Genomic DNA, 60,948 nt, shown 5'->3' with positions numbered 1-60,948 from the left:
AGAAGAAGATATTGAAGCTAATGCTAACGAAGAGATGGACTTTGATTTTGAAAATTTTTTAAATTTTAACGTTTAAATAATTTTAACTAAAGTGATGTTTTCTAAGACTAATGTTTATGTAATTTTTGTAAAAGAAATAATTTTAAATAATACAGGTAAAAAATATCAAAGAATCACTCGGTTCCCATTACATATTTAAATATAGATGATACACCATTTTAAATAACAGAAAGTAAGCCCTCTTTATTGAGCAACATTTAGTATATTCGTGTACAAGAAAGAAAAGTATAATGAGAAATTTCAAAAATAATCGTAAAAAATAAAAAAAAAATTTATATTAGGTATTATATAATATAATATTATATTATATATACTATATATGTATAATATAATATTATATAATATATTATATAATAATACTATTTTATTTTTATATTCAGTAGACCATTTTAAAGGTAATTGATTTCTATTCCTATTGCGTGTACCATTGCATATACCTAAAGTTACGTAGAAAAAAGTTACAAAACAATATTTGCGAAATAACAAGGAAAATTGCCCAAAATTGCTGTAAGTGGCGAACTTTGAAAAATTACATTTCGAAATCTATAAATCCTAATTACCTCTACTAAACAACATTGTAAAAAAATGTAGGTTTTTTTTCTGTAAAACAATGTCTATACCTATATCCTCGTGGACAAAAGTTATGGGACGAAAAACAAAATTTCTTTCTTTTGGGTTTCTTTGTGCTTTTTCTTTTGAATATATTTTTGTAAAAAAAAGTATCATTAATTTTAAAAAGCAATATTTAGATAGTAAATTTAACCAGGAACAATTTTTATGTAGATATGTTTGTACCAAAAGTGCATAGAACTCACCCTAATGTAACCTGTGCCCAGGGACTAATTCACCCATTTCTCAAAAACGCACCCCTTTAAATGGTAGCACTCCGCGGTTTTTTCATATATAGATGTCCATTGACCATATGAAATAATAAAACCCCGTTAACGTTGTAGTTCCTTTTAGCTATCTTATTTTGAATATAATCAATAGCCTATTCAAAATAACCTTAAAAACCTGACAGAATGGTGTCACACTAATATGACGTACAAAACACAAGTCGTTGTTTTAACACTGACAAGTTCAAAATGTCATTTACATTTATGAATTTTATTCTTTTAATTTTTTTCGGATCCTTATTAATTGTTTACTGTAGAGCAGATGATCAGTGTAATGCAATTTGGCCCCCTTGTAATAACATCGAGAATATAGTTTGTCGAAATGGAGGTTCATGTGATCCTGCCCGAAATTCTCAATGTAAACCTCTAAAGAATGATGATTCCTTCAGAGTGTGGATAGTAGACCTTCATAACAGATACAGGAATAATATTGCTAGCGGTAATGATACAAGAAATGGTGAGTAAAGTGTTTCAGCCGACTGCCTATTCTTAACCTTTTATAATAATTTATTATATTTTTACATTCTTGTATAATGTTGCAAGCAGTTATAGTGCGGCAGATTCGTGCAAATATTATAAGAATTGTGCATTTAATGATAGAAGCATATAATTTGGACCACATATTCTACACACATAAGCGTTCAAATTTAGATGGGAGGCCATCTCAGTTTTTGCCTTTTACAAAAATGGCGGGGATTCAAAATGGCGACTATACATATGTGACTAATAACACGATATCTTTTGAACGAGACTTCAGATTTCAACTAAATTTGGTATATAGGTTATTTTTTAATGTATAAGATCGAGGTCTTGAACCAGAAGAATAGGTTTACCAGAAGTTGTGTTTTTCATGTTTTTTACTTAAAAATATGTTGTTTTTGTTTTCAATTCTTTCACCCTGTATGTATTACTTTTTCAAAAAGTTAATACGGTCATTAAAAAGAGCGTAAAAATATTTTTTAGGAAATATTTTGAACTTTTTAGTTATGTTGTTCTGAAGCTATTTCCTTGTGGCATTTTTATAATAAAATCTTTTTAAAAAACTTTACTTAACAGGAATGTACCTTTTAAAAAAATAAACAAAACCGTTTTTTAAATTTTCTTTAAGACCGATAGTAATCGAGCTATACTTTATTATACAGAGTGAGTTTTATGTATGGAAACACTCACTTATCTCGAAAACGGCTAGCACGATGTTTATAGGTTTTGGCAAGTAGGGGTTTCCTAATGCCGCCGATGTTACAGTGCTAATTACATTGTTGTCAGATCTTCCATTTTTCTGGAAATCTAACGAACTTTCTTATTTCAAATGAAATACCCTGTATATTTTTTGCGTTTTTAAGTCCTTAAGAAATACTGATTATTTTTTATGATGTACTTCCTATACCTAAATGCCATAATTTTGGAGTTATTGCTACATTTATTAAACAAAAATCAATTCTTTTGGCTTGTGTAGACATCACTTTACGTTCTTTGGATCATTGTGAACAAAAGAGGCGTTTTGTAATTTTTCTCTTAAGTTAATCGTTTTCGCGTAATAAACAATTTAGAACTGACCAAAATCGAATCATGACGATTTTCAAGGTTCAGAAAGAAAAGTAAAAATACAATTTATGAAATTACGAAGTACCTAAATTCAAGCTCAGCTCTTCTTCTAATAGTTTGCCATAAGATTTTTTGGCTCGTTTTATTCTAAAGCATTGCTTTTTAATTGTTAACTAAGTGCATATGGGATTACGGGCGATCGGGCTGCATTAATAAATAAAAAACAATGTTTTAAAATGAAACAATCTCAAATTACTTATCGGTAAATAATAAAATAAGGATCGAACTTAAATTTGAGTACTTCGCGGGTTCAAAAATAATATTTTCTTGTGATCTGGAACCTTGAAAATAGTCATTATTGGATTTATTCAGTTTTAAATTGTTTATAACTCGGAAACGATTAACTTCAGAGAAAAATTAAAAAAGATATTTTTTGTTCACAATGATCCAAATAACCTAAAATAATGTTTAACAGGGCCGAAAAAATTGATTTTTATAATTTGTTTAAATTTTTTTAATAAATGTAGCAATTACTCCGAAATTATGGCATTTAGCTATAGGGAATATACCATGAAAAATAATCAGTATTTCTTAAGGATCTCAAAACGCAAAAAATATACAGGGTGTTCTATTTGAAATAAGAAAGTTCATTAGATTTCCAGAAAAACGGAAAATATGACAACAATGTAATTATCACTGTAATATCGGCCGCATTAGGAAACCCTTGTTACCCACCAAAATCTATAAAAATCGTGCAAGCCCTTTCCGAGATAATTGAGTGTTTCCATACATAAAACTCACTCTGTATGTTAGCTCTTTTTTGTCAAATGCTAAATATTGTAGTGTCAAAGTCAAAAGACGGGAAAACTATGCAATTTTCAAGGATAACTTGTTCAAATTAATTTAAAGTATTTAAAAATATCTATCACCAGAAATAAAAAAAGTCTCTAGCTCAAAAATTAAGTGACTTATAATGAAAAGAATCTCAGTCCTTTCATGTAATCGAACGAACTATCTTTTAGTAAAGTCGTACCAGGAACGCAACTCATAAATATTGGCGATATCATTTTAAAGTCTTCTACTTTAAAATGTATAATATACGTCTGAATTGCCAATATAAATGAGTCAGATTAAATAAATTATTAGAAGATTTTTTTTACTTAGCAACAACATTTTTGTTTATTTTAGTAGTATTTTGTATTTTGACAACGAAACCCGATTTTGGTTTCGAAACGTTAATAAAATCATTTTTTTGGTAAAATTGTGGCTTATTTCCCATTAAAAATAGTTTTTTAGTTATGTTAATTACCATTTAATAAATGCAAAACGTATCTTCACATGTACCCATATGCGGCAGATTCGTGCAAATATTATAAGAATTATTGTGCATTTAATGGTAGAAGCATATAAGTTGGACCACACATACATACTACACAAACAACGATTCAAATTTAGATATGAGGCCATCTCACATTTTTAGTCTTTTACAAAAATGGCGGGCATTCAAAATGAATCTGCCGCCTATAGGTACATGTGAACATACGTTATGCATTTATTAAATGGTAATTAACACAATTGAAAAGTTAAAAATATTTCCTAAAAAATATATTTACACTTTTTCAATGGCGGTATTACCTTTTTGAAAAATTTATACATACAGGGTGAAAGAATTGAAAAAGGAACAACATATTTTTACATAAAAAAACAGTAAAAACACAAATTCTTTTAAATCGATTCTTCCGGTTCAAGACCTCGATATTATTCTTCAAAAAAACAACATATATACCAAATTTGGTTGAAATCTGACGTCTCGTTCAAAAGTTTCGTGCTATTGTAGCATGAGTATGATATATATACCAAAAAATTAGAATTTAAAAATAAAAATCGACCTGTTTCGGGATTTATCTCCAGAAACGCCTATTCTCGAGAAAATGAATTTATGCCAACTCAAACGTCGTCACTGTATTTGTTTATAAGCCAAAAACTTGTTTATAACTACAGTGCTGAGGCCAATTAAATAATGGGATTTTAATTCTGTAAAGTGTATTAGATAGGTAGAGAACCTTTTTATATGTAAAAAAAATTAGAAAACTACTTTTTCTTCAGAAAGTTTTTAAAAAATTGAAACTTTTTAAAAAAAATTGGATTGCAAAATTATTCTACAAAATCTATCAGGTCGATTTTAATGAATAGGGCAGTCTGAGGGTATTTGGCTCCGAATTCCATCCTACCACATCGATTTACTTGATATTTTCACATTAAGTAGGGAATAGCTCAAGAAACAAAGTCTACTCTATGCCGATGTGCGCTTTTATCTTGGGGGTGGTTCCCACCCCTTCTCGGGGGTGAAAAATCTTTTGGTTAAAATAGCCACGGAAGAGGCTAGAGAACCTAATTTTAAGCAAAAACTGTTCTATATTTATTTTTTGAAAACTCAATATTTTTTGAGTTAATCGTGGTTGAAAATTGGCCATTTTCATTGAAAAATGAGACCTTTTCGGACGGATTTTTGCGAATACCTTAAAAACTATGCATCTAACAAAAAAACTATATAAAGTATTTCTGTAGGTTATAAAAAAACAAAGAGATTCGTTCCTTCATAAATCTTCTAGTTAAAATACAAAGAGGGATATGGTAGGTAAGAAGAGTTTGTTTTTTTTGCTGCATGCTCAAATCGGTGTATTCAACTTGAAATAACAGAGAAACTGTCGATTTTAGGTGTATAATGATACTAACAACTTTTGTAGTGCTTGAAAATACCTTTAAAATGAGCAATACTAAATGATTACATCCAAACTAAGCGAGATATTCTGCAAAAAAGTTGATGACTAGTGTATTTTAAGAAGAAATAAGAAGTATATTTAACCCCTCATCCATCAGAATTTAAATACATCGTTTTCCTTCTACAATACTTTTTATTATAATGTTATTTCTATGTTCGAAAAGTTGGACTGGATTAAAATGAATGGCTTTTGAAAAAAAAAATAAGATCAAATTATAGAGCGCATTTTTAAATTTTCTTAAAAATCTTAATCTTCCTCAATGTAACTCGAAAAAGATAAGAGATACGAAAAAAAGATACCACACAAAAATGTAGGGCTTTTTTAGATACAAATTTACTTTTTAATTTTTATTACTGTATCTCTTATCATTTTAGAGTTACATGGAGAAAAGGGAAGATTTTTAAGAAAATTTAAAGATGCGCTCTATAATTTATATATTTATATAAAATTGCTCAATGGGAAGCCGAGAAAATGCATTTTTTTAACGTATACCGATTTTGAACTTTGAGATTACATTTTCTCCAACCTAATTTTTGATTGGAATTTTGCTATTTTTGGCAATTTTCACTCGTAATATCGATAGTTTTTATTATAATAATATATGTTATGAGTATTTTAAAGATATGAAAATTGGTATGGAAAAAGAGGACAAAAATAAAAAGGTCATGGTTCGAAAATTATGATCCTATTGTTTATATCTTTGCCGTAAATTCCGGTCAACTTTGACCGGTTGTATCTCAGGAACCACTCATAACAATTAAACGTTTTGTCTTTCAGAAGAAGCGTCCTTCCTACCCCTTTTTTCCAATACCGTTTTCATAATGTAATTTATTTTAATATTTCTCGAGATATTCTATTTGTTTATAAGCCAAAAAATTGTTTATAATTTTAAAATATTCCTGAGGGCGCTTATATAGCTTAATTTCAATTCTGTAAAGTACGTTAGATAGGTACTGTGCCTTTTTAGACAAAAATCATAGCTATTCTTATGTATCATAATTATTGGGGTTATTATAGCGACCGTAAATTTTTAATTAACAATTCAATTTTTTGCTAAACTGTTCATTCAAATTTCATCAGCTTTTGGAATTATAATCTATACAAACAGAGCTTTTATATTACCAAGTTACTAAATTATTGATAGACAATTACTTATCTAAAATTTTGGTTGAAAATTAAAGATTTTGTTGGAAAAACCCGCATTTTCAGGGGAAAATTTTCGTAGAAGTAAATCGGGAAAAACAAGTCTCTATGCATAATTTAATTACGGTGAATTTTTATTTAAGTGTTTTTGGTGTAAAGTTAAAATCTTTGGAGTTATAGAGCATAAATCGAAAAAACACGATTTTCGGGCGCCATTTTGTTTTAAAAAAAAGTAGCACACTATCTGCGGGCTTTACATACCTATATTATTAATATATACAATCATAAGATTCGGTTCCAGCAATAAAATTGCTGGTAAATAAGTTTTCCTTGTATATTTCTAATTAGCCCAGGGTCGTCTTCCATTTTCTCGGATTACTCACATTACATTGTGAGTACACGGAAGCAACTTTCGTTGGAATGTTTACCTATATTAATGGACGGGAGGTGATCGCATAATATATAGTCCATTTGGTCTGCTTTATTCATCGTCTGTTTGTTTGTATATTGTAGAAGGCACAGATTGAGGTTGTACCCAGAGGTTGGTTTTACGGTAGAGTTCTTCCGATTTTCGGATCTGGGCTCATTTCGTTTTCTTCTTTAATAATTGAAAGCCAATTTTTATTTGTAAAAAATGTAGAATTAATAATATTTACATTTATTAGGTGCTAGTTCTGCTGCTAACATGCAAGTGATGAACTACGACTTTGACCTTGAGTATACAGCATCTTGCACTGCTAATACCTGTACAGGAGAAGCTGACGATTGTGGAAGAACTTTAAATTTTTGGCAAAATGGACAAAGCATAGAAATTGTGGATGGCGGGGAAGACGCTTTAATGGGTAGGTATAGAATATAATTTTCTCTTTATGTGATTTATTAAGAAATAATTTGCTAAAATAATTTTATTCCTGAGTAATAAATTTCTACCTTCATTAATCCACTAGCTTCAGCTGTCATCAGTTCTAATTGTCGACTCGACGTTGAACATGCCCTAACTATCTTAACCTATATTTTCTTTGGGAAGAAGGTGGTAAACCTTCTTATGACCGTACCAGACTGTGTCCCATTAATAATAAATTCAGGGTCGATGGGTCCATCCACACGCAGTTCCTCTAGAAGAGTGGTGCTCACAGATACACACACTGCTCCTTGCCTGCCCACTAAAATCAAATCCTTCATCCGGACTACTCATGCTCCCTCCGATTCATTTGATGCACTGGACCAGAAAAGACCGGTGTATCACAAGAATAGCCCGTCTTTTCTGTCTCGTCTCTCTATCTGTCTTATCTTTGCTGCAGACCTCTCAATCCTTGCATTGTATTCAATTATTTTTCCCCTCATTGTTACCTGCATTATGGTATTTGCCGTTACCCCAACTACCTTCCTGTATAACTCGTTTCTGTCCTCGTCGAACAATCTGCACTCTAATATATAGTACTCGGCCTTGTCAGCAACTACACAGTCTTGCAGTTTCTATCTGAAATATTTCCTACCGTTTCTAGGTAGGCCCTGAAAGAGCCGTGTCCTTTTAAAAATTTAATTAGTGTCTCTGTCATTTCACTGTATGCTCTTATGCTGTTATTCCACCCTTTCCTTTACCATCATATCGACGGGCGATCACTTATATGGCCACTGATGATATCGTTCTGTATGCACGTTCTACCCTTAAGAGTGCTTTTCTTTAGGTTTTCTCTAGCATCCTTCTACATTTCTCGATGTTAAGTATTTGTTACCATACCGGTGCCGCGTAAAGTACAGTAGAGTGGAACAATTCCATTAAAATTCTCCTTTTGAGTCCTTGACATGAGTTGATAAAGATTATTCCCACGTTGGGTATAATCCTTATCACCACTCTGATCGGCGAATAACGTGTTTAACGTGCTCACCAAAAGTTCGCCTCTCATCTAGAACTACTTGGAAGTATCTTACTTTTTTGGCATTGTAGCCAGTAAAATCCTTTCTTCCTCCAGAATAAAAACTATATAGTCTCTGCTCATTGGACCCTTGAGGATCATAGTTACAGTGATCTCAGCAACTAGATGAGGCACCAGCCCATGATTTTCCAGTTTTCGCCGTGCTCCACCAGGTCGTCCTCATATGCTATTGAATGTACACCAAAGCCCAGCTCGGTCTCCAAAATCTCCTTGTATAGATAGGTCTGGATCCCGCGTATGAAAAAAAAAGTTGATTAATAGCAAGCTGAAAATTTGTTAATAACTTAAGGGTGTCTAGTCGGACAAACTTTGATATAAGGGAACACTGAAACAGGGGAAGTTTTAATTGTGGAACAGGTTAAAAATTTGGAACGCTCAGAAAACGAAAAACGTCACACGTATTTTGTCCGACAGAACTTCCAATTGATTTGTTACCCTTTAATTAAACTGTCATTGAAAAATCAGACTGCTATTTATTACCTGTCATAATTCCTGTCATTTGACATATTCTACGTGCTCCACTCATTATAATTCCCATTTGGTGATAAATAGCAGCCTGATCTTTGCAAGAGAGTTTAATGAAAGGGTAACAAATCAATTGGAAGTTCTGTAGGACAAAATACATGTGACGTTTTCGTGGTCTGACCGTTCCAAATTTTTAGCCTGTTCCACAATTAAAACTTACCCTGTTTCAGTGTTCTTATATATCAAAGTTTGTCCGACTAGACACCCTTAAGCTATTAACAAATTTTCAGCTTGCTATTAATCAAATTTTTTTTCATACGCGGGATCCAAACCTAAGAATATAAATCAATGGTCTCAGTACCGAGCCCAGGGGTAATTCCGCTGTGGTATTCATAAAGTTACCCCTCGTAATGTTGATATATCTATGTTGTAAAGTAGTTCTTGAACAAGCTCTACAGATAGGGAGATATCTCCAAGTCGCCCAGAGGTATGACAATAGTTTTCAAGGTAACACTATTAAAAACATTTCCAATATCGAGAAAAAAGCCACCATTTATCTGATCATGGCGTTTACCTCAAATTTTCCTTTCCCAAACCCATACTTCCTTACCCCGCTTATAGATATATTATGGATATATTTGACGATTCTAGATCCCCTTGGAACATTTGCTTTCCTGGCAGGTTGTTCAAAATATCCTGTAACCATTATACCTTCTTATAGATGATGGTTATTACCTCGGCTGCTATCCTATTAGGCCCAGCCACTTTCCCTTCCTTGAATATTTTGACAGCTGTCGTAAATTCTTCCCCTGTGAATACAGTTGCAGGTGTCTCCACCGACAGTAACATAAAGCTTACTTTTTTCCACTGAGGAAAAAGAGCTATGGTCAGTAGTTTCCTCCAGCTAAGCCTCTTATCCCTTTAAAATACCTGACAACCATTCGGCAGGTGAGACATCCTTTTCAAGATTTTCTCAATATAGCCGATTTTACCACTGCCAACAGGTCCGCTTTAAATTCCTGTTTCCTGATACTGATCATATCATGTGTCATCCTAGATTCTCCCAAATTTACCTGCACTACTATAAACCCTTTAGAATCATCCCTAGTAGAGTGCAATTTAAAGGCCCAATCTTGCTCTTGCTTGGCACTTGTGGGCCCGCAATGTGGCATATTGTTACACATGAGTATTTTATTTGCATTTGTCCTTAGTATGCCTGAAATGTAGACACGAGTATTAGCATAATAAGGTTCTAAACAAGTCGAAGGAACTCAGCATAAAAAGGAGCTCTTGAACTTAATGATCATAATATCTAAGTATTTTCATTTTCGCTACATGAAATGAAAAATATGGTTATTCACCCGTAGAAAAATTGTTAATTAACATTTTGTTAATTTAGTTTGTTACATTACGGCCGGTTGTTCGAACGCTAATCAAAAATGATCATTACCAAATATTTAATTACTGTCACAACTGTCAATGTCAACTTTGATTGGGTTGCTGAAAACATCATTAGGTTTGTTCCAACTTGATACAAAACCGTTCTTGAACGGTTCGTGAACCACGCAGTAACGAAAAATGTGTTACTGCGCATAATTATTCGTTATTGCGCATGCGCGTAACGATTCAAGAACGGTTTTGTATCGAGTTGGAACAAACCTATTATTGATTACAATTATGAAATTAATTAATCAATTATGTTAATAATTGTTATGTTAATTGATTAACTAATCTCATAATTATAATTAACTATGTTTTCAGCAACCCAACCAAAGTTGACATTGACAGTTGTGATAGTAATTAAATATTTGATAATGATCATTGTTGATTAGCGTTCGAACAACCGGCAAGGCTGGTTGTTAGAACGCAAATCAAAAATGGAATCAACTAATCATTATCAAATATTTAATTACTATCAAATTAATTTATACCTCCTTTACTTCGTATTTAGAAAATTGATTACAATCAACTGATTGGCGTACGAACAACGGATTTTGTTATTTGATGGTTGTAAAGGGGACTAGATTATAATCAACTTCTTCATTAGCGTTCAAACAACCGGCTTAAGTTTTGATTCACCAAACCTTATGCTGCTTTGTAGATATCCCTCATCAATGGTACCAGAGAATAGAGTCGATGGGTCCGAAAGGTTTTGACAATTTTCGAGAGGATCTTCCTTTGGCGTTCACACAGATGATATGGGCAAACACCACAAATGTAGGTTGTGCCAAAGCTCACTCAACCACACAAAATAGAAGCATCCTTGTCTGCAATTACGGACCACCCGGAAATATTTATGGAGAAAAAATATTCGAGAGAGGTGAGTTAAATTAATCTATTAAAGTCGATTTGTTCATGTTTAAGTACTCTTTTTGCGGCTTTGGCCAAATCGTATATTATACTAGCGTTTCTACAACCATTTTACAAAAATGTTGAAAATGGAAGTATGTATTGCCAAAGAACAAGAAGAGGAAGGGAAAGTAGGCAAGAAGAGAAATATGTGAAGGAGAAGCGTAGACAAGAAGGGAAAATGCGTAAACAAGAATATGGAGAGAGGCGCAGACAAACAGCACAAGAAGGGAGGCGTAGAAAAGTAGAGGTAGAATTCAAAAATAAACTTACGTGCATAGAAATCGGCCCACCTAAAAATTTGGTCATTTTTGAAGTCTCGTATTTCCTACACCTGTTGGCCGATTTAAGTGATTTTTTTTTATTTGTTATAGCTTTATTCTTCAACAATATCGCTGTAATAATATTATTGTTAAACAGGTAAGTTTTATTTTATACGGGGTGTAACAATGATAGTGTGTTTTTTCCTCAAAGTTCGGAACAACCTGTGGAATATTCTAGAATATATAAAATATTGACATTAAAACTCAACTGTAGCCTTAGGCTTTCTTAACATTTTGTTTTTTGATTTATTCGCTTATGTTGGATAATAAAAAAGTTAGGTATTTTAACAACTAGCAACGTTATTCATCAATACAGGGTGTTTCTAAATAAGTGCGACAAACTTTAAGGGGTAATTCTGCATGAAAAATAATGACCGTTAGGTTTATAATCATATGTTTGCATATACTTCGTTTCAGAAATACGGGATGCTGAATTTGTTCGTACAATCTGACGATTTATTTATTGCTCTAAAACCGCATGAGATATACAAATGAAATTGGGTACGTTTTAAGAGGTAATTATTGCGCATTTTTTGGCATACAGTTAAGAATTTTATATGCACCATTGGCGTGCATACGGGTAATATGACCGGGTAATATGACCCGTATGCACGCCAATGGTGAATATAAAATTCATAATTGTATGTAAAATATGCGCAATAACTACCTCTTAAAACCCACCAAATTTCATTTGCATATCTCAACTGGTTTTAGAGCAGTAAATAAATCGTCAGTTTGTAAAAAAAATTCAACATCCCTTATCTCGAAAACGAAGCATTTGCGGACATATGTTTATAAATGAAACGGTCATTATTTTTCATGCAGAATTTCCGCTTAAAGTTTTTCGCACTTATTTTGAAACACCCTGTGTTGATGAAGAACGTTGCTAGTTGTTAAAATACCTAACTTTTTTATTATCCAACATAAGCGAATGAATCAAAAAGCAAAATGTTATGAAAGCCTAAGGCTACAGTTCAGTTTTAATTTCAATATTTTATATACGCTGGAATATTCCACAGGGTGTTCTGAACTTTGAGGAAAAAACACACTATCATTGTTACACCCGGTATAAAATAACACTTACCTCACAATAAAACACTGAAAACTTTTGTTTTCTATACTTCCACAAAATTTATTATTTACAACTATGTGACTACAGCTGTTTCGGTAGAGTGCCTTTCTCAAGTGATATAATTTACAATGTGTTTGCCTTTTTAAGTCTCTAACTGAAGAGATTGAGGAGTGGGGAGCTGTTTGTCTCGAGTTGGTCATTCAGAATTATATCTGTATTTTTCAGTTCATTAATTTCCATAGATTCTAAAAAAGATAGCTTGAGACCTTTATTTTGGATATGCAGAATTTGAAACTCTTCATTGAAAGAATGATTATGATCTAGAAAATGAAGTGCGTATGTAGAAGTGTCTGTTTTTCTATTGTTGAAAGCCCTTTTGTGTTCTGCTATCCCTTTGTCAAAAGTTCTGCCAGTTTTAAAAGCCGAAAGAGAAAGCAACTACAGAGTGGTGTGTACAAACTAACTTGTGGTGACTGTCCGAAAACGTACATCGGTCAAACTGGCAGAACTTTTGACAAACGGATAGCAGGACACAAAAGGGCTTTCAACAATAGAAAAACAGACACTTCTACATACGCACTTTACCTTCTAGATCATAATCATTCTTTCAATAAAGAGTTTCAAATTCTGCATATCCAAAATAAAGGCCTTAAGCTATCTTTTTTAGAATCTATGGAAATTAATAAACTGAAAAATACAGATATATATTCTGAATGACCAACTCGAGACAAACAGCTCCCCACTCCTCAACCTCTTCAGTTAAAGACTTAAAAAGGCAAACACATTGTAAATTATATCACTTGAGAAAGATACTCTGCCGAAACAGCTGTAGTCACATAGTTGTAAATAATAAATTTTGTGGAAGTATAGAAAACAAAAGTTTTCAGTGTTTTATTGTGAGGTAAGTGTTATTTTATACCGGGTTTAACAATGATAGTGTGTTTTTTCCTCAAAGTTCAGAACACCCTGTGGAATATTCTAGCGTATATAAAATACTGAAATTAAAACTGAACTGTAGCCTTAGGCTTTCATAACATTTTGCTTTTTGATTCATTCGCTTATGTTGGATAATAAAAAAGTTAGGTATTTTAACAACTAGCAACGTTCTTCATCAATACATGGTGTTTCAAAATAAGTGCGACAAACTTTAAGGGGAAATTCTGCATGAAAAATAATGACCGTTTCATTTATAAACATATGTCCGCAAATGCTTCGTTTTCGAGATACGGGATGTTGAATTTTTTTTACAAACTGATGATTTATTTACTGAAAATTTGTTAATAGCTTAAGGGTGTCTAGTCGGACAAACTTTTATATATAGAAACACTGGAACAGGGAAAGTTTTAATTGTGGAACAGGTTAAAAATTTGGAACAGTCATACCACGAAAACGTCACATGTATTTTGTCCGACAGAACTTCCAATTGATTAAACTTTAAATTAAATTAAACAAACCTTTCATTAAACTCTCATGCAAAAATCAGGCTGCTATTTATCACCAAATGGGAATTATAATGAGTGGAACACGTAGAATATGTCAAATGACAGGAATTATAACAGGTGATAAATACCAATCTGATTTTTGCATGAGAGTTTAATGAAAGGGTAACAAATCAATTGGAAGTTTTCTCGGACAAAATAAATGTGACGTTTTCGTGGTCTGACCGTTCCAAATTTTTAACCTGCTCCACAATTAAAATTTCCCCTGTTCCAGTGTTTCCATATATCAAAGATTGTCCGACTAGACACCCTTAAGCAATTAACAAATTTTCAGCCTGCTATTAATTAACTTTTTTTTCATACGCGAGATCCAGACCTATAAGCTCCGGAAGTACGCACTGGTTAAATGCTTTTCTTTTTAGCTTTATTGGGATGTTTTCCTTGAACACGTCTCTTAGTTTGCCATATGCTGCCCATCCTAAAGCTATTCTTCTAGATGATTCGCATGTTTGGTTGTCTCTATTTATTTGTATTTCGTGGCCCAGATAGATGCATTTTTCAACTGTTTCGATATGGCAATTTTCTAGTTTCAATGGTCCGCTAGGTACTAAATAATAGGTCATCATTTTAGTTTTTCCAAAGTTTATTTCCAACCCTACTTTTTGAGAAATTCGTTGTAGTTCTTATAGCATTTCGTGGGCTTTCTTTAAATCGTCGGTTATTAGAACTATGTCATCTGCAAATCGTAGGTGGTTCAGCCTTTCGCCGTCGACATTCAAACCTCTAGTTTCCCATTCTAATATCTGAAATGCATGCTGCATTACGGCATTGAATAGTTTTGGTAACATGTCTCCTTTTCTATCTCTCCTTTTTAGTTTTATTTTTTTAGTTTTATTGCTGTTGTGATATTTGCATACATAATAAATATGTAAATATGTTGAATAATGTTGGAATATCGGCAGTCGATTCTACAATCTCTCAAAGCTCTTAGATGGCTACCATCTCGATAGGGTTAAAGGCTTTTTTGTAATCAAAAAATACTAGAACTGGCTTCCGGTTGTACTCTACGGTTTTTTCGATTAGGACCTTTAGACAAGTTAGATGGTCTTTTGTACCAAACCCAGGGCGGAAACCTGTCTGTTCTCTTGGTTGGCCTATTTCTAGTTTGTTTTCAATCCTGGCAGTCATTATTCGAGCAAACAATTTATACAGGTGATTAGGAAGACTAGTTGGCCTATAGTTTTCGACGTCTGTTTGATCTACTTTCTTATGTATGAGGAGCGTTATAGAATTATTTCATTCAGCTGGTATGGCTTGGTTTTCTAAGCATATATTAAAGAGGTGTTTGATTGACCTGATGATGGTAGGGGAGCCTAAGCGGGGATTTTTGCAGTTACTCGAGCGCAGATTATCATATGGGGAGAAAACTGGTGCCCTGCAGATGTACCTCTACCATATGTTGGCTCTTAACACAGGGGAGTTCGTTAAGAGGGACACGAAAAAAAAATCTGTCCTTAAAAAAACTTGAAATTGACAGATTAAGATAAGGTAAGTTAAGTACATGCAAAAGAGTGTATATTTCAAAAATCTGACGATTTGAGCGGGGCGTAAGGAAATGGGTGAGTTACAAAGTTTAACAAGAAAAAAGCAAATATTTCGTGAAATGAACGATCGATCAAAAAACTAAAAAATGCATGCCCAATATTTTCAAAAATCTATTGAATGATACCAAACACGACCCCCCACGGAGAGGGGTGGGGGTTAAATTTACCATTTTAAATGCGAACCCCGCGATATTTCGCGAAATGAACATCAGATTGAAAAACTGAAAAATACACGTATTTATTCAATATTTTTGAAAAATCTATCGAATGGCACCAAACCCGAACCCCACGGAGTTGGGCTGGGGGGTTATTTAAAAATCTTAATTAGGAGCCCCCGTTTTGTATTGCAGATTTGGATTCCTTGCGTAAAAATAAGTAACTTTTACTCGAGACATTTTTCTAATTATCAATAGATGGTGCTATAATCGGAAAAAATGATTGTTGGAAATGGAAAATTAAATTAAAAAATGGAAAGTCCCACTAAAATGGAAATTAACTTTTTTTGGTTTTAGGACCTACTCTTCACAACCCAATAGGTCCCCATAACGCTCGAGTGACTGCACATTTAGCATACTTTGTTCCCCTACCATGAGAGCAGAGCCTCCGATTTTTAGCGCATCTGCCACTACTCTGTCATCTCCTGGTGCTTTGTTATTTTTCATATCCTTTAAAGCATGACAGATATCAGCCGTTGTTTTATAGGGAATATCCTCTGAACCTTGATTCATAATTTTTTGTTCTGTATGTTCTGTCGGGTTTAATTCGCGTTTATTTGTATACATATAGTGTTTTATAGAAGTTTTTCACTATCTCTAGCATTTCCTCTCTGTTGGATGTTAGTTTGCCATTTTTTCCCTTGAGTCTAATAATTTCTTTCCTGCTGTTCGTCAATTTCCTTCTCAATATCTTCATGCTCTTGTCATGCTCGATTGTCTGTGATATTTTCTCATTTTCATATGCCCTTATGTCCTTTCTAATTGATTTAGAGGCCTCTTTGTTTATTTTATTAAAGCTTTGTTGTTCTATGTTCTATGTTCTAAATAGATAACACCATGTATCAAATAAAAGATAAAAGGATTAAAAGAACACTATATTATATTTCTATACCAAACATAAAGGGATTCTAAAAAGAAGGAGCTTTAAAATAGCTCAAAATAATAAAGTTTCAAGACACGACGGCATAATTGCCGAGATCTTAAACACAAGCAAGACAGATGGACAAGCCCAACGTTGGAATGCCACAATACAATACTTGAAGACATTACGGAAGCAGATGACCAAGAAAAAGACCACATATTATGAGCAGTGGCGGCTCGTGATTTTTACCATAGGGGAGGCTATACCTAACTGTAAAATATCTAGACAAATTTGCACTAGCAAAAAAAAATCCGCCAAAAAAATCTAATTTAAGGTCCCATTTTTTTGACCATTTTTTATTTACATTTTATAATATCATCATAATTCATAACTTCATAATATCATAATATCATTTTAAAAATAGTTAGTCAAATTGTAAAAGTGTATTACTAAAGTTTGTGCCGTTTATTTGTTAATAATTCTCTCTCTATAACTAGATATGCATATCAAAATAAATACAGATTTGAACTTTTGCAGTCCATACAGGTTGAAGGTTCACATTTTTTAAGATACTCAACTGAATTTTTTTAATTCTAAAAGCGGCCTACTGCGAATCTAAAAACACGGTAAATTACCGATACTTTGCTTTTCATTACAGATATAAAAAAAAGTTATTTGAACAAGTTGTTCCAAATATTATTCTAACCCCACATACCAAATTTCATCATAAAATTCGCACTTTTAGTTTTTTCATTATTTTTAGTCAGGATCCTAAAATTGCAGAGGAGGCTGCTGGCCGATCAGCCGCCCTTGCCCAAACTCCGGGCAGCGTATGCGTTAAACTATAATGCAGCTCTAAGGAGACCGGGTCTCCGTAAACGCTGCTGGGCTGCGCGGAGCATTAGCAAGTGAGATTTTCCGGCCAGCAGCCTCCGCTCCAGTTTTAGGATCCCGACTACTGTTTGCGCCAATATGAATATATATTTCATTTATTTTAATTCGGGAACGTCTTGGCAACACAGTTCTAAGTAAGCATAATCTTCTGTCCTTTATGTTAAATCAGTCAGTCGTTAACATACATACGGTCGGAACGTATAGTACACCTTGACAATTTTAATTTGATTTTGTGTGTGTTTTCCGTGAGACAAATTGACGATACCAGACAACATATTTTCGGTAAGTTCCCTTCTTTTATCCCATCCTTCATTTTCCTTAATGCCACCGAAAATAGTGCTTCAACATTTAACAACACGAAGAAAATCTAAGAAAATCTCGGTAAGTTATTATTATTAAATATTTTCCATTTGGTTTTCCTAAAAGCCAAAACATAATTGGTCCTTCGAGCCGGATATTCAGCGTAGGTTTACAGTTTGCTTTGCTTAGTTTTGTATTATTAAATAATAATATTCTTATTTAGAAACAAATTGTTCGGTAAAATTTAATGTCGGCACGTATCGAAAAAAAAAAACTCTGTGATAACTTTTTGCTGATTTTTGTATTTGTATCGTTTTTGTTTCTCGGAACAACTTGGGCTTCGGTCGTGAAAGAAGTTAGATTTTTAAATATTTGCGGTGTTGTCAAACGTGAATATTTTTCGACTCAATCGGTTACGGAAAAATTCGGATGTATGAATAAAAATTATTTTGTAAACAAATACTAAATTTGATTCACGGTTCTAAACAAAATAAAGAGTTTGCATAATAACTGCCCAGAAGGCTTGTTTTTTAACAAATCTCTATAATTAATTAATTTTATTCAAAATTTATACTCAGACCTGGTTTGTTATATGCTACAGTTTTCTTAAAGTAGACTTTGTTTTTTTTCTGATTTTGCGGATTGATTTCAGTAACAATGACTACTTACGAAAGGCAATTTAAAATATTAACGGCTAAAAAAGAAACGCTTTATACAATCATTCAGACTTTATATGACTTATCGAAAAACTTAACTACGGATAACACCATTAAAAAATTCACAAACTTGTATCAGTCGTTGGATTCGACAAGGACAGAAATTCTCAAAATTTTGGATGAAATCAACGCAGTCGGGTTTGACGTTGATGAAAACTATAAACCAGATTTTCAGGTGATGTCTGTTATTAACGAAATGTGTTGTGAAGCAAGGGCGGCTTATACAAAATTAAAACCAAGCACCAATATTGTAAATCCAACTTTACAGCAAAGTACACAACAGTGTAATGTACACAGTCTTTTGCCAAAAATCACTATTCCAGATTTCCACGGAGAAACAAAGGAATGGGAAACTTTTTATTCGATTTACAAACCATTGGTACACGATAATTTCCAGCTGACGGATGCAGATAAGGCTCGGCTTTTGGTTTCACATTTAAAGGGATCGGCCCTTAGTATTTGTGCGGGAATAGCTACTTCTGGGGATAATTATGACACGTTATGGAAAGCACTTTTAGAAAAATATCATAATAAAAGGTTGTTAGCAAACACTTATTTACAACAAATTTTTAATTTTAAATCCTTGCAATCGGAATCTGAAAAAAATCTAAACAGTTTTTTAGAAATCTTTGACGCCTCGGTTAATGCCTTAAAAAAGTTGGATGTCCCGGATTTAACGGATTTTATTTTACTTTATCATGCACTCTCAAAACTGGACAGGGAAACGGTAAAATCTTTTGAAAATCACATGCGCGGAACGGTTATTCCTACTTACACGGATTTAATTAAATTTGTTAAGGATCAAACAAAAATTTTGCATAATAGTGACTCACAAGAGGCTAGCTCCGGTGGCTATCATAAAAATAAAAATTCGAAATCATTTTTTGTAAGCCAGCATGAGAATAAAAACAATAACAGAATGCCTTTTTGTGTTTTATGTAAAAAATCGTCACATTTTTTGGGTAGGTGTGATAAATTTAAGGCTATGAATCCTACACAAAGGTACGATTTGGTAAAAAATAATAATTTATGCTTTCTGTGTTTTTCCAAGTCACATGGTGTAAGACAGTGCTTAAAAAGACCGTGTGCCCAGTGTGCCAAGAATCATCATTTTCTTTTATGCGCAGGAAAACCGGAAATAAGGGGTGCGAAGGAAAATAATCAAAATAATCAACCAAATTCTGGTGTCGGTATTCCAGAAACGGGTTCCAATAACCACAATTCGGGTTCAGTTAATTGTGCGTTTCAAAATTCTAGTTTTTTGAGTAGAAATCAGGAAAAAACGGTTCTATTAGCAACGGTAACGGTATGTGTGTTAAATAGTCCTTTACAAAATGCAACGGCGCGGTTTATTTTGGACAACGGTAGTCAGTGTAATCTTTTGACCACGGAATGTTGTAAAAAACTAGGTCTTAGATATACAAAAATTAATTCTTCGGTACAAGGTTTGGGACAAAACTCTCAGTCGGTAAGGGGAGTAACGGACATTATTATCGCTTCGCGTTTTGATCAGACTAAAAAATACGATGTTCAAGCTTTAGTTATTGATCATATTACAGATAAATTGCCAAAAACGAAATTAAATTTGCAAACTTTATCGGAATTTAAAAATTTACAATTAGCGGACGATAAGTTTTTTGAACCTAAATCAATCGATGGCATAATCGGTGCGCAGTTTTTTCCTATTCTTTTCGGCGGTAATCGGATTTTGAGTTCTTCAGGTTTAGGGGCGGCTTTAGAAACAACGTTCGGGTATGTTATTATGGGTCAGGTGGATACGGAATATTCCACTCCCATAAATTTGCTCACTTTAAGGGAAGAAACATCGATTGAACAAATTTTGACAAAATTTTGGGAATTAGAGCAGGTTCCAAAACGGGAAATTCCGGATTTAGACGCTATAGAATGTGAAAATATTTATAAAACCACGGTTTCCAGGGATATATCGGGCCGGTTTACTGTTGCATTACCTTTTAAAAGTTCACCAAAAAATTTGGGAAATTCAAGGGTTTCGGCGGAAAATCGGTTAAAAACCTTGGAAAAACGGTTAACAAAATCGGACAGCTTGCGTGCGGATTACAATAAAATTATGCAGGATTTTTTGGATCAAGGATACTTAAATTTATTGGAAAAAGAAGATTGTGACTTATCCTATTATATTAGTCATCACCCTGTAATAAAATTAGAGAGTTTAAGTACACCTATACGTATCGTATTGGATGCATCTTGCCCTTCAGACAGTGATGTCTCTTTGAATGATTTATTGCATAGCGGGCCTAAACTGCAGGCGGACATATGCACTTTATTAATAAATTTTCGGCTTTTTCCAGTAGCATTGAGTTCGGATTTAAAAAAGATGTTTTTACAAATAAAATTAGTACAAGATCACTGGCGGTTTCAAAGAATATTATGGAGATTTGATCCAAACGAGGAAATAAAAACGTATGAATTTACGGTGGTTGCGTTCGGTTTAAGGTCATCACCTTTTTTAGCGCTACGGACGGTTCAGCAATTGATAAATGAAGATGGCAAAGATTATCCTTTAGCTAAAAAATATATTTCTTCGGGGCTATATATGGATGATTTTTTAACGAGTGTTCCGGACGAAATTGAAGCTAAAGAATTATATAATCAATCGGTAAATCTCTTCAAAGGTGGTTGTTTTGACTTAGTTAAATGGTCGACTAATTTGGACAATTTGTTATCAGAAATTCCGCTGGAAAAACGTTTACAAAATTCGGTTACATTTAAATCGGAGACTAAAGTTTTAGGGATGCAATGGGATCCGCAGAGGGATGTTTTGAACTATAGGTTAACCACCCCCGATAAAAATTGTACAAAACGTAAGATTTTATCTCTTACTGCAAAATGTTATGATCCTATTGGTCTGATTGCTCCATTTATTTTGCATTTAAAGTTAATGATCAGGGAGTTATGGCAACTAAAATTGGGTTGGGATGACTCACCCCCGGATACGATTAAAAAATCATGGGAAAAGGTATGCAATGAATGGCAAGATTTTTCAAAATTTGAGGTCCCTAGACATGTAGGAGCCATGAGGGATGTTCCGATTATGATTTTGGGGTTTGCGGATGCAAGTCAAGACGGTTACGGTGGGGTAGTTTATTTAAGGGTTGTAAATTCTAGCGGTGAAGTGAGTGTGAGACTGGTTGCTGCAAAATCGAGATGTGCACCTTTAAAAAAGACCATGACCATTCCGAAGCTAGAATTATGCGCGGCTTTGTTGTTATCATCTTTGCTGAAATTAATATTTGAAAATTATAGCAAACTTACTCATATTTCACAACTAGTTGCGTATTCTGATTCGACCACGGTGGTGAGTTGGTTAACTTCGGCAAATACCAAAGATATTTTTGTAGCTAATCGAGTGCAGCAAATTAAAGAAAACCTTCCTAATATTTCATGGCAACATATTGAAGGTAAAAATAATCCCGCGGACTGCTTGTCAAGAGGGTTGACACCCTCACAATTAATAAATCATGAACTTTGGTTACAAGGTCCTAGTTGGATAAAATTACGGGAATCGGACTGGCCTTCTTCAATATTAGAATCGGATATTTCGGAGGTTAAGGTTTTGGTTATTGAGGAGGAGAAGCAGGGTGAAAAAATTCATCCCTTACTTGAATTGGTTGAACGTCATTCTAGCTGGCATAAAATTTTACGGATTACGGTTCGGGTTTTAATGTTGTTAAAATTAATTCCTGTGCAAAAATTAATTACGGCTACTGCGCTAATAACAGCAGAATGTTATTTAATTCAGTTAATTCAGTTAAAACATTTTGAAACTGAAATAAAAATGATAAAAGAAAACAAACAATGTAAAACACAGCTTAAGAAATTACGGCCATTTTTACAAGACGGTTTACTTATGGTGGGGGGACGACTTAATAATTCATCCCTTAGTTTTTCGGGAAAACATCCACTAATTTTACCGGGAAAAGAAACGTTAGTTGAACGGATTGTTGATTTTTATCATATAATTTATATGCATACGGGGGCATATTTGCTTGAAGCTTTATTGCGTCAAAAGTATTGGATTCTTGGGGCAAGAAATCTTATAAGAAATCGGGTTTTTAAATGCAATCGTTGTTTTAGAAATAAACCGAAAATTTTGACACCGCTCATGGCAGATTTACCGGTATCGAGGGTTACTGCTACTAAACCCTTTTTACACGTAGGGGTTGACTATTTTGGGCCAATAAATATTACATTAGGTAAAAAACGTAATGCGGCGGTTCATAAATCGTATTGTTTATTAGCGGTTTGTTTAAGCACAAAAGCGGTTCATTTAGAATTGGTGAGTTCTTTAAGCACACCACATTTTATGCAAGCATTTAAAAGACTTTTAGCAAGAAGGGGCCCATGCAAGGTTTTGTATTCTGATCAGGGATCATCTTTTGTTTGTGCGAAAACGGTTTTAAGTGAAATTAATCGGTTTGCTAGTTCGGAAGAATATCAAAATGCACTGTTATGTGAATTAAATTTGAACGGTGTGGAATGGAAATTTATAAGTCCACAAAGTCCGAGTCACGGGGGTCTTTGGGAAAGTAATGTAAAGAGCGCTAAGTCGCATCTCTATAAGGTCATAGGGGATCAGTTGTTAACATATGAAGAGTTAAATACTCTATTAATTCAAATAGAGGCAATCTTAAATTCGAGACCTCTTTGTCGTCGACCAACTGATTCATCTCAAATATCGGTATTAACTCCATCACATTTTTTAAATTTAACACCGTTAGGAAGTTTGCCGGCCGACGATTTAACAGATTTAAATATAAACCGGTTAGATAGGTTCCAGTTAATCGATCGAATGGTGCAAGATTTCTGGAAAAGGTGGCGTTTGGAATATTTGACTACCTTACAAACTAGAGAAAAATGGAATATAGATTTGCCTAATGTTAAAATCGGAACGGTTGTTATTTTAAAGGTAGACAATGTACCTACACTTTGTTGGCCGTTGGCCATTGTTACTGAGGTTCATCCGGGTAAAGACGGAGTTGTTAGAAATGTTACTGTGAAAACTTCGAAAGGGACATTTACACGACCAGTTTTGAAGTTATGCCCTCTTCCGAATCAATAAATTTACAGTAATATCTTTTGTATATAGTTATAGGTATTTTTCATTAGAATTTATTTATTTTTTTTTCGATTATTTTTTTTGAGTTACGGTAATTAACTCTGAAAATTTTGGTATATTAATTTATGCCTGGTCCTTTGAGTATTTATTTGGAACTAGTTTTTTTTATTGTGTTTTCGGCACAAATTGCATACAGATTTGGCTGAAAAATGGGTTTTTCAGGGCGGGGGCTATGTTTGCGCCAATATGAATATATATTTCATTTATTTTAATTCGGGAACGTCTTGGCAACACAGTTCTAAGTAAGCATAATCTTCTGTCCTTTATGTTAAATCAGTCAGTCGTTAACATACATACGGTCGGAACGTATAGTACACCTTGACAATTTTAATTTGATTTTGTGTGTGTTTTCCGTGAGACAAATTGACGATACCAGACAACATATTTTCGGTAAGTTCCCTTCTTTTATCCCATCCTTCATTTTCCTTAATGCCACCGAAAATAGTGCTTCAACATTTAACAACACGAAGAAAATCTAAGAAAATCTCGGTAAGTTATTATTATTAAATATTTTCCATTTGGTTTTCCTAAAAGCCAAAACAACTACAAATAATGAAAAAACTAAAAGTGCGAATTTTGTGATGAAATTTGGTATGTGGGGTTAGAACATTATTTGGAACAACTTGTTCAAATAACTTTTTCCGATATCCCTAACGCGAAGCAAAATAGCAAAATAAACAAAACAGTGTATCATGTGTAAAAAATTTATGGGGAGGCTAAGCCTCCCTTACCTCCTCTGACCAGCCGCCACTGATTATGAGATGGGTAGATGACATAAAAACAATAGTCGGAACAACTTGGAAGTACAGTGGAACCTCGATAAGTCGGATTAATCGGGACCGCCGCCTATCCGGGTTATCGAAAATCCGGGTTAGCCGGAGAATATGGTAAAAATTAAAATACGGTGTACTTACAAATAAAATTGCAAAACATGAAATACATATGCATAGTACATCTAAATTACGTACAGTTATATACAGTATTGTTCATTTCTTGCTAAAAAACTCAGTCAAACTCAGTGAAAAAATGTTTTTTCTGATGAAAATCCCGTCCGGTCCGGGTTAGCCGGATTTCCGGGTTATCGGAGGCCGACTTATGGGGGTTCCACTGTATGTTCCTCAGGATAGAGATAGATGAAAGGAGTTGGGAGACGCATATGTCCATAAATGGACGATATAAGACTAAGAAGAAGAAGGAAAAAAAATCCGTAGATGTAAATCTTTAATAAAAAAATTATGTCTTTAAAAGTGTTAATTTAAGTGTTTTCCTTATATTTTATTTTAACTACGATATTTTTAGGTGAGCCTGCCTCAAAGTGCCCAGACGGTTCTGTTAGGAGTATGTATTATGATTCCTTGTGCGGAACAGTGCTACCCCTTGAGCTCATAAGACCCAGATCTGCGTATAATGGCGTTTCTAAAAGTATTTACCATAGTCTTATGACCATCATTTGTGCTCAGCTGTTGTATTTAATATGTTAAATAATATATAAAAACACATAATAAAAGCTAATAGAAACACTGATGGAGTTTAAATATCTAATTAACTAGATGAAGTTAGTTTTCAATCCTAATAGCAAAATTAATAATATTGAAAATATTAAAAATATTACTAAAAGATTTTTAAATTGAAAACTTATTGGTACATTTCCCTGGTGACACCTCCAAGGCTTCTACAATTTGCAAGCCAAATGGATGCTGCAGTGAAGACAAAGGGAAGGAATTCTACACTATGCAATTCACATCCCCCGTCTGTAGCTCGGTAGAGTTCCAACGGAAAATGCACCTGGTTACTCTACGGAGTAATACGACTATAAAATAAAAATGTATACCATTTTTATTCAGTTGAAATGCGAAGGCAAAACAATCTTACTTTTCAGTCAGAATACGGAGCGCAGTCCAGTCCTCTGAATCGCGATTTTCGGCTCTTATTGGAGCCTCATCGGAAAGAACGGAGTGTTGTGCTGTTATGGACATTTTCAGATAACTTTATTTACAACTCAGAACTTCAAAACCAATTGTCATACAATAGCAAAAAGTTTTGGTTTTTTGGTATGCGTTCAGCTAAGCGAATAACAACATTACTGCTGGCACTTATATCTGGTAAATCGTCTGGTTGCTTATGAGCTCCACAATAAACCTCAAAATCATATACTATGCCGCTCGCACCTGCAAGACAAAATAATTTGTAACCCCATTTCTTTGGCTTTTTGGGATTATATTGCTTTAGTCCGCTACGTCCTTTTAGGGAATAATTTGCTCATCAACAGAAAAATGTTGCTCTATTGGTATGGACTTCACATTGTGCCTTATGGTTTCAATCACGTTTCTTATTTTGAACAAACAATCTGGCGGATTCGATGATTGTTGGTGATTATCAGCAAAATGTAATTTTTTTTATTTGCTCAAATCTTCATAACGGCATTACATCACCGACTTGAGAAATTCTACAAGCATTACTCCAATACCTTCTAGTACCTGGTACCGATCTCAGTGACATAGAAACATGCTCATAAAAACTGTTCCAGATCTTTTGAATCCATAGAAAAGTTTCCAGATATATCTGTTTGTGTAGCATACAAATTTGATTGCTCCACTATATAATCTAACACAGCTTTATCAACTAATTTATTAAAATATTGGACGGGAGTTTTCACTTCAGTTTCATTAAGTAGGTGGGCACCCCAAAGAGGCGTTTGAGCTGCCTCATTCTTTGAATTTGTCCATTTCAAATCTATTTTCTTTTTTCCATAATTTGAACAAATGGGAATTTGATTATTTGTTAGGTCTGATAGAGGTAGCGGTAGGTCTTCATCATCAGAAGAATCCGCTTGCTGACCCAATTGGTCACCTTCGACTATTTGATCATCACTACTAGATGAATCTAGAAACAAGAATTTACTGAAAATAGTTGCAATATGTAGGAAAAAAACTTACCCTGTAACATATCTGGTAGATAAGTTTCATCTGTTATGCTATCATCGCTGCTATAATCCAGATCACTGTCAATATATGGTAAAAGTATATTTGATTTCTTTTGTTTGCCATAAAGACGTGTTGGATCTATAATCAAAATAAAAATACCAAAATTACCGAAAAATTTAGTCACTATTGCACAGTGTATATTTGAATATACAGTTGTAAAATATGCAGTACTACTTCTCACGAGTCGAAGATTGAAACACAAAACACACCTTGCTATTCAAAAGACTTTACAAGACTAAATACAGCGGAACCTCGATAACTCGGATTAATCGGGACCGCGGCCGATCCGGGTTATCGAAAATCCGGGTTAGCCGGAGAGTATGGTAAAAATTAATAAAATACGGCATACTTATAGATAAAGTCCGTTATAATTGAAATAACATGAAATATATATGCACAGTACACATCTAACTTACCTATAGTTGTATAGAGTGTAGTATAGACGATATAGAATAGAGTATAGAGTATTGTTCATTTCTAGGTAAAAAAACTTAGTCAGTTTCGGTTGTGTCAATTTCATCTGCCATGGAACGATGTTATGTTATTTAAGAACAGTGGCTCTTTCATTTTTTAAAAGACCATTGTTTGAAAAAGAATTTTTTATATAGTCTTTTTCTTTAAACAATGCTAAGACAGTTGGAAATAAATAAAGGAATAACAGGTGCCTGTTGTTTTTGATAGCCTGAGATAATACACGTCGCTCTGCCGCCGCGTGCCATGAGTCATTTTTACTATCGTACAGTTCAAATTACACAAATACCCATTATCTCTCAAATATTATATTATGGTCGAAGCGAAGGTGGGATATTTTATCAATGAAATTCGATATTTTAAGACATTCCAGAAGCGGCTACAGATAAAATGTTTTAACATAATACATACATTTTTATTGTTGAAATGTTTGTGTGATGAAAATCGGTCCGGGTTGGCCGGACTTCCGGGTTATCGGGGGCCGACTTATCGGGGTTCCACTGTACTAAATTTCATTTCTATTTGTACCTGCGTAAAACTCCACAAATAATTCAATGAAGTGGGCGGTTCTCTTAGCAACGTCATTAGACAACCCCCTCGATGTTGCCATTTTTTTTATCGCTGTTATTTGGAATTTCTATAGAAAACCTACATAATACAGTTGCTTAGACATGTATTTTAGAATATACAATGACCAATTTTGTCTTAAGATCGATATAAAGTATATAAACCAATAGGCCCGGCCCTAGGGATTTTGCCGCCCTGGTCAAGATCGGCGACCGCCGCCCCCCTCTAATCATTTTCAGGGTTTCTAGAGGTGTACTCTTGGGCTTCACAATCGTGGAAAGTACTTCGAGTTCATCTTTTAGATCAGCATAATTTAGATCTTTTGACTCATTAAAAGTTAAAGCATCACACAGCTTAAAACATTTATCTGATAAATCATGCGTCTCTTTTGCGTCTGTCAAACAGCCCTGGAATTTTAAATCACTTCTGAGAGACTTAAAATGGATTCCCGTTTTTCGTAATAAACTCACAGCTTGATACATTCTCCCATATCAATACTGTGCAGGAATTTGCTGACTACATTGATGTGAAGTGAAATGTCGAGCCATATTACCACAGAGCAAAGGAAAGTAAAATCAAGGATTTTTTTTTAGCGTTCTACAACGATGAATATAGATGCTGAGAAAAACTTGTAAATTTTTGCCACTAGGTACACAAGTAAAAGAAAGAAACTGCAAACTGTGCTGCTTTAGTAGCATCGTTCATGACTAAGTTGGGTGAATGATTAGAACATGGGACAAAAAGTTCTTCACTTTCATGTTTGCCCCATTATCATACCCTTGTCCTCTCATATCTTACAAAGGTTTTCTCAGTTCATTCCGTTCTTGCAAAATAACTTCTGTAAGTCCCAAGCCAGTGGTTTACAGTAAAGGCACAAATCCAAGGAAATGCTCTGCAATTTTAACACTTTGTGAACAGGAACCTAAATTACACAACGTACAACAATATTCATCTGTTCTCAAAACTTTGCCGATTTCAAAAAGTTTCAAATTTTATTTTTGATTTGGTCTTGGAGGAGTTAATTAATTTCTTTTGGATACGTTTTCCCAAGTAGTGATGTTGCTTGTTATTAACATTCGTTGTTCTCCTAATGTGCTCTTGTAAAACAGAATCAAATTTTCCAAGGAGCTCAACAAGCTTTAAAAAATTACCATTGTTGTGATGTAAAAGTTTATCAGTATCGCCCCTCAATGGAAGACACTCTTGTGCTAAGAACTGTATTATTGGTTTAAGTCGTTCTATTACATTTTTCCAATGACGAATTTCTGAATTTGGAAATTTTGTGTTTCTTCGTCTATGGTTTTGCCCGATTCTAGTCTAATTGCTAGTTCTACGACTGTCGCTGTGACTGTAGATGAGCTGGAGACTTAGCGTGGCTGGACAAAGTTTCAGCCTTGTTTCCAATTGTTATATCCTTTATCAGTAATTTTTTTTAGTGAATTTCAGTGAATATAATTTAGTTCTGATCCCACTATTATTATGCGATGAAGAAGAAGGCGGTGATGTCGATTTCCCGTTGAATGAACCTTGCAATTGTTATTATTTCACTTACTTAATTCTTGTTTTTACAGTTGTATTTTTGCCGCTCTTGTTCATAATATTGATTTTTTATCATATTAAAAACATAATTTATTATTTCTTCAATTTCAAAAATTGGCTGTCCTCTAAAATTTGCCGCCTCTAAAGTTGCCGCCCTAGGCGGCCGCCCAGTTCGCCCACCCCTGGGGCCGGGCCTGTAAACCAATATATACCAGAGATAATATTTGTATATTTAAATATACATGGTACCATAGAGGGTTAACTATTCTAAATGGGGAATAAGCCACAATTTAACTAAGAAATGATTTTATGAACGTTTCGACCTCCAAATCGGACGTCGTTGTCAAAGTACAAAATATTAATAAATGAAACAAAAATATTCTTCTAATGATTTAATTTAATATGGCTCATTTATTTCGGCAATTCAGACATATATTATACATTTTACAGTAGAAGACTTTAAAATGATATTGCCAATATTTATGAGTTGCGTTCCTTGGACCACTTTACTGAAAGATATTTCATTCGATTACATGAAATTAACCCCAACTCAAGAATATTCGTCACAAAAAATCATAGCATGTGATCTGTCTAAAAAGAAAATCTGTCTTTATAGGGGAGTCAATGTGGGTATTTGGCTCCGAATTCCATCCTATTAGATCGATTTACTTGATATTTTCACATTAAGTAGGGAATAGCTCAAGAAAGAAAGTCTACCTTATGCCGATGTGCGCTTTTATCTTGGGGGTGGTTCTAACCCTTTCTCGGGGGTAAAAAATGTTTTGGTTAAAATAGCCACGGAAAAGTGCAGAGAACCTTATTTTAAGCAAAATCTGTTCCATGATTATTTTTTTAAAACTCAATACTTCTTGAGTTATTCTTGGTTGAAAATTGGCTATTTTCATTGAAAAATGACACCTTTTCGGACGGATTTTTGCGAATATCTTAAAAACTATGCATCTGACAAAAAAACTATATAATATATTTCTGTAGGTTATAAAAAACAAAGAGATTCGTTCCTTCATAAATCTTCTAGTGAAAATACAAAGAGGGATATGGTAGGTAAGATGAGTTTGTTTTTTGCTGCATGCTCAAATCGGTGTATTCAACTTGAAATAACAGAGAAACTGTAGATTTTAGGTGTATAATGATATAGCAATACTAATTGTCGATTACATGCAAACTAAGCGAGCTTTTCAGAAAAAAATGTTAATGACTAATGTATTTTAAGAAGAAATGAGAAGTATATTTAACCCCTCATCCATCAGAATTTAAATACATCGTTTTCCTTCTACAATACTTTTTATTGTAGTGTTATAGTGTTATTTCTATGTTCAAAAAGTTGGGCTGGATTAAAATGAATGGTTTTAAAAAAAAATAAGGTCAAATTAGAGAGCGCATTTTTAAATGTTCTTAAAAATCTTCCTTTTTCTCCGTGTAACTCGAAAAAGATAAGAGATACGAAAAATATACCACACAGAAATGTGGGACTTTTTCAGATAAAAATTTTATTTTAATTTTTCATTACTGTATCTCTTATAATTTTCAAGTTATATGGAGAAAAAGGAAGATTTTTAAGAAAATTTAAAAATGCGCTCTATAATTTGATCTTTTTTTTTTCAAAAACCATTCATTTTAAATCCGTCCAACTTTTTGAACATAGAAATAACACTATACTAAAAGGTATTGTAGAAGGAAAGCTATGCATTTACATTTTGGTGGATGGGGGTTAAAATTATTTCTCATTTTTTCTTAAAATACATTAGTTATCAATTTTGTTTGCAGCATATATCGCTTAGTTTTAATGTAATTAGTTTTGCCCAAATGCAAGACCCAGACGAGACTTAGATAGTCTTGGTCTTGGTCTTGCGCCAGTACACCTGGTCTTGGTCTTGGTCTTGGTATTGCGCTCCCGGTCTTGGTCTTGGTCTTGGTCTTGGTCTTGCAGCAAGAGTCTTGCAAGTCTCGCAGTTGGCCTTATATATAAGGCTATATAGCCGTATTCTTTAACGATATCGCTGGAAAAATATTGTTGCTAGACAGGTAAAGTGTCATTGTATACCGGATACCGGGTATACCAATCAAACTGTGTTTTTTTCTCAAAGTTCACATCATTTTGTGGAATATTCTAGCATATAAAATACTGAAATTAAAACCCAACTATATTCTAATGTTTTCTTAACATTCTGTTTTTGATTCATTCGCTTATGTTTTATAACAAAAAAGTTAGGTATTTTATCAACTAGCCATGTTTTTCATTAATACAGGGTGTTTTTAAATAAGTATGGCAAACTTTAAGGGGTAATTTTAAACAAACGAGTCATGTTAAAATGACGTATGCATGACTTTTACGTATGCATGCCAATGGTGAATATTAAATTCTTAATTGTATGTCAAAAATGCGCAATAACTACCTCATAAAACTCACCAAATTTCATTTGCATATCTCAACACGTTTTAGAGCAATAAATAAATCCTCAGTTTGTAAGAAAAATTTTAATACCCCTATTTCGGAAACGAAGCATTTGCGGACATACCCTCCTATTAGAGGTGAAACTCACAAAGTGCTCTTTTTTGAGATTTTGACATTTTCATCAATTTGAACTCAATACGGTACTGTCCAGCACTGAAGAAATCAACTGGGTCTCTATTCTAATTGCTGAGATAATTTATGGTATACTTCACTAAGTGCATGATTGTGAATTTCGGTTTCAAGGTAAAACTCGTTAAAACTTATTATTGCCCTTAGTGAATTTTTCCTTACAATCTGGAGTGCCGAATCGGTAATACATATTATTTAGTGATCTTTCAAACAATACATTATTAAACATAACTGTTTATTATTTTTTTGTTCATTATCTATACGGCGATTGATTAAAGAAATGAGCTTAAATTATTTCTTTGTAGCAAATATTTTACATAATCTATTTTGCGATCAAGCAGGCGACTTGTGTGTTATATTGTATTGTTGAAACTGTATATTATTCGTGTGCATTATCTGTTCGGCGATTAATTAAAAAAAAAGAGTGTGTGTACTTGTGTACGCACGTAAGAAGTTATACTTCTTTGTCGTCATAAAAAACAGTTTTTTTATATACCTCATACAAAATCGATAATATTTGATATAAGATGGTTATATTTTAGGTTTTATATCATGCAGAACATTCTATAGCTTTTCTTTCGTAAAATTAATAACAAAAGTTATCATAATTGAAATAACAGAAAATAGTGTTGATGATATATGCCGAGAAAAATTTTTAATTTCTTTTTCAATTAGAAGGATGTAATTGCATATTAGAATATAGTTCTAATTCCAATTAACTGTTCATAATAACAATGTTCAATATTGTAAAAATAAAGCTACTTTTCTCTTGAGTGAAATTCATATTTTTTGACATACCCTGTGTAATACCCATAAAAATTTACTATCTGATGGTTGAATCAGAGATTCTATATATTGCAGAACCTTTTATGTAGAACAACTATTTTTCATAAAATGAATAATAAAAATGTTTTCCATATTATGGTTCCAACTTACAGGGACATACTGTATATTATGACAAAAATATTTTTAAATCTGTAGGCAAGTCAAAAGTGTAAACTCAACCTTAATTTAACAAGAGTTATAGTCGGTTCGCTAAACTCAGACACAACTGGCTAGTGTTTTTAGTAGATATTTTTTTTTGTTTTTGGCCAATTTTGCGAAAATTGGCAAAATTACCAACTATTTAGTAATTATTTTCTTGCCAACTTTACAAAATTGGCAAAATTATTTACTAAATTCACTAGCCATTTGTAGTAACACTAGTGGTACTCATTATTTTCTTTTAAAATATCATACAATATATTATTTACAAAAGTATATACAAATCCCGTATAATATCCCTACTTTATAGCATTTTCAATATCTTCCATAAGTCCAAACGGTGAGTTTAAATTTTTTTTTCAAGGCGTCCAACTTTCTTTGAAGCGAAGCTGAATTGTTTAAATATAAAAAAACTCTCCTACGGTGTTGTCCGTATGAGATGATATGCCAGTCTCTAATGCATCATTGTCCTCTATGTTTACTTTTTGATTTATCTGTATAGCCTACAAAAAAAATTAATCCAATTTAAATTTTAGATCACAACTACACCTGATATGAATAACATTGTAACTCCACTTATAATGTTTTTCAACTATTGCTTAAATGATTTCTATAAAGGACAACTTTCATTTTGATCTAAAAACTTTTATCCTATCATGTACCTAAATATAAAGTTTTTTAATAAAATAACCTCATTGTAAGTGCAAATTTTGAATCACTCGGTGGGAAAAACTTTGTAACCAATGTTACAATACTATAAATTTCTATTATTGATGAATATTTTTATAAACACATTGTAACATCTATATAATTTACGAGTGAACTAACTTCCACTGTTATATCTGATGTTCACAGTGGATTACATGTTCAATTACAACAGCGGAAACCCCTTCCTGCATCAAAGGCATTAGTTTTATTATTATATACGTCTGCTAAGGAAAAATTTCCAAAGAAGAAAAACCTTGGAAAGGAGAGACAAAGAGATCCAAGTGTTTCCAAAATTAATATTTTGAAGAAACTGAGGAACTCTGACCAAGAATACACTAGAAAAACTGTAAAATTAACGTAAATGAGAGAATTGGGACCTCGATGTAACGATAAATGTAACATTAAATGTAAATCGAAATTATATAAAAAAAGAATGACTCAATTCATTTAATAATTTTTGGGCAATAGCTGATCATTATAAACAGAGTGATTTATGTAGAGTTTGTAGAGCATACTTATGCAGATATAGTCCGTCCGCTATAACTTTTCCCATACGGTATGAATCATTTTCAATCAAACTAAATCAAAACATAAATTGAAACGAACGTCGATGTGTATATACATTTTGTATACTGTATACTATATACTACACACATCGGCATACGTTCCACTTCCTGTTTTGACTTAATTTGATTGAAAATGAATCGTACCGCATGGGAAAAGTTGTAGCGGACGGACTATTCTCAAACAATAGAGAAAAGTTAAATGAGTCCACGTAAAACTGGTAAATATGAATATAATTTGCAGTTAGCAGAACACTGACACCAAGTTCGTAAGAAACATTTTTGGATACTTTACCAGATAATATATGGTTAACTACGCTATTCAAAAAAAGTGGCATTGCAGCTCGACTTAAATCAGAACCATTAATGCTAACAACAATGTGATACATGAAAGCGAAAAGGAGGAAAAGTTATAAAATATGGATTAAGCAAATTGTAGCTGGAGCATCACATGAGCTAATGGTTTATTGCATATAAGGAGACAGTCTGCAGTTCTGCTGCAAGAAGTTGCAGCTAAATAGAACATGTTCATGCAATTTTTTCTGCAATTGTTATATAAAACACATATTATAATTTTCTCAATAATCTAACCTTTTTAATCTAATATCTGATAACTCTACTTAAAAAATCACATTTAATTTATAAAAACAACATAACCTAAAATTTATGGTTAGGTCAAAGTTTCTGTCTATTTCATGTCAGCTTATGCAATTACTTGTACCCTGTAATCATTTTATTGCAGAAATCTAGTTGCAAGTTGCAACTGATTGCAGAAGTTCTTGCTGCAAGAACTTGTGTTATAAATTTCGCAATTACTTGCAATGTGTAAAGTGGCTATGTTCAAATGTAGGAACCAAATTTTATCAACTTATTTTTAAAACACTTACCAGTAATCATTGACAGTAATAACTGGATTCTCCGATTCTTTAGTTTTGAATAAGTGAGATCGTAAATCGTTCCGGGTTGATTGATGTTATCCACAACAGTTCTCCACACTCTACCTCTTCGAGCGAATAGGTTTTTATCAGTAATTTTGCGATTGAAAATCGCACTCACACAGTTTGGGCTTCCACAATGACATGCAACATGCATGTTAATAAGTCCAAAAATATAATATGAAAACTATTTAAAAAGGCAGTATAACAACCACTCTATATTTTTCAATCAACGACATAACCAAAAACCGTCCAAACCACAGCTATGCTACAGCTGCCATATTGGATAATTTTTGACATGTCATTTGAACATCCAACCAATCAGAACAAAGGTATAATGCGCATGCGCCCGGTCGCTAGGTTTTACCGTATAAAAATTCAGCCTCTATCGCCGGTAAAGAAGTATAACTTCAAAAATATGGGTTTAAATTTCTTTGTAACAGATAGCCTACGCTTACATAATGGGTAACATTATCTATTTTATGGTTAAGCAGGCGACTTTTGTGGCTCTCGCCGAAAATAATGGCATTTATTTTCAAACAACGAAACTTATTGTTCATTTTTTAAAGAATATACTGTTATTTTTGATAGATCGTTAGTAGTTGTAAGTCAGCAAAATTTTGTATAGGTACCTTTGTATGTATAAAATGGATGTTGATATTTTAACAGTAACATTACTTCTGTTTCTATCACATGTGATTTTCTATAGAGGCAACTGTTTTTTTATAAACTTATTTATGTACTTAAAAATTATTTATTAACATTGTATTCATTACCTATTTCATTTTGAATCCCAACGTCATGATACTTTATGGAGATAAATTCATTAACTTCTCACTATCCAATAATTGTGTTCATGGAAAAACTCATCAAGTACAAAGTGTAGCTATTGAATTTTACCTCTAATAGGACATACCTATGTTTATAAATCAAATCAAACTGTCATTATTTTTCGTGCTGAATTACCCTGTAAGGTTACCATACTTATTTAAAACACCCTGCATTGATGAAAAACATGGCTAGTTAAAAAAGTACCTGTTTTTTATTATCCAACATAAACGAATGAATTAAAAAACAGAATGTTAAGAAAATATGTATTTAAAAACACAGTTTGATTGGTACACTCGTACCAAAAACCTGGACAATCAAGTTCAGAGCAAAGAAATCGTCTGCTGTTAAACATGTGCAAAATATTTTATTCTCCTATATACTCCCTAAAACGACTTTCAGTTCTAACCGCAAGACGCAAGAGTCTCGCAGGCTTAGTCTTGTTCTTGCTCAAGTCTTGCATGCTAAGTCATGGTCTTGGTCTTGTTAAAATTGGGCGGTGTTGGTCTTGGTCTTGGTCTTGCGAAAACGCAAGAACAAGACCAAGACCGATTTTGGGCAACACTAAATGTAATGGACCTTCAATATAGCTCATTTTAAAGGTCTCTTCAAGCACTGCAAAAGGTATTAGTAACATTGTACACCTAAAATCGACCGATTCTTTGTTATTTCAATTTTAATACACCAGTTTGAGAATGTACCAAAAAACAAACTATTGTCACCTACCATATCTCGTTTTGTATTATAACTAGAAGGTTTATGAAGGCAAATGGCTCTTTGTTTTTTATAACCTACTTACAAATATGTTTACAAATATAGTTTTTTTAGTTAGATGCATAGTTTTTAAGGTATTAGTAAAAAACCGTTCGAAAAGGTATTATGTTTCAATGAAAATGGCCAATTTTCAACCACGAATATCTCAAAAAGTATTAAGTTTTAAAAAAAAAAATTATAGAATAATTTTTGCTTACAATTAGGTTCTCTAGCGAATTCCGTGGTAATTTTAACCAAAAAATTTTTCACCCCTAAGAAGGGGTCGGAACCACCCCCAATATAAAAGCTTACATCGGCATAGGGTAGACTTTGAATTAGGAGATAAGTAGAGGCTAGGCCCAAAATTTCATTAAAATCCATGCAGTAGGATAGAATTCGAAGGTAATATCCTATTCTTGCTCCCATTGACTGGCGTATTATACATTTTAAAGTTTTCTACTTATAGTCCAGGGCGGATCTGTTTTGAGATGGACGTTGAGAGGTGACTCCAATTTTTTTGCTGAAATTTCTTGAAAATAAATCAAATAATAATATTTGAGTTATCCTCCCTCTCAAAAAGGTCCGGAACATTGTTTAAATAATCAAAATGTCAAAAATTGAAGGAAAAATTCGATTCTTTTCTTCGTTTTTTGATTATAACTTTAACAGTATTCATTTTCGAGAAAAGTTGTACTGACATAAAAGTTGCGTATTTAAATTTCCTACAATATAAAATTAGTTAAGAATTTAAAAAATAGTCACCCTAGTTGCAAAATAGCAATAATTGCGAAAAAAACATACAAAAACAAGTATTCGCATTTTACGTTTTTCAACCATTTATGATACACTTAGGACGTTCATATTTCACACAGAAAAACTTTATGATACAGTAAAACAATATTGTAAATTTATTTAAGATCGGTTTAATAGATTTTTCAAAATAAATTTTGCAATCCAGCTTTCGCAAAAAAAATTAATTTTTTCTAAATGTTACAGGACTGAAAATAAAGCAGATAGCAAGTTAAAATTTTTTTTGCTTATAGAAGTGTACTGTACCTTTCATTTGCAATTTTCAAAATTAAAATCGATTAATTACCACGGCGTCAGAAAATTTTTGAAATAAACAATAATTTTTGGTGCTACGCGCAGGACAGCGGTGTTCGATTCACACAAGTTGATTTCCACCAAAATGTCTTCCAATCTTTATCTAATATATTATTTTCTTACTCTATATTTTGTTGTATTTTAATATTTTAATTCCACAAAAATCAAACTAATTTTATTATTGTTTGTGAAATATTGTTTAAACAATTGCATATGTTTAAAAATAATAAACTTTTATTATTTAAGTTAAAATATATGAACAAAGAAAGTTTTTGCTAATAAAATTGTTATATCAAAGGATAGAGTATGTGTTTTTATTTTGCAATAAACAAATTTATTTATTTATATCGAAATGTAATAAAAATTAAAATGTATCAATCATTATCAAAGGTCATTGGAATGCCCAATCACAGCAAACTATCCGCTGTCCTGCGCGTAGCACCAATAATTAATGTTTATTTAAAAAAATTCCTGACGCCGTGGTGTTAATCGATTTTAATTTTGTAAAATTGCGAATGAAAGGCACAGTACACTTTTATACGCAAATAAATTTTCAACTTGCTATCTGCTTTATTTTCAGTCCTGTAACATTTTGAAAAAATGAATTTTTTTTACGAAAGCTGGATTGCAAAATTTATTTTGCAAAATCTATTGAACCGATCTTAATGAAATTTACATTATTGTTTTACTGTATTATAAAGTTTTTCAGGGTGAAATATGAAGGTCCTAAGTGTAGCATAAATGGTTGGAAAACGTAAAATACGAATACTTGTTTTTGTATGTTTTTTTCACAATTATTGCTATTTTGCAACAAGGGTGACTATTTTTTAAATTTTTAACCCATTCTATATTGTAGGAAATTTAATTACGCAACTTTTATGTTAGTACAACTTTTCTCGGAAATGAATACTTTTAAGGTTATAATTTAAAAACCAAGAAAAAAATCGATTTTTTCCTTAATTTTTTGACATTTTGATTATTTAAACAATGTTCCGGACCTTTTTGACAGGGAGGATAACCCAAATATTATTATTTGATTTATTTTCAAGCAATTTCTGCAAAAAAATTTGAGTCACCTCTCAACGTCCAAATGTACTAATATTTTTACGGATGCGCCCTGGTCTATTAAAAATGTATAATATTGTATGTCTGAATTGCCGATATAAATGAGTAAGATTAAATTAAATTATTAGAAGAATTTTTTACTAAACCACAACATTTTTGTTTAATTTATTATTATTTTAATAATAATACTTAAAAATAATTTTTTAGTTAAAGTGTTGCTTATTACCCATTTAGAATAGTTAATTATAAAAATGCCACAAGGAAATAGCTTCAGAACAACATTTAAATGTAAGTACACTCTAAGTACACGAATTCGTTAATTATCTTATTTTACACATCCTACTTTCGTTTGAAAATGACACACTTTTCCCATTTTCGATGTTCCAGTTTTGGTGTTGACGACAGCAATTTACGTGATTAATCTTGTGCTGCCTGGTTAACTCGGGATCCTGTAACTTCCTCCTCCTATATAATCCTTGGGCAAGGCAGCTGTTCTTCTTATCGTTTCAACTAAAATATTTACACCTCTAGCTTCCAAAAGCTGCAGGTTTCAAATAAATAGTGATTCCATATAAGTTTGGTTGAGTGTATATTCCAGGTTTGGCCAAGCTTCATGATAGTCCGAGTCATATTTTAAAATTTGAAATTTTTCGCGAGCCGCAATTAAACAATTATTTAAAAAGTGTAAAAAAGGTATTCAATTTTTCTCTCAGTTTTTGTATTTCACGAATTTTAAAGTAAAATAAAATGGTTCACATCGTTCTTTCAAATATGCAAATAATTCTACAAGCAGCCTTTACTATTTCAGAATACTTCGATTCTTCATCATGCTTCCATTTTTTTTTTCTGGAACGGCCTACTGATCTTCTACAGTCTCTCAAAAAACACTGTCTTTAACACTCTGTCTTCCTCTAATCTTACCACACAACCTGCCCATCTTATCTTAGCTTTTATATGTCTAACGATGTTTCAGTAAATACCATACCCAGTCAGCAATTCAGCTTTGTGGCACCTTCTCCACTCTCCTGTCAATTCATCATTTTGAGGGTTTTTTAATACGATTCTGAGAACTTTCCTTTCAAAAACCAGCAGCATATTTATTTCCCGGTGATGCAGAGTCCATGTCTCACTTCCATGTGTAACCATTGTGCGAATAATTGATTTGTACAGTCTTAATTTAGACTGTCTTTTTAGTAACTTAGATCTTAATAATGATGATAGGGAGTATAATTCTCTATTCCCCCCAGCTATCCTTGCGGAGACTACCTCTTTTTATATGCGGTTGTCATCTTCAATTACCGCCCCTAGATATTTAAACTCTTTAACTTCTTCGAAGTTGTGGTCATTGATAGTTATGTTCTGCCTAACTCTTGGTCTTGGATTTTTGGTTACTAGCCTGTATTTCGTCTTCTCTTCATTTATTCGAAGGCCCGGACTACCTGTTTCTTCCTCAAGTTGTGAAAACACCTCTCTCACTTCTCTTGTAGAATAAGCGACTGCACCTAGATCATCAGCAGACGTAAACAACAGTTTTGATCAGCGATTTCCAAATCCCCCTGTCAGATCAGATGATATATTACTTATTACATATTCTAAGGCCAAATTGAATAGTAACGTTAATAAGGTCTCCTTGTCAAAGTCCGGATGTTACACTTAGTCTTTTACATTTCTTGTGACTAATTTAAGACATTTTGAAACACAAAAATTAAAAGTAATTCAGGTACATTTATTGAGAGCCACAAATAATCATTCAAAGAGCCACATGTGGTTCTCGAGCCACAGTTTGGCCACCCCTGAACAGGGCTCCCGCTACCATATGTGCAAAGTGTGCAATGCACACGGGCGCCATCCTTTAGGGGCGCCAAAACAGAGGGTAAAAAATTGCAAAAATATTTACAAAAAATAAAAAAAAAATAATTTTAAAATAAAAGTTGAGAAATTAAATAGTTCAGTTTTATTTGTTTGGATGGCATTATTAGCCTTTCTATAGATATAAAATAAAAAATCCCGCTATAAAAATAACAAACACCCATTCTGTAGATAACAAATTCCTAACTATACCCTTATTCGTGGAAAAGTTCCAGACATGTAGGTTTTACATTGGTTGAGCAATAGTGTGTGGGCGGTAATAATCTCATCGATAAGCGGACGATTATGTGGCGCTCAAATGATGAATCGACAAGATTTAAAAATCGCATACATATCAAATAACTAATTAGACCGAGCTGTATCGTCGGCCCCGTTAGCGAAATTATTCCGATTCGATTTTTTGCACAAACTTACTCAAAAATAAGTCCTTATAACAAATCCACAGGGATTCTTAAATTGTTAAAACAAATTTTTTAAAACAAATTCACAAAAATAATATTTTCATTTTGAACAATTTTTTTAGACCACTTGTGTCATTCTGAGTAAAAAAGGTCTCTTGTCATTTTTAACTAAAATTGATTGTTATCGAGTTATACGCGATTTAAAATTTAAAAATGCGAAAATGGCCATTTTCAATGCTTAATAACTCGATTAAAAATTATAATTATGAAAGTCAAAAAGTGAATTATAAAGTCAAATCAAAGTTTAAAACCCCTCCATGAAGATCCTGAAGAAATTTTTGTCATTATTTTATTACAAAGCTGTCGTTTTTAACTATTATCAATTAGCGCTATAGTCCAGGCTATATCGTTGCCCACGTTAGCGAAATTATTTCGATTAGATTTTTTTGCAAAAACTTACACAAAAAGACGTCCTTATAATAAATTGTGAGGGTTTCAGGCGGTACCTTGGTCGAAAAATTGTTTAAGCAATTTTTTTTAAACAAATTCACCAAAATAATTTTTTCATTTTGATCAATTTTTTTTAGATAATTTGGGTCATTCTGAGCAAAAAAGGTCTCTTGTAATTTTTCTCTAAAATTGATTGTTGTCGAGTTATATGGTCATTTTCGTATTTTTCAAATCTCAAATCGCATATATAACTCGACAAAAATCAATTTTAGAGAAAAATGACAAGGGACTTTTATACTCAAAATGACCCAATAGACCTGGATCCCGCGTACTAAAAAAAAGTTGATCAAAGCTGAAAATTTGTTAATAGTTTAACGGTGTCTAGTCGGATAAACTTTGATGTATGGGAACACTGGAACAGGGAAAGTTTAAAATGTGGAACAGGTTAAAAATTTGAAACGTCAGACTACGAAAACGTCACGTGTATTTTGTCGGACAGAACTTCCAATTGATTTGTTGCCCATTCATTAAATTCTCATGCAAAAACCAGACTGGTATTTATCACCAACTTGGCATTTTAATAAGTCAGACACGTAGAACATGTTAAATGACAGGAATTATGTTGGTGATCAATAGCAGTCTGATTTTTGCATGAGAGTTTAATGAAAGCACAACAAATCAACTGGAAGTTCTGTCCGACAAAATACATTGGACATTTTCATACTCTGACGTTAAAATTTTTTAACCTGTTCCACAATTAAAACATCCCCTGTTCCAGTGTTCCCGTACATCAAAGTTTGTCCGACCGTTAAGCTATTAACCAATTTTCAGCTTACTATTAATCAACTTTTTTTTGGTACACGAGATCGAGGCCTACAATTTACCTAAAAAAAATTTGTTCGAAATGAAAAAATTTTTTGTGAATTTGTTTAAAAACATTATTTAAACCATTTTTCGACCACAGCACCGCTTGACACCCTGTGAATTTGTTATAAGGGACCTCTTTTTGAGTAAGTTTGTGCAAAAAAATCGAATGGGAATAATTTCGCTAACGGGGCGACGATACAGTCCCATGGACAAAATTTGAAAATCGCGGTACTCTGGGTTCGTCATCCACAAAAAGATGGGATGTTGTGGGTGGGGTGAGAAAAAATGTTCTCGGGTTAAGTTTAAACCAAGATGGTCCAGCAGAATTTATTCAATAAAGCCCCTTAAACCTTATTCAATTAAGGTTTGCTATGGTGTTATTTGTACCCATTTTGCTTTATTTAAAGCACCTACCTACCTACCTTCAAAAATATAAATAAAAAACATTATCAAAATGCCTTAAGGGGCGCCAAAATCCTTTTTTGCACACAGGCACCAGTAGTTCTTACGGGGGCCCTGCCCCTGAATATTCTAACGTTATTACTACCTAATTATATTATTAGTGTAATAAGCCACTGGTGAAGCGTCCATGTAACCACTGTTATTATCGGTTGTGAAATTATTATCGGTGTTAAAAAACTTGCAAATAAACATATTATTATGACTACTGTGAAATATTTCCATTTTATTATTTTTTTTTTAATACAAATAAGAGTGTTAATAGTAATTCAGTAAAAAGCCAACTAGACGCATGAAAACATTGGCGCGTTTATCCGACTCGACTGCAGGTCGAGGTTACTACGTTGTTACCACTTTCAAATGTGGATACATACGCATGATGGGCCATCGGCTAAAGCTCTGAGACGGCTCGTGTCTGAAAATTTTGAAAGGCGAAGACGTGTGTGCGATGTGGTGCTGTGGATTATATAGTGCTTTGTTACCAGTTTTTGTATTGGTAACGGTAACTACTCGAGTGACCATACCTAAAAGTGTGCATACAAATAAACATGGATGAGTGTCGTCTTTTTTTTGGAATTTTTGACACTTAGATTATTCAACTTAAAAGTAGGTTTTATAATTTAAAGCATCTAGAGCGTTTGGCACTATTTATGATTTTGATAATTTTAAAAATTATACAAAAAATTCCCAGATAGGGCCTTTCATCAATTATTTGTAAAGCTATATGGACAAAAATCCTGGCTACAAGTGCATCCGTTCAAAGAACGTTTTCAACAATGAAGGAAGTGGATTAAAACATGCCAAATAAATACCCAATTGGAAGATCGAATGTCGTCATTTTCTTTAATTTCCATTGAGAATCCCTTTTTAAACGGATTAGTGACAAAACCCTCTTTAGACGATTCTGTTATTAACATTTTTGCCAATAAAGTAAACAAAAACTTATATTTGGGATGTTCAAAATATTTTTTTAAATAATATTTTTTACATCTGTTTTTGTTAACACTTTAAAAAAAGTCACGCGTCGCCACTAAATAATCTAATTGTATCAGCAATTGTATTTATTTTTTTCGACATTTATTCTTCTTCTGCATGCATTAACTTGTGTATTAACCTCTTGTGTGATCTCAACCTATAATATGTGTGCAACTGTGGTATTTATTTCTAATTTCTCAGTACATCGTACTTAAACGAACTCATAAACCTTAATATTAACGAAGAATACACAAAAAGGTAATATTTTTTCTTCTAACGCCTGTTCTTAGAGTATGATCACGATCGTACACATGTCTACGTGATGCTATTTCTGCCTCATTTAAAAACAATACCATGACTAAAAGCTCAACCGATTCATTCCACCAACATTTCTTTCACCTGTGTTGAGGACCGTTTAAACATTTTCTGTATGAATAAAATATTACATAATATCGCACAAAGTTATATAATAGGTTGATGATCATTTTAACGGAAAAAGACCAAGTCACATGAACGAGAATAAGACTAACTGTAAGTAATAAATCAAAGAGCTATGAAAAAGAAGGAACAAAAATATACTAAACTTAAATAAGCGACAATTTAACTTTTTTTTTTATTAACAAAATCGCGTCAGCCAAATTGGCTATTAGCGAAACAATAGTAGCGCACAATAATTTTTATTACATTTGTATGTTTAGATATTGTATAAAATGTTAATTGAACTTAGGAAACTCTTTAAATTTGACATACACTGTAGACCTAAAATGTCACTGTCACTTAGTATGTTTGGTATATTGTACAACATGCGCTTTGGCGTTAATGCTGCGCATTTCTCCAATAAATGTTTGATTGTTAACTTTTCTTCACAGTTGTCACATCTTGGTTCTTGTTTGTCGGAAAACACATGACTATTAGTTAATTGCGTATGACCTAATCGGAGTCGCGTTAATATTACCTGGTCTCTTCGACTTGTTGGTAATGTTGGCCAGGGTTTTATCGATTTTTTTAATTTCGCGTAGCTTGACCGATGACACTTTCCACTTTTCTTCCCACATATAGCGCACTTTACGTTTGACCGCCGCTTTCACATCCGCACTCGTAAATGTTTCCGTACACTCCGCACTATCACTAGTTGCAGCTTCTTTTGCAGCGTTGTCTGCCTCTTCATTTCCTTGAATTCCAATATGGGATGGTATCCACAGGAATATGATAATTTTTCCATTCAGTTGAGCGGTATGAACTTCTTGTTTTATCTGGATGACCAACGGATTAGATGGGTAGACATATTGGATTGACTGTACAGAACTTAGAGAGTCTGTGAGTATGGCATATTTGGTATTACTGGATGCATTGACAGTAAGGGTGGCCTGGTATAGAGCTTATAATTCAGCAGAGTAAATGGAGTACTCTGAAGTAACTTGACAAATGATTTTATTGTCGTTTCGACTTCAACTTCGGACGTCGTTATCAAAATACAAAATATGAATGATTTTGTATTTTGTTAACAAAAACGAATCAAAACGTGAATAAAATTATTTTTTTAAGTTAAATAATTGTGGCTTATTTCCTAATTAAAAGAGTAAATTACATAAATGCCACAAAGAAGAAGCTTCAGAACAACACTACGAAATAGAGTTTAGTGGCACTAAAAAAGATTGTCTGATATATGTATTTGTTGTTCGAATAAATCCATTCGAACGTTTAAAACTATTGAGAACAATTTTTAATTTAGTAATAAATATGTAACCCAACTTTTGACAAGAATTTGCCAATATTGCTATTATAAATACATATACAGGGTGTCCCGAAAAGATTGGTCATAAATTATACCAAACATTCTGGGGTCAAAAATAGTTCGATTAAACCTAACTTACCTTAGCACAAATGTGCTCATAAAAAAAGTTACAGCCCTTTGAAGTTACAAAATGAAAATCGATATTTTTCAATATATCGAAAACTATTCGAGATTTTTTATTGAAAATTGACATGTATCATTCTAATGGCAGGAACATCTTAAAACCAAATTATAGTGAAGTTTGTCCACCCCATAAAAAATTTATGGGGGTTTTGTTCCCTTAAACCCCCCAAAATTATTATTGTGGTACCATTAGTTAAACACAACGCTTTTAAAACTTTTTTGTCTCTTAGTATTTTTTCGATAAGCCAGTTTTTATCGAGATGCAGCTTCTTTTTTAATATATTTACATAAAAATTTTATGGGGGTTTTGTTCCTTTAAACCCCCCAAATGGTTGTGTACGTTCCAATTAAACTATTATTGTGATATCATTAGGTAAACACAGTGTTTTTAAAACTTTTTAGTCTTTTTTTGACAAGTCACCTTTTATCGAGATGGGGCTTATTTTTCAAAATATACCTAAAAATGTAAATTATAAATAAATTTTCAGATTATTAACAGGTCACTATAATCGTACTTAACCATATACAAAATATGTATATGGTGGATTCAAAAAATATTCAAAATATGTCGATAAACACTGGCTTATTGAAAAAGTACTAAGAGGCAAAAAAGTTTTAAAAACATTGTCTTTAACTAATGGTGCAACAATAATAATTTAATTGAAACGTACACAAAAGTTTGGGGGGTTTAAAGGAACAAAACCCCCATAAAATTTTTATGGGGTGCACAAATTTCACTTTAATTTTTTTTTAAGATGTTGCTGCCATAATAATGCCACATGTCCATTTTCAATAAAAAATCTCTAAGAGTTTTCGATATATGAAAAAAAATCGATTTTCATTTTGTAACTTCAAAGGGCTGTAACTTTTTTGTGTGCACTATTATATATAGGTAAGTTAGGTTCAATCAACATATTTTTGACATCAGAATCTGTGGTATAATTTATGACCAATCTTTTCGGGACACCCTGTATAAATGACAACAGTGCTTAATGTTTTCGTGCATAAAATATGTTCCGTGGTGTGGTTGAGTTGCGTATGTGATAACCTTATTGTCCACGGAAACAATTAAAATAATATTAAGTAAAACGACGGTCAATAATATATTTATTTATTTTTGGTAAAAAAGCGTGCTTTGTTTATATCTCGTAAGGGTTTGTTATTCTTTTGTCGAGCGAGGGTTTATGACTGATCGACGCCCGCTGGGTTGTGTGAACGGACTGCCAGCTGTGTATCCACTGAACTAGACCACAAACACTAATCTGTCATTTTGTGGTTCTGCCATATGACCAGGCAGGCGACAATTTATTATATCTGGTGTTTAAAAACTGAAAACGCATTTTACCTGAGTAGGGATATACTTCGTTTCTTAAAACTTAACAGACCCTTCTATGCATATGGTTTGTATATTAAATGTGAATTTTAAATGGGACGTCTTATTGCATTTTAAAAAAGTTATTAAAAATTAAAAATTAAAATTAGCAAAATAGTAATTGAAGCGTGTCGCCACAAATATATAAGCATATGTAGTTTTTTCAAAAGAGACTTTCCAAACATCAGGCGCCCAACCTCAGATCAGAGCAAATTTAGTCGATGGTCTCCAATACACTCTGTACGCAGCCTACGGCGTCTATTGGAGACAACCGGTCAAGTCCGTGATTAGTCCAATACACCCCGTAATTTGAATATGTTTTAGATTTACTCTTTTTTAACTATTTTCAGTTTTAAGATAGTTTTTGTCCCGCAAAGTGCATACTACGGTTTGACGCTATATGCCACCTACGGAATTTATTGGAGACCACAGCCTAAGATATTGACCACGCAACATCTCTGTTGGTAGTTCTCAAAAATCTGTCAAGGATTTATTGTCCATTCATAGGCGTAACCAGGGGGGGTTTTGGGGGTTGTAACCCCCCCCCCCCATTGGGATGTACTTTGACCTCTATACGCTTAACACCATAGCCCTCAGAGACCTTCCAGTAGTTGTAACCCCCCCCTTTCAGGTAGTTGTAACCCCCCCTTAGGATCATCCTGGTTACGCATATGTGTACATTGTACATTTAACCGCGTGCTCCCCAATATGACAAAGATTATCCTGCTGTTGTTAACAGAGCAATCAATTAAAACTTGTGTAATGTCTCTTTGTGTACAAAAAGTTTAAAACAGAAAGACAGGGAAAAGTGTACTTTTGAAGTGTGTAAAATATATAAATCCTAGCTGAGCGCTTTCGGCTTATAAAGCTATCTTCAGAGCTATGCTACAATAAAAAGGTCTCTAATGAATAATTCAACTTAGAATTCAAAAGGTTTAATAAAAATGTATACCATTTTTCTTCAGTTGCAATGCGAAGGTATAACTGTCTTATTTTTCACTTAGTACAGAGAGCGAAAAACAACACTCTAAATTGACGATTTTCGACTCTAATTGGAGTCATCATCAGAGGATGTGTAGATTTGCTGTTCTCTGCCCCAAGTGACGAAACTCCGAGAGTTTATCTTCGCGTTGCAACTGACGTTATGGAGTAGGTGCCTAGCGACATCTGCTAAATGAAAGTCAACGTTTTCAACCTAATAAAAGTATTCAAAAATATTCAACATATTTTTAAAAGATACTTAATTGAAACCTTATTCGACCAATTTCCTAGTAACACCTCCATGGCTTCTAAAAATTCCAAGCCAGATGGATGCTGAGGCAGAGAAGATAAGAGGGAATTCTAAAATTTGCAATTCACGACCCCGTCTGTTCAGCTGGTAAATTCCAACGGAAAATGGACCTCTGTTACTCATAGGAGTAATACTAGTATAAAATAAAAATGTATACCATTTGTATTCAGTTGCAATGCGAAGGCAAAACTGTCTTATTTTTCACTTAGTACAGAGAGCGCAAACCAGCACTCTAAATCAATGATTTTTGACTCTAATTGGAGTCACCATCAGAGAGGCGTAGGTTTGCTGTTCTCTGCTCCAAGTGACGAAACTCCGAGAGTTTATCTTCGCATTGCAACTGATGTTATAAAGAAGATAATCTCGGAGATTCGTCACTTGGGGTAGAGAACAACAAACCTACGCCTCTCTGATGATGACTCCAATTAGAGTCAAAAATTGTCGATTTAGAGTGCTGGTTTGCGCTCTCTGTATTCAGTTAAAAATAAGACAGTTTTCTCTTCGCATTGCTGAATAAAAATGGTATACATTTTTATTTTATATTAATATTACTCCTTTAAGTAACATAGGTGCATTTTCCGTTGGAATTTACCAGCTGAACAGACGGGGTCGTGAATTGCAAGTTTTAGAATTCCCTCTTATCTTCTTAGCTCCAGCATCCATCTGGCTTGCAATTTTTAGAAGCCATGGAGGTGTTACCAAGAAATTGGTCCAATAAGTTTTCAATTAAATATCTTTTAAAAATATTTTGAATATTTTTAAATATTTTGAATATTTTTAAATATTTTGAATATTTTTAAATATTTTGAATATTTTTAAATATTTTGAATATATTTATTAAGTTGAAAACTTTGACTTTCATTTAGCAGATGTCGCTAGGCACCTACTCCATAACGTCAGTTGCAATGCGAAGATAAACTCTCGGAGTCTCGTCACTTGGGGCGGAGAACAGCAAACCTACGCCTCTCTGATGATGACTTCAACAAGAGACGAAAGTCGTCGATTTAGAGTGCTCGTTTGAGCTCTCTGTGCTAAGTTAAAAATAAGACAGTTTTACCTTCGCATTGCAGCTGAATAAAAATGGTATAAATTTTTATTTTATATTAGTATTACTCCTTTGAGTAACATAGGACCATTTTCCGTTGGAATTTACCAGCTGAACAGATGGGGTCGTGAATTGCAAGTTTTTGAATTCCCTCTTGTCTTCTTAGCTTCAGCATCCATCTGGCTTGCAATTTTTGGAAGCCATGGAGGTGTTACCAGGAAATTGGTCCAATAAGTTTTCAATTAAATATCCATAAGGAAAAATTTCCCGTAACTGGCTGTATACCATTAATTACAAAAATTGAAGAAAGACTTCTGTGTAAAAGGTATATTTATTAAAACCCCAATAAAGGGCTACATTAAAAGACAGAACGTTTTCGCTCTAAAGAGAGCATCATCATTGTTCTAAGCAAGCTCTACATGCTAAGCCACCAAAAATACATAGGTTAAAACCCTTAAAACGCCGACCAAAAGTCTTACATTGGCGTTTATTATGTTAAACCCTGGCGATGGGTGAAAATGAAAAAGATATACCTCACAGCATTATATGACTCTACCACGTGTATGTGGGTGGTTGAGTTGATTTCTCTGTCTTCACAAAGAGAAAGGTGGATAAATATATCAATTAAATATCTTTTAAAAATATTTTAAATATTTTTAAATATTTTGAATATTTTTATTAGGTTGATTATTTCATTCATAGGAGATTCTAACCAATAGAAAGCTACAGAAATTAAAATTAAAGTGATTATTTTTTAATGATTTTAACTTCCGTTATTCACTGGAGGGACCGCAGACGTTCGGATACAATTAGCGTCTCTTTACAAAGAGAATGACGTCGACTTTGCAAAGTAACAAGACACTTACTCAACACACACACTACACATGATACTAAGTACCTCATGTTGTGACTGGCTGAATGACATAAAGTCCATGCCATTAAAATAAACAAAAAAAAACTTCCGTTATAATACCCGTTTATCGTCTTTTTTAGGTGTCTACAAACCCATATCATTTCAAGTTGAAGCGCGTTTTTGTCAAAAAAAAAACAAGAAACAAAACGTTGTTAAAGCCGAATATTTATTTTGGACATCTGCGTTCGAGAATTTGATCTGTGCACTATGTCTGCTTGAGTTTTCAATGAGGAGGTACGTTCTTACAAAAAATGAGTAATATCTATAACGTCAGAACAAGCAGCCCAAATTGTAGGTTTAATTGGAGATGTCCGATCACAGCAATATCTTGCTGAAGTTATGGGAATCCACCAATTCAGCGTTTCAAGAGCTTTAAGAAAGTATAGAGAAAGTGGAGGATACACAAAAAGACCAGTTCCAGGACTTTCCAGGTGCACGAACCCAGCAGATGAACGTTATTTACATCTGCAGACTTTGCGTACACATCATGGTACAGCTAGACAACTGCAAAATGATCTTTCCACAGCCCGTGGCCCGTTATGTTCGGTTCGTAAAGTCCCAATTCGGTTAGAAACTGAATAAGGGAATTTGGAATCAGAGTCAGAATTACTGCTATTGCTCCACTGTTAACGTATGTCACGTTTAAATTTTGCACCAAAACGTGTCGTTTGGGATATTAACGACTGGACTAATATTCTTTTTATTGATGAGTCAAAATTTACACTTTTTGGATTCGATAGATACTTTGCACTGTCGCATCTAAAAAGTGCACATTTTGACCCTTAAACAAAAAGAATATTAGTCCAGTCACTAATATCCCAATCGACATGTTCTGGTGCAAAATTTAGACGTGCCATGCCTTCGTTAACAGTGGAGCAGTAGCAGAAATTCTGACTCTGATTCCAAATTCCCTTAATCTGTTTCTAACCGAATTGGCACTGTACGAACCGAACATTACGGGCCACGGGCTGTGGAAAGATCATTTTGCAGTTGTCTAGCTGTACCATGATGTGTACGCAAAGTCTGCAGATGTAAATAACGTTCATCTGCTGGGTTCGTGCACCTGGAAAGTCCTGGAACTAGTCTTTTTGTGTATCATCCACTTTCTCTATACTTTCTTAAAGCTCTTGAAACGCTGAATTGGTGGATTCCCATAACTTCAGCAAGATATTGCTTCGATCGGCCATCTCCAATTAAACGTACAACTTGGGCTGCTTGTTCTGACGTTATATTACTCATTTTTTGTAAGAACGCACCTCCTCATTGAAAACTCAAGCAGACATAGTGCACAGATCAAATCCTCGAACACAAATGTCCAAAATAAATATTCTGCTTTAACCCTTATCCGGGCAACACATTTTACTAACCGGGAAACTCGGGTCCGTTATGCCCACCACTGTTCTTGAATATATATTTCTAATATCCTTTTTTGATTTTTTATTAAATTTAAATTTAAATTGTCTAGATTAAAAAAAAGTTGCTACTATACTATGTGGTCTACCTCGAGAGAGCGATCTACCTGAAGTTATTAGTTGTCCAATAAAGGCATAATATGTAGCTCTGTAGAGTCGCAATATTTCCAGTCCTCTATACCCATGACTTTTTCGGCTTCTTTATTTGTACACTTCACTATTTCGTTCACAATTTTTTCGTCCTCAAACAAACAAAAGGAGTCAACAGGATCATCTACACTTTGACCAGGGGCTAACATTACTTTGTGCACTTTGCTTTTTATTATGTCGCAGGATAGCATACGTCCTGTCGGTTGTAGTTGACACTTCTAGGTAATTCCATCCTTAGTTTCAAAAATTACACACTCTGAAATCTGGGAACTTGTAGCTACATATTCTTCTTCATTATCACTCAATACTCCTTGCTGATCATCCTCTTCACTTGCTTCCGAAAGATGATCTTTAATTTCAGAGTCACTTTCAATGCCACCTACTGCAGGAGATTCTTCATCATCGAAATCCCATAAATTATTTGCAATATCTTGCAGTTCTACAGCAGATAATGGTTTTCGGGACATTTTATTCGCACTATCTACTTTCACTGTAATGAATCGAGTCGAAATTCATTTCACTTATTCCCCGTTAGAGGGCGTTCTAAGCATACTGCGATATAAATTGTTTTAATTTATATCGAGAAACTACGGTCGTGTTGGTGTAAATTTGTCTTCCTCAGAGCCTCCTTGACAACAGGTAGACCTAGAAATAGTACTATCGGGAATTGGAGGAAGACACATTTTAATCAATATGAAACCGTAGATTTTCTTATTTCTTATCTTACTAAATAAAAGTGCTTATTTGTTAGAAAAATCTTCTCAAAAGTAGGAGAGCGAATGTATCCCTATTTGTATGTAGATTAAAATACAATTGGTATTATAAAAAATCCATCCAACGGATTTATTTATTTATTTTATTTATCGTATGGCATAGATACAACAAGAACACATAATTTAAAAAAAAAAGTATATAAAACACTACATGAAGTATCACAAACGAACATCTAATGTATTAATATACTGTAAAACATTTTCGGTCGCATTCAGGAACTCATCGAAAACTCCAGGGTATCGCCTTCGGGGGCATTCCTCAATAATGTGGCGGATGGTCTGCCGTTGCGCACCACAATCACACTCAGGAGTAAGGGCCTTTCCCCATCTATGCAAGCTGTCAGCACTTCTACCGGTCCCTGTCCTTATTCTGTTCAGCGCCGTCCATGTATTGCGGGGCAGTTCAAAGCCTGGCGGTTTCTGATCCATACAGGCCATTTGGTGTGATTCCTGTGGTGAGTCGCTCTCCCATTGTCTTCTCCAAGCGTTGGTGAGGTCGAAATGTTCCTGATGTAGGGAGGTGGCCCTTAACAATGGGGGATATCTGGAGCGCAGTCTTTTCATTTCGATATCAAGCTTATCATGGTGGATGGGTAGTTGATGGTTAGCCTCGATTTTTCGATATTCTCTGAGAAGGGAATGACTTCTTCTTAGTTTAGGCGGTGGAATGTGACTCAGAATGGGAAGCCAATAGTTCGGTGTTGGTCGAATTGTACCTGAGATCATTCGCATTGTCTGGTTTAATTGGGTGTCAATGATCTTCGTGTGTTTGCTATTGAGCCATACCGGCGAAGCATATTCAGCCGCCGAGTATACGAGTCCGAGAGCGGATGATCTGAGTACGGAGGCTGAGGACCCCCATGTGGTGCCACATAGCTTTTGGATTATATTATTTCGCGTCTTCAGTTTTTCTGCCGTTCTTTGTAGGTGTTCCTTTAAACTTAAGGTTCTGTCAAGAGTCACTCCAAGATATTTTGGTGTTGAGTTATGAGCGAGTAGTCTGTGTTCAAAGTGAACGGAGAGTTTTTTGTTGGCTTGGGCATTATTAAGATGGAAACAGCACACTTCAGTTTTCGTTGCATTGGGCCGTAGCCTCCATTTGCGAAAATATTCACCCATAACAGCAAGGTCATCCGTCAGTATTGTCTCTGTAACATTCATGTTATTATGTCTTGCTGCAATGGCCCAATCGTCAGCGTACCCAAATTTCTGCGAAGTTGTCCTAGGTAGGTCCGCGATGTATAAATTAAAGAGTAAGGGTGCCAAAACAGATCCCTGTGGCAGTCCATTGCTGAGCTTCATTTGGACACTTCTTAAGTTGCCCATTGTGACGTGAAAAGGTCTGTCGGTGAGCATGCTATCAATGAGTTTGATTACCTTTTGGCACGGGATGGCACGGATCAGTTTGCAGATTAGTCCTTGTCTCCAGACGGTGTCGTATGCAGCTGATAGGTCAATGAAAGCAACGGATGTTTTTTGCTTTCTTTGAAAACCTGCTTCGATATGTGTTGTTAGGGATAGGATCTGATCTGTGCAGCTGCGGTTAGGTCTGAACCCTGCTTGCTCAATAGGTATCACCCCCAATATGGTGTTACTAATTCTGTTGTGGATTAAGCGTTCCAACAGTTTATAGACACAGCTCAGCAGTGCAATCGGTCGGTAGTTTTGTGGTTGATCATTTGCTTTTCCTGGTTTCAATATGGCTATAATGGAGGCCTTTTTAAGGAAATGGGGGATTTCTCCTGATTTTAATATATCTGTGTAGAAATCAGCCAGCCATTTCCTAGCATATTTGCCACAATGGAGTAAAAATTCTGGATGTATTTTATCGGAGCCGGGTGCCTTTCCAGATTTAATTTCTGATATTGCTGAGGTAATTTCTTCTGGAGTAAACTCGTCAGAGTATTCAGATGTAGGCGGGCATGCAGACTTTAATATTTTTAGGTCTTGTTTTACTTTGGTGGTGTGGTCACGATCTCTAGGTGCCCTTGAGTTTGCTACAATGTGGGAGGCCACTCTGTTGGGAACTATTGGTACTTTGTCTCTAGTTGAGTGTCTGCTACTACCAAGTTTTCTAAGTAAGGACCACGCTTTTCTGCTTGATTTACTAAAGTCTAGTTTTTCCACAGTTTCCATCCATTTTTGCCGTCTGGCTGCATCCAAACTGTGCAGCAGTTCGTCCGCAATTTCTCGGTCTTGGCTTTCGTTGTATTCTTGATACAATTTTTCGCATTTTTCATCCCATCCTGGGACATAATCTCTACGATATCCTCTGGGTATAGTTTTCTTCGCTGTAGATATAACTGCGCCAACAAATCCAACGGATTTTTTGCTATAATCTAACACTGAAATAAACATATAAAAAAGTGATATCGTTAACAGAGTAAAATAATTATCACCGATAAATCGAAACTTGCTAGCAAGCAATTTTACGCGTAAATGAATGATTTTCTTTAGTTATTTTAACTTGAATTATTGCTTACCGACTTACCCTATCAAGTAATTTTTATATGGACTGATTGATGGACTGTATTTTTAATTTTGTTATCCTAATTGGCGTTAATAATTACATCTCGAAAAAACAGTATATCTGTTACAGTTCAAGTTGATTATAAATTAATATAAAATGAAGATTTTTATTCAACATTTACTAGTAAAAGTAGACTTCAACTAGTTAAAGTATACTCTTCCCAATGCCATTTAGTAAAAGTTGATTCTCACAAACAACCGATTCTAGACATTAAATAATGTTATTGGATATTAGGCCAGGAAGTGAAGCATTTTGGAATTTTTTCGTCCAGCATGGGGTTACTTGAAATTTTCACAGAAGGTAGGGAGTAGCCCAATGATCAGTTTCTATATAATGCCGCTGTACGCTAAAAGCTTAGGGGTGGTTGCCACCCCATGTCGGGTGCGGAAATTTTTCATTGCATTTTGACCATGGAAATCGATAAAAATGCAATTCTAAGAAAAAATGTTCGTTACGTTTTCTTCGTAAAACTAATATTTTCGAGTTATTCGCGGTTGAAGGTAATAGTTTTTCGACGAGGAGATCGACTTTTTTAGAGGGTGAGAATAACTCATAAAATATACTATTGTGTTTTCAATTTATCAATCAAAGGCAAAATGAAAATTAAATTAAATTTTTTTAAAATAACGCGGGCACATAAATTTGATACACCCTGTATATTGATCTGTACATATTTATTAGAATTTAGTTTGGATGTAAGTGGATTTATATTTTAATGAGCTTTCCGATGAACCATTAAAGACTTTTGTGAATAATTAAAGTGAAAAGGACGATGTATTTAGCTTTAAAATGGAAAAAGATTGTTTACTACGGGAACTATGGAATCCACTGGTAGAGGTAATTATCATTTTCTAGAAAAATGGTTTAAAAGAAAGTTTGGAATTTTAATGTCTTTGTTTCACCCCAAGTAAATGTTGTAGAATTCACCGAAAGTAATTAGGATGGTCGGAATAATTTAGAAGGGATGACTGTTTGTTTGTCGAATGGAAAAGAGAAATGTTTCTGATTCTTGGCAATTTGGAAGGGGAAAAGTGGTTTGAAGAGTGAATTGGAAAAAGAAGTCAGTATGTTATTGGCATCGCTGAGGAGCAGTTCGACGTTTTCGTGGATAGATAGTTAGCAAGTACCAGTGGTTGTTTGATAGTGGAGAATAGTGCTGAAAAGTGGAACGAGAGACAGATCAAATTGAGACGAAATACCTCTTTGATTCTGTATTATTGTGAGAAGGAGAGCAGAGAATTTTTTGAGTTCTGTTTGAATCGAGTACTGGTCAAAAGAGGCCTGGCTTGTTGGAGAATTGGTGCTGGTATGCTGATAGTTTTGAAGCTGGAGAACGGAGAGGGCTTTGATGAGTAGCCTTTAATATAGTCAACGAGGGAGAGCTGTTTTGGGTCACGAGAAGACATCACAGTGAGTGAAGGAAAAGGTCAGTCAACTTATGTGAAAGATATTTTTATGTTCGGAAACTAAAATTTTGAGTAAAAAGCGTAGGAATTAAAATTCCAATATTTCAAAAAGTAAATAGGAAGTATAGCTAATCTTGCGAATACATAATTTGGTTTTGTTTATTTTGTTGTACCAAAGTCATCGGGAACAAACCGATAAATTGTTTTTTTTTTAACTAGAATAAATTTAAGTGGTAAAAATTTCATTCGGATATCTGTGTCCACATGTTTTAGATTTGATAGATTTTTAGAGTATTGATTTTGATAAATAAAAGACAATTCTGTATGTTTATTTTATATTTTTGCTTTATTTCTTTTTCCTATTTTATCCCGATTAGGATCAACTAAGAGATACTGAAACCACGAGAGAAGATAAGTATAACGTAAGATAATTTAGACATTTTTTTTTAATATTATAAAAAGGCAACCTGAGATTTTTTATTCATTTTTTATGTATGATTTGCTACAATTAAATAATTAATCAAAAAATAATAATTAATATAAAATTAATAAGAAGCAGATCATATCAACATAGCGAGCCAACGTAGGACATTAAAGTATCTCTGGTTGTGAATTTGAAGGGAATAGGAAACGGAAAAACAGGTGAAGGAAAATTTATTTGCCCGTCGGAAAAAGTTGATATATTTAAAATTTTTGAAATATTTGTTTGACGTAATTTTTTTATCTAGGTACAGTTTTTACATATTTATTTTATTTTTGATTGATTTGGATTTTGAATATTTAAAAATTTGTGGGATAAATTGATTATATTTGGGGAGAGAAAATTTTTCGTCTCGACAGCATACAGGGTATTTTCGAATTTCATATTAGGCGGGGATAAATTTTAACTACATGTCGAAAACAACCAGAAGCAAAAGCAAAGAAAACAAAAAACAAGAAGAACATTTGGAACCAGAAGAACATATAGAACAAGAAGACATTTTCGAAACAACAATCATGGCATCAGAAAATCAAAAATTGTCAGGGATAGATAAATTATTACAACTAATGCAACTCCAGTCACAAAAAATAGATGACAATCAGGAAGAAACAAAACGAGTAATGGAAGAAACATCAAAGAAAATGGATAAAGTGGATCAAAAAATGGATGACAATCAACAGGAAACAAAACAAGCAATAGAAGAAAACAACAGAAATATAGAGAGTATCAAAAAGGAAATGATTAAAAAAATTTAAGAGATTGCAGAAAAGAGCGAGAAACAGGAGATAGAAATTAAAGAAATCAAAATCAAAATGAAGGAGATAAACAATTGCCAGAAAAAGGAACTAGAAAATTTAGAAACCAAATTTGAAAATGCTTTGCAAGAAGATACGAACGAAATAGAAGAAAGATTCCGAAATAATGAAAAACTAATTGATGATATCAGAAATCAACAACATTCCGGAGAAAGAAGGGAAACGATTATCCATAGTTCAGAGGAAGTGAAAATAAGATTTGGCGGGGATGTAAAAAAATTACACCCAGTAATTTTCATAAACAATTTAAAAAAGAAAATACGATACATCGGTAACTTCGAGACAGCCAAAGAAACGATAAGGAACCATCTTAAAGATGAGGCAAGTTTATGGTTCGATAGCAAAGAAGAAGAATTGGACAATTGGCATAAATTTGAACAGAAGTTCCTGAGTTATTTCTGGGGAAAAATACAACAGCTAGAAATAAACAAGGAATTGCAAAATGGGAGGTACCATGATAGAATGGGTATTTCAGAGAAATCATATGCACTACAATTATATAAGAATGCAAAACATCTACACTACAATTATTCATCCGAACAGCTAGTAGAACTGATAGCCAGACATTTTGAAGATACCTTAGAAGATCACATAACGCTACAAAACTACAATATAATTTTAGGAGCTTAGTTGTCGCCACTAACATCGATATCAAACGACTGATAGCAGATGCATTATTTATTTCAAAATATGTACAGATACCTACCTAACACTATTATTGCATTCCACCAATGATTATCCGTTTATAAAATTCATTTAGAATAGATATAACACCTATTGTAAGCATCTCTTTGATGTTCACATCAAAGGAATTTTTACATTGTTTGTACACGGTTAGACTTTATTATTGGATTTCGGGAATCATAAAAGTCGTTTAGATAATCCACAAAAACATTACCTGAGTGCCAGATTAACTTCTGTAAAAAATTTTTAGACTTTAGGTATAAATACAAATAGGGTCCGACGGGCCCGTGTTGTTCCTTTACGTGACAAAATTCTTTCGACGCAATAATTTCAAAAATGATAATGAATATTTTGAATAGCTTATGACTATGTTGAAGTAAACATACTTCTAATCAAATTCAGTGATGCATAAAATTCAATAAATTTTTTGTATCAGTTTATGATAAAAGAATTGGCGTCTCGGGCCCGTTGGACCCACCTTGCCTGGATAAGGGTTAACAACGTTTTGTTTCTTGTTTTTTTTTTGAAATGTTATGGGCTTGTAGACACCTAAAGAAGACGATAGACGAGTAACATTCTGCTAAAAACTAAAAAAAAAAAATTTTAAATTTTTCTCTATTTCAAAAATTATGCGATCCTTTTTGGGTTTAGTGTATTTACATTATCATGAAAACTTAACAAGATTACAGATATAGAACCCACTAGGTATATTCCTTTTGGCGATATAATTTTAAAATATTTTTAGTGTTTCATGTAATATTATAACAAAGTGCACCCATTCATTATCTCTTTCCGTTTTGCATATAGCTTTGAAATATTAAGAATGTGAAGACATAGTCGTCCCTTTAATTATTATTTATCATTGCAATAAAAACCACATTGTGTATAGTCGGAATTCAATAGGATTGTCAGGGTATCGCTTAGAAATGATAGACCCTCGAGGGGTCTGAGATGAGAGACGCGTGTAGTTCAATGGTGGCGTGTATATTTTTAAAATAAGGGAAATAATAGGGAACTTGCACATAAAATATTTTTGCGTAAAATTGTTAATTTATGTTAAATATATTTTGTTAAAATGTTATGTAAAAATATTATATTCAAAATATTAAGTCTTAACAATTAATTGTGTAAGCCAGATGTACACATAATATTTTCATTCATTTATATTATTTTTTTTTGAGTTTAAGAAATATGTACATTTTTATTTTACAACATCTCAAATGCTAAATTATATTAGATTTTAAATCCAAAACTTTCTTCCCCTATAATAATGAAATGTTACAAATATACTTCTGGTTCGTAATAATTTGTAATAAACAAAACCTATCATTTATAAATATCTTAAATTCATAACAAACAAGAAAGAAAATAACTTAAAAATATAAACGAAACTTTTAGTAATAAAAGTAAGAATATCTAATAACTATTGTATCGCCTCGCATTTCCCCAATAGAATATCTTCCACTGCTTTTTTAAAATTTTCCACAATTAAGACATCAAACTGTAGATGAATGACCAGATTAATCTTTTGAAAAACCCTCGTTAGTCATAATATGCGTTTTAAACTAAACACGACATAGCATTCAAATTGATCAATTTCCAAGGACACAAATATAATAGCCGGGAATTTCCAATTAAATACGATTAAAATGGAAATAATAGAATTCCCGAAACAACCTTGTTTTTCCCTTTTGAACTTTTTAAGTAAATTTAATAAGAGAGTTTTAAGTAAATGTGAATGAATTTGTAAATGGGTAATAGTTTCAAAATAACTTTAGTCACTTTGTTATCGACTTCTAGCAGGTAAAATGTACATTATTTATTTTTTTTTAAATAAAATCCATATTCAAACATAAATATCAACTGCTTTACAGAAAATAACAATAGCCATCAACCTAATGTAAACTACAATTGTACGTAAAAAACAAACTTGCCACAATAATAATAATAATAAAGTTATTAGGTACATACCTACTTAGAAAATTATAACCAGGTAGGACGAAGGATCTCACAGGTAGTCTCTGAATGTAGCAACAAAAAATCACTAGAACTGTACCTATTAGTTATTATTTGAAATAAATATTTTTATTCTGAATCACTTCCTATTGTTAATTCACTATCACTACTGTCTTCTCCTGGAGTAATGATAATGGGCTCGATAAGAACATCAACACGCGTGTCTACGTCCCACATTTTATCTTCTTCTTTCTATGTATGTGTAATGCATGACTGCCAGTTGGAAGCGGTTATATTTTGTATGGCTTGGTCTAATA

General features: G+C 33.4%; 1 protein-coding gene across 1 annotated transcript; it reads left to right on the top strand.

The window, feature by feature from the left end:
- Nucleotides 1-1,135: 1,135 nt before the first annotated feature.
- Nucleotides 1,136-25,274, top strand: LOC126892410 (scoloptoxin SSD976-like). The gene is made up of 4 exons (XM_050661938.1): nt 1,136-1,413; nt 7,093-7,269; nt 10,931-11,149; nt 25,061-25,274. Exons 1-4 carry the CDS (start codon nt 1,146-1,148, stop codon nt 25,240-25,242), a joined length of 846 nt encoding a protein of 281 aa, XP_050517895.1. The 5' UTR covers nt 1,136-1,145; the 3' UTR covers nt 25,243-25,274.
- The last annotated feature ends 35,674 nt before the right edge of the window (nt 25,275-60,948 follow it).

The sequence above is a fragment of the Diabrotica virgifera genome, chromosome 9, assembly GCF_917563875.1.
Source record: "Diabrotica virgifera virgifera chromosome 9, PGI_DIABVI_V3a".
In the NCBI taxonomy this organism is placed as follows: domain Eukaryota; kingdom Metazoa; phylum Arthropoda; class Insecta; order Coleoptera; family Chrysomelidae; genus Diabrotica; species Diabrotica virgifera.
The sequence above is the reverse complement of the archived record's forward strand: the minus strand, read 5'-3'. Positions and strand labels throughout refer to the sequence as shown.

Excerpts from the sequence above, each read along its gene's own strand:
- LOC126892410 (XM_050661938.1), top strand. The coding sequence starts at position 1,146 with ATGTCATTTACATTTATGAATTTTATTCTTTTAATTTTTTTCGGATCC. Across the intron at positions 7,270-10,930 it reads CGGGGAAGACGCTTTAATGG|ATATCCCTCATCAATGGTAC; the intron begins GTAGGTATAGAA and ends GCTGCTTTGTAG. Across the intron at positions 11,150-25,060 it reads AGAAAAAATATTCGAGAGAG|GTGAGCCTGCCTCAAAGTGC; the intron begins GTGAGTTAAATT and ends CGATATTTTTAG.